The sequence below is a fragment of the Durio zibethinus genome, chromosome 5 (assembly GCF_047325235.1).
Source record: "Durio zibethinus cultivar Kanyao isolate XHJ-2024 chromosome 5, ASM4732523v1, whole genome shotgun sequence".
NCBI lineage: Eukaryota > Viridiplantae > Streptophyta > Magnoliopsida > Malvales > Malvaceae > Durio > Durio zibethinus.
This window is the reverse complement of record NC_143166.1, coordinates 28,909,381-28,980,538: the sequence shown is the minus strand read 5'-3', so window position 1 is coordinate 28,980,538 and position 71,158 is coordinate 28,909,381. Positions and strand designations below refer to the sequence as shown.

The following is a 71,158-nucleotide window of genomic DNA, read 5'->3' as shown; positions in this document are numbered from 1 at the left end:
AAACCTTACCAATATATTGGAAGGTTAAATTTTTTTTTTTTGAAAAATAAATTGTTGACTGAAATAAAACTTTACCAATATATTGGAGGGTTTATGATTTTATTTTCAAAATAGGGTTTCACCAATATATTGGAAAACCTAATGAATTTTTTATTAAAAAATCAAATTTCAAGAAAAAGCAAAAAAAAAATATATAGTTTTCAAAAAAGCCTTACCAACATATTGAAAAACCTTATGATTTTTAGTAAAAACTAAATTAAAAAATAAATAAAAGGAATAATTTTCATGAAATCCTATCAACATAATGAAGGATAATTTTTATAGAAAATCTTACCAGTATATTGGAAGATTTTTTGAAAAATAATTTTTTTGAATTTTGAATATCTGATGATAGAATTATAAAGAGCATTGCAAATAGCAATTTTTATGTGAATTCCTAGGTGAGAAATCTTTTCTAAATTTTACTAATATATTGAAAATTTTAGATAAAGATTTTTGATAGTGGGATTCTAAATCTCATTTGATATAAATAAGTTTTTTAGAGAAATTAAATGAATCTAATGACAAAGCCTTTTTAAAGCATGACAAATAGTCTCCTAAAATACTCTTAAGGTGAGGAAATGTCCTAAAATTATTACCAACATATTGGAGCAATTTGAAGATAATTTTCAATAACTAATTATTTGGTAAGATTTTTAAGGCTTTGGATAACACGAGACCAAACTGATACTATCATTTGAATGTGCATTATAGGGGTGCTATAACATTTTTTGTACATAACCGTACTTCTGAACCTAAATTTGGTTTTGTAGATATGAATCTATATTTTAAAGATACTTGATTCAAGTTTGAGACATCTTTTTGAAATGGGACCGATTCATTTAGGTGGTCAATTGCATCTATACAAAAAAGATTGGTGACGACTCCTTAAAATTATCTCTAGTAGTGGTCTACAAATCTATATGTTATGACGATTTGATGACTTCATTGGGGAAAGACGAGATTCAAGCTAGTAAATTTGTGTTATCCAATCCTAACTTAATAAAATTAAAATTTTTCTTTTAATGTTTTATTTATTTTTAACCATGTAATATTTTGTCATTCAATTACATAACATGAATTCTATATCCGAGGTTCATTTCTTAGAAGAGAGTAAATACCTACGCTCTTGTGAGATTTTATGTCTCTACCTAGGCTAGTGAAACACTTTCACCTAAATTAAACTATTTTTGTTTGTAACCTGTGATAGTCGAAGATTTAGGTGCCTTACTAGTCTGTGATAAATAGGTAGAGCCATATTTTTTTTTACCCTTTAGAATTGACCCTGAGCTTAGGAATCATGCTATTTTATTTTATTTGCTTTCTTTATATGTGCTAACTAATTTATTTCTTTGTTACTTTCATATTGAACTAACCAATTTCTTTGCTTGGTTTCTTTTCTTTGCATATTCATAAACATGCATAAAGACTACATAAAACATTTGCTCTAAAGTTATTTTCAGCAAAAGCTTTCATGAAACCCACTAAATGTCTCGTTTGATTTTATGTAAAATGGATTTTTGAAAACTCTTTTTTGTTAAAAATTTTTAAAAGGGAAAATATTATGTTTCATGCATTGCATCCATTCATAATTCATTAATTTTAAAATTATGGTACATAAGGTTCAAAGATAGCTTCGCAATCTAAGAATCTAGTTTAACCTACTCAATATCAATACAACAATGAACCCCAAGCTAGATGAATGGAACAAAAGAACACAAAATCACCTTGAAAAAATAGAAATGACCCAAAAAAAAAAAAAACTCGAAGGGGAGTTGAGTAAGATTTTAGAAGCCTAAAAAGTTGAATAAGGGGAAAGTTGTGAAAGAAGACGTAAACCCTAAAGATCATTTATCACAGGACACTGTTAAACCTTTATACCCTCCTAGGTATGGTCTATCTCAAGCTCAGTACACTTGAAAAATTTTTCCATAGTAATTTTCATTCCCGACAGGAAATACCTACCCTAAAATGCCTTTCATATCAACTCAGGGGCATTTTTAGAGTTATGTTAATCTTGTCTTTATGAAAAGAGAGTAGAATAAATACAAGTCCCTAACTTGGATGATCTGAAAGTGAAAGAAAAGCTTAAGCTGAAAGTAGTTAAAACTTTAAAAGGCTCAAAAGCTAAACAAAGTATGAACTTGTTAGAAAAGAGATTATTAGTAGTTGAGAGAATAGATTTTTATGGCTAAATGGATATAGTCGACTTATGCTTAATACCAGATGTAAAAATCTCACCGAAATTTAAGGTCTTGAAATTTAAAAAGTATAATGGTACAAAGTATCCAATAGCTTATGTTATCATGTATTATCAAAAAATAGCTGCTTACACAAATGATGAGAAGTTATTGAAGCATGTGTTCTAAGACAGCCTTACTAGCTTGACTGTGAGGTGGTATGTTCGATTAGATAGAACTTGTATTCATTTTTTAAAAGAGCTTGCTCGGGTATTCATTATATAGTATCGATGCATCATAGACTTGGCTTATGATCGCCTTTCTATATAGAGTATGGAAACAAAAATGATAAAGTTGTTTAAAAATATACCCAAAGGTGGAAAGATGTAATTGCTCAAGTTCAACCACCTCTGAAAAGAAAGAGACTACAGCATTGTTTGTCAATACCTTGAAAGCACCCTACTATGAATAGATAATAGGAAATGTAATAAAAAACTTTGCTAATACCATTAAAAGTAGCAAGCTTGAAGAAGGGAAGACCAATAAGAAATGATGGTTGCCTAAAAGAAAATAAGCTTAAGCCTAAGTGGTGAGTTATGAAGGGTAACAATTTAGAAGTTATGCCTCATATATATAACTATTTTATCTTGATTACTACTTGTAGTTAATAGTATTGCCTCTTACTAACTTGTTCCACCATCAGTTTACCTATTCACTTACTAATAAGCTTGTCAGACGCCTATATATAGGCCTAATCTTACCACTACACCAATTTCAAAACCTAATAACCAAGAAAGTTGTTTGAAGAGATCTCAAAATAACTAAGAAAGAGCTTATATTGATCCTATTTTCATGACTTACACTGAGACTTGTTCAAGAATAACTTGGCATTTAAAGTCTAATTTGAACCATTGAAGCCACCTTATCCCAAATAGTATAATTTTAATACCGCATATGATTACCATAATGAGAATATAGGTCACTTTATAGAAACATGCCCTATTTTCAAACATAAGGTACAAAGTTTGATCCAAGCAAGCTCAATAAGTTTCAACAAATCAAGGAGGCTAAATATCGATAAAGATTCTTTACCTGATTACCTAAAGGCATAATTTTAGAAATGATATGAAAAGGCTAGTTAAAAACTGTTTATCATTTTTGAATTTCTTTTAGAGTAATGCTAGGATTTCTTTTAGAGTAATGCTAGGATTTCTTTTATGTACTAAGATTTTATTTTTTAATTATTTTAATAAAAATGACAAGTAGATGCATTTCATTACATTTTTTTCATCAAAACCACTATTCTATACTTTGTTATTTTTCGTATCCTTTTCATGCCCATTCTCAAATTTCAAATGATGAATGTTTAAACAAAGATAATAATAATTCTGAGATTTAATTTTGAAAACTCATTCACATTAGTAAACTAAATATGTGGAGAACAAAAAAGTGTTAAAATTGGCAAATAGATATCATTCAAGAAAAATTAAAATGGACATGTCTTGGAAGCATCCATTAGTCTATATTTATTCAATATATGGTTTTAAAAAAAAAAACATTCACATTTAAGATGAAAGTTGGTCATCTTTCTTTTACCATTCATAAAAATAAAATTATCCATTGCTACCTCTTTTGTGTCTATTACAAATTTTGTTTTTAAAAAACCCAACCAAGAATCACCATTTACACTGGAAAGCAAACTTTGGGAAAAAACCTACTTGAAAAAAAGAAAAAGTAAAAGATCACAAAAGGTCTTAAAGATGAGGAGTAAAAAAAAAAAACCTTTTTACAAATAGGAAAATAAAAGAAAAATGAATGCCACAAATGACCTAGAACTAAATAATAAGAATTCTTTCATGATGAATAAGATGAATAAAAAAAAGTAGTGAAATGATGTGGAATGGGACAAAGTACCAAGTTATAGCAAATTATAAAAAATGGTCATTGGGTGTGAACCTTTTAAATATATCTTTTGAGCCTGTTTTATCCATTTTTTTTCATGATCCCTTACTATAGCTTACATTACAACCCTTAAAAGTCTATTTGGATCAAATATTAATACTCGAATTAAATGATCATACATTGAGCTAAGGTATGCTTGTAATAGAGTGATAGAATTGTGATATGTTTGATTAGATCAAAATGATTTCGAAAGTCAATGGAGTGAGTTTTTTAAAAAAAAATTCTAGATTAATGTTAAAAATTATCTAAATATTCATTATTTGGACACTATTATACCATTCAAATACTTATCTAGTGGCATGCTTTGAATTTGTTTCTTTACCTATTTGTTTTTGTACCAAACTCATTATTGTATTGATTACCTTTTCTCTCAATTTACCTTGTACTTTTCCATTTTTTATATCCACAGAATAAATTGAGAAAATGTGTGATTGCATTATATTTATCCTGAATTAAAATGATAATGAATGAATGATAATATCCATAAAAGATTTTTGCAATCTTTTGAAAAGAAATCCAAGATGACAAGGCAAAAAAATGAAATGAAAAAGATGGAAGAAACCTAAGAAGATGATTTAAAAAGGCAAATGGGATGACCAAGTGATGAATATGGTGACGGATTGGTTGACATAATTTGTGAGTTGTGATTAGATGATGAAAACAATATGGACCAGTTGGTAAAATTTGTTATGAATTGTTAGTGCTGAAAAGCTAAAAGGGAAAAATATGAAATGGTGGAGTCTTGAGAACCTTATTTCCATGGTATTGATTTTAGTGACATTTGTATTACATGCATTATATTTGCATTATTGTTTGCACAGCACATGTATATAATTTGGTGAATATTTAAATATTTGTCTTGATAATTGCACTTGCATCATGGTTTGGACATGCATTTACATAATGTAGTGAACATTTAGAGTAAGGTGTCTGCATTATTGTTTATGCCAAGCATTGGTATTATTTAATAATAATTTGAATTGTTGTATTTATATCATTTAGAAAGAATTTGCATCATGGCAATCGTTACATCCAAAATTTTGACTTTGATGATAGATTGAGAATTTTCATTAGAAAAAATTTTGAACTTTTTGAGGAAAGTCTTTTAAGATAAGATTTTGAATCCTCAAATGAGGAAAATATTTAGAATTTTAAAGTTATGAAGCCTTTTAAAAGAGCATTTTCAATATTGAGAATGATTTGTAAAACTTCCGAGCATAATCTCTAAGAATTTTCAAATAAGAATCTTTAAGTTTTAAACATGAATATGTAAATTTTTTTAATGTGAATCTTTGAATTTTGGATGTGAGTCGTGAAAATTTTGATGTGAATTTTTTAAAGGTTTTTAGTGTGAAAACTTTGAATTTTCGATGCCAATCACTAATAATAATCTTTTGAATGTGAACTTTGGAATTTTATATGTGAATTTAAAAGTGTTGGATGTGGATTTTTAAGAAGTACAATTACAAATCTATGAATCTGAAAATTTTTGCAAATTTGAATCCTTACGAATATGAATTCTTGTGAATTTAAAATCTTACAAATCTGAAAATTTTATGAATTTGTGTCTTGTGAATATGAAAATCTTGCGAAACAAAAATTCTTACGAATAAGAAATTCTTACAAACCTAAAATTCTTATGAATCTGATACATTAAAAAATCTGAAAATCATGCGAATCTTTGTGTCTTACTAATATGAAACTTTTACGAATCTGAAATTTTTAGAATCAAAGTCTTATGAGGCAAAAATTATTACGAATTTGAAATTCTTACAAATCTAAACCTTACGAATCTGAAAATCTTATGAATCTTTGTGTCTAAAAATCTTGCAAATCTGAAAATTCATGTAAAACAAAAATTCTTGCGAATAAAAAATTCTTGCAAATTTGAAACCTTAAAAAATCTAAAAATCTTGCAAATTTGAAACCTTAAAAAATTTGAAAATCTTGCGAATATGAAATTCTTGTGAATTTAAATTTTTGGAATCAAATTCTTGTGAGACAGAAATTATTATGAATATGAAATTCTAACGAATCTGAAAATCCTATGAATATGAAAATTCTTACAAAACTAAAATTCTTATGAGCCAAAATTCTTGCGAATCTGAAATCTTAGAAAATCTAAAAATCTTGCAAATCTTTGTGTCTTGTGAATTTGAAAATTATTGTGAAACTAAAATTCTTGTGAATTTGAAAATTGTGCAAATTTTTTAGTCTTGCGAATCTTTAAATTCTTGCAAAATTGAAAATCTTGCGAATCTTTGAAATGTTGAAAGCTTTGAAATCTTGCGAATCTTTGTGTCTTACAAATCTAAAAATCTTGCGAATTTGAAAATTCTTATAAAATTAAAATTTTTGAATAATTTGAAAATTGTGCAAATTTTTTCATCTTTCGAATCTTTAATTTTTTGCAAAACTAAAAATGTTGTGAATCTTTGAAATGTTGAACCTTTTGAAATCTTGCGAACCATTGAATTGCAAACTTTTGAATTTCAAAATTATGATTATTTAAACTCAAAATTTGAATCTTTGACTTTCAACTTGCATTGCGAATTGTCAGATTGTGAAGTTCTTGAACAATTCAAATTGTGAATCTTTGAAGTTTCAGGATTTTGTAATTGTTGTTAAGCTACACCTAAACATAATGAATATTTATATCTTTAAACAATTGATATTTCATAGAAAATGTGCAAAGAGGAGTAGCTATAGATATCCCATTTAGTCCAGGGCCAAATTCGATTGCGCTTAGGACTTTTCTGACCCAATTATCAAATTTAAGGATTTTCAATTTTCGATTTTGGATTGTATTTATTTATCTTATTATTTTATTTTATTATTTTTTTCTCTTTTATCATTTTTGATAGTATCTTAATTTATTTTATTTTTATCTTTAATCATTTGATTATTTTAAAAAAAATGAAAGAGTTAAATTTTGAAAATTGGCTAAGGTTATCTTTGGATGGTAAACCTCATCAGAAAAAATTTGAGGATTAATCTTGAGGGATAATCCTTAATTTTGTTTAAAATAATTTGATCCTAAGTTAAGACTCTATTATAAATATATATGCATTTAACATAGATACAAATTAATAGAAATAAAGCAAAACTAAGAAAAAACCACCTTCAATAGCCAAGCCTAATTCCTTGCAAAACCATCATTACACCCTAATTCTTTGAAAATCCATTCCTAGTGACAATCACACAACTAGTGAACAAGAAACATAGAAAGAGAAAAACCAATCAAGCCTTTGCCTACGTCTGGGCCACTAATTTAAACCTTTCATCACCTTTAGCTACACAATAAACAACAGAGGCAGAAAGTCAATTTTCCACCTTCACCGTTCAAACACCATTAAACACAAAACATCACTTGCAATGTACCCACCTGAAGACTTGCAATCTCAACCTAAATCGACGGTAAGCAAAATATCAACAAACCCAAAAACACAATAGTTGAATATCAATAAACATAAAGTTATAAAAGTTTGCATAAACATTTGTTTTGCTAGTGGTGATGGTTGACAACAATGGTGGTGAATAGTGGACATTGAGCTTTTGAAAATAAAAAAAATAGTAAAAGCATAGAGCCATAAAAGGTGAACAACATACCTAAATTTTAGTCATATCAAATGGTGGAAAAGACTGAAATGGTGGAGGAAAAGTCGCGACTTAAGCTTTAAATCTATGTCATTAGAGCTTGATATTTGAAAATCAAAGCCTAAATCCGAGACAAGGAGAACTAGAGGAAGTGATGGTGAAATTTTGGGCTTTAATGGACTCTGACGATTGCGGTGGTCAACGACGACAAGGGAATAGGTAGTGGTGGCCAAAAATTGTGATGAGAGAAAAGCAAAAAAGCTTAGCTAATTCTTAAAGAAGGAATTAAAAAAGGAAAAAAATTGAGTTTTTATAAGCCCATCAAAATGGTGCTATTTTGATTAAAAGAAAAGTAAGCTAAATCGATCGGAACTGAATTAAACCAATGATCCACCGGAGTTGAATCAAACTAGTTGGAATTGTTGACTAAAGTTGACATTTTTAAATTTTTTTTTCCTTTTTTATTTTTAAATATTTTATTTATTTTTACTTGTGTTTTATTTTCTTGTGATTTTATTTATTAATAAAAGAGTTCTTTTTAAATAATAATAATAATAATAATAATAATAATAATAATTTTCTAAATAAAAATGGAATGAATTTTGAAAAAAAGTAAACCTTACCAACATATTGAAAGGTTGAATTTTTTTTTTTGAAAAATAAATTATTCAATAAAAGAAAGCTTTACCAATATATCGGAGGGCTTGTGATTTTATTTTTAAAATAAGATTTTACCAATATATTGAAAAATCTTATGAATTTTTAACAAAAATCAAATTTCAAGAAAAATAAAAAAATAGTTTTCAAAAAAGTTTTATCAATATATTAGAGGGCTTTTTTAGTAAAAATAAAGTTTTATCAATATATTAGAGAACCTTATGTTTTTTAATAAAAATTAAGTTAAAAAATAAATAAAAGCAATAATTTTCATGAAATCTTACTAATATATTGGAGGATAGTTTTTTATAAAAAGTCTTATCAACATATTGGAGAATATTTTAAAAAAATAAATTCTTTGAATTTTGAATCTCCGATGATGAAATTATAAATAGTGTTGTAAATAGCAATTTTTATGTAAATTCCTAAGAGAAAAATCTTTTCTAAATTTTGAAGAATTTAAATAAGAATTTCTGATAGCAGGATTGTAAATCTCATTTGATGCTAAATAAGTTTTTTAGAGAAATTAAATGAATATAATGACGGAGCCACTTCAAAGCGTGACAAATAGTCTCTTTGAATACTCCCGAGGTGAGAAAATATCTTAAAATTATTATCAACATATTGAAGTAATTATAAGATAATTTTCAATAACTAATTATTTAGTAAAATTTTTAAGGTTTTGGATAACACGAGATCAAACTAATACCATCATTTGGATGGGTGTTATAAGGGTGCTATAACTTTTCTTATATATAATCGTACTCTCGTACCTAAATTTAGTTTTGTAGATATGAATCTATCTTTTAAAAATACTTGAGTCAAGCTTGGGATATCTCTTTGAAATGGAACAGATTCAGTTAGGTGATCAATTGTACTTATAAAAAAAACTGGTGGTGACTCCTTAAAGTCATGTTTAGCTATAGGTCTACGGATCTATATGTTATGATGACAATAATCCTAAGAATAAATAGTTCACTATTCAATCTTAGTATTTTGTTAAGATTATATCCATCAAAACTAACAAAAAAAAATTTCAAATGCAAACTAATTATAATTGCAAAATTAGAAAATAAGCCTTAAAGGTTATAGGATTAAACAAATAATTTGAATAATACCTTTTCATAGAACTTGCACAAGAACTTCTTGGTGTTTGACTTGTTGCTGTTGACTGACCTTCATCTTTTTAACCTACTTCTTCAAATTGACACCATAATGGGTACCTTTATTTAGATGCAAATCAAGGAATAAAAAACTTGAAGACATTTAAAAATGATAACTCTATTTTAATTACTTAATGAAAGTAGATGTCATGACCACCATTTAGTACTAAATCTATACCAAAAGCAACTCAATATAAATCATTGTAATACTAATATTCTAGAAAAAAAATTTTGAAAATTTGAAAAGTAAAAATATTACTAACCCGAGGAAGGTCGTCTTTCCAATTCCTTTTAATTTTATTTTCCTTCTCAATTTATAATTGCCTGCAATTTATTCCCGAATAATCAATTAAGAAAACCTCCAAAATCAATGAACGGGTCAAATGCTTTATTAACACTAGGCGTGAATGGTGATGAGTCAAAAAGCTATGAAATAACATGCTATAAATAAATCAAATCAAAATTTATTTCCAAAAGAAAAAAAAAAGAAAAAGATGCTTACCAAACTTAAATTGAAGTAAATTTTCAACTGAATTAGAAAATATATAAAAAAGGAACAACATTTAGAAATATCTTAACATTTCACCACAAAAATGAAAGAAAAATAATAGAGTTGGATGAAATCAATTTAAACTTCAAGCAATCAACGATTATGGAACTCTTTTACAAGACTATGTGCAGTGCCCTATAGCCATACCTCATACAAAAACTTTGTATCATTCATAGTACGAAGATCCAAAAGCTCAACTACAAATCTCTCTCTAACTATGGAGAATAGAACCTATCAAATATAGGTAGGCCTTTTGAATTTTAGGCAATTGGTATGTGTGGTTTTAACCTAGATTCCTCATTAAAATTAGTGTTCCTTATTAATTTGAATAGCCTCTGCTTTTCTTTAGCAGATTGAGCTCCAAAACAACAAACCTACTACCACCACTAGTAAAACAAATGGCCACAACCATTATAACAATAGTTTAAAACCCACAAAAAAACATGTATAAAAATAAAACAATCAAACATAAAACTACCCAAAATTATTCACTAAAAAAAAAAAAACACAACTTAACAAAAAAACATCATGCATGAAAAAAAAATCAATCCAAACAAAAAACCAAAATCCAAAAATCATAACAAGAACAATATGTACAATGCATGCAAAGCAAAAACAATAAAATGAACAACAAGCATGCATAGAAAAAACAATGTCAAAACAACTCAAGTTGAGGATTAAAATATATCAAAATTCTTCATCTAAAAATAAAAACCCAAAAAAAATGAAGAAATTGAACATGAAATAAATGCAACTAGAATTGGCTAGCAAAAAAGAAGAGAGAAAAGAAGAGAAGGAAGAAACGATAAGGAAGAAGAGAAGAGGGGCGGCGTTCGCAACTAGAGTAGGCTTAGATTCGATTTGAAGAGAAGAAAAAGGGAAGAAGAAAGGAGAAAAAGAATGAAAAAAAGAAGAAAAAAGAGAAGAAAGAAAATATAGGAAGAACAAAAAGAGAGAAGAAGCTTAATATTTTTCTTTCCAATTTGTCCCCTTTTTTTTTTTTTTTTGACATTGAAAAGCTGTCGAGTAAATCTGGTTTGGGGGATAAATTTTATATATATGTATAAATATTGCAAAGACAATAATATCCCTATACTTTAACTTTTTCTTTATTTTTTATTTTTCATTTTTATTTTAAAATATGAAATAATTTTGTTAATTAATATATAAATAAAATTTATTATTATATGCTAAATTAATAAATAAATAAAAGCTATTATTATATTAATATTATGAATTAATAAGTAAATAAATTTGTTATTATATAATTAATATGAATTAATATATAATTTTTATTCCAATATCCTTAATGATTTTTTTATTATAATCATCTTGTTATCACTATTACTTTTACATTTAAACACATATCTCACTATTAATTTTAATATTACTGTTAAATAATTAATTTCAACTATAAAACGGTTTATAATTTTACCAAAATTAATTTTATCATCCGTAGAAATAAACCATAAAATGGCGGCGAACAGCTTTGTGTATCTTCAACTCATATTAGTCACATCTTCGACGGCAACGGGGCTTATTTCCCTTTCAACTTTCTGTCCACCAATGTTAATCAACATCTCTTTTTCCAAGTGGAAGCAATAGCATTCAAAAACTCGGGGACTAACCGTGACCCCAAAATCCGAAAGGAAAAGAAGTTCTAGTTCTAGCCGGCAGGTTCATCTCACCATTGCTCACTCCCCCTACCCGAGCATAGAAGTCATTGTTATAATGCCTGCATTTCCAAGAACCAAACAAATTAAAAAACAGCAAACAACAAAAATTGCTGTTACATGATTGTTTCATTTGTTGGCAGCTTTGTTTGTTTCCTTGAGAATCAGAAAAAGGTTTGTTGATGTCATGTAGGATAGGCGCTCAGAGCGAAGTGTCTGGAAATTAAAAGAATGCATTTCAGCCAAACTCATGCACTCATGTTTTTTCATCCATTACTCAAAAGAATCAGAGAAAAAAAAAACTTAAAGAAACCGCAATCTCTCAAACAATCAAATGCTGCGCAAAACTAAAATTAACTCTATACCAGCACCAAAAAGAAGAAGACATAATAATTAGAGGACTTACGCATCATCAAGAATCTTAGAAGCAACCATGACACTATTAACAAGCAATCTATGCACATTCAAGGATATGACGAGCAGGTTGATTATGCGCCAGCCTGTCCATATAAAAGTATCCTACCACAAAGCAGGGGGCTACGATTTGTGTACTTATATATCCTCTCCAAGGACTTTGGTATGCTTATATTAGGAGCCGTAACGCCATGAAAAGCATGAAAACTTTTTCCTAACCGAGCAGAGCTACCATTGCAGTTCAACCCATCGAGCTGCTTGCTCAAGACCTCCACGAGCCTGTCGTTTCGGACCTCTAGCTTTCTAGCACTGAGGAAATTATGGTCAGGACTTTTGGTGTTGTCGTCTCGGCTTGGCTTGGATCCGGTCGTCGGATTTGGTAGGTGAGATAGTCCCCGGTGGCTAACATTTAATCCATTGTGAAGAAAAGTATTGGAGACATCTGGGTGGTTAAGAGCCTCTTGTTTTACTGGTTCTCGAAGGAGATGCTACAAAAGTGTGTTATTGGTTTTTGATGTTATTAAGGTAAGGAAGTGGGGATCACTTTGGTTGTTTGGATGGTGGAGATGTGAGGGTTTGGCTGACTTGGTGCAGTAGAATGAGTTTAAGCCCTTAGATTCAATGCGTTCCCGCGTGTGGATGAGAGAAGATTGAGTTGATTTGGATAGCAAAAATTCGTTCGAATGCTGGTACTGGACGCCATACAACTTGTCTCGGATTGCGAACCATCTTCCTTCCCTTGTAATCCCTTTTTGTTGTAGAATAAAACTTGATTCTTTAATTATGTAATTGCGGGTCATTTACATCATCAGGACTTTATTGTTGAAATCATGTCCCTGATCTTGAAGGTAACAGATTTAATAAGATAATAAACAGACATGTTGCTTGTAATGACATGATAAGCATTAAAGATTTAAAAGATGCAGATATAAAAGTATCTTCATCGTATCATTTAGATTAGATATGGCATGCGCATCCAACTTATATCCATCACAGAAGTCAGAATGCTAATTACTTAGCTCAGCAGTAAATGTTTCTTGGTGATTCAGCTTTATTTGAAGTTTTATATCCTTCGCTAATTAGTTTAAGTGTGGGCAAATTGACATTGAAATTATAGCCTGTTTTAGCAGCGAAGAACTAAAAGGTGTATAATGGATCTAATTGTTGAACTAAAGAGCTTATAGAGAACTCGAGATTGAAGAAATTAAAGAAACCCGCAACATTAGAGTGAAGAAAATAGAAATAAACAGATCAAAAGCTTATAGGCATCTCCAGAGTAGCCTGCATGTCTATTGAGATTATTTGTTTTCATTTTTTTACAAAGGAGGCCGTATCCTTTGGATAGGGGAAGAGGTTGTAACTTGTAAGTATTAAGATTTGAACTTTAAACTTGCTGAATATCACGGTGAATGTATGAACTAACTGAGTTAAGCTTTGAATTATTTGGTTTATAATGTAAGGAAAGGTAAACAGGAAATTCAGATTGGACAGCTTTTGTAGGAAACTAGTTTTCTGCTAGAGGAGATTTTGTAAAAAGTTTTTGCTTTTTGCTGAAGTTTCCAATGTCGACTTCTTAATCACAGGCAGCATTGGCAGCGTATTGCATGCATTTTCAAAAGTTCAAGTGTTATCCCTTTAATTTCATCTCTTAGGACGCAATAGCTGAAAAATTATCAATTCTCTTGCTCAATGACAGATTGCAAATGTTGATAACAATGGCTTATAAAAATGCATAAAGTTATGCAACTTTAATTTTCCTATCTTAGAATATTTTTAATGAGTCATTGCCTTGCACACATGCTCAACTTGGGCTTTTTCAATTGTACATATTATTGCAGGATTAGTTACTCTTTCATGATTACAGAGGGGCAGTGAACCTTAGATTCCAACTTAATGCTGCTATAGGTTCTCTCTCCTCTCTCTCACTTTCCCTGTGTGTAGGCAGGTGTTTTTGCTAGCAATTTTTCTGAGGATTATTTGGCTTCATTACTTAAGCCTGTTTTATATGAACAATGGCAGATCTATTGTGCTGGCCACCTCGAATTTTTTCGAGTTATGGACACTCAAGCTAACTGATCTTGACCCTGACGATCTATGAACGTCCTCAATTATGCTTGTGTTATAGTTCCTAAATATGATTGGTAATCTGCCTCTTAGTAATAAATTATTCCTGTAAAACCACTGCTTACATGCCATCCTAATGAAATTGACGTGATGCTTTCCTATGCTTCATTTACCTATAGAAAAACAAAAAGAAGTTATTTTCACTTCACCACTGAGTATGTTATTCTATAGTTTCTGTACACGAAATCATAATAATAGATAAACACACCAACATGTCCAACTGGCTGTGAAGAACATTGAAGTTTAAACTATTGGTGCACATTCTTTTGCCTTTACGAAATACTTAGACCTCATTTTGCATTTGTCGCCTCTCAATCTCTGTTGCAAAATGCAAAACCCTTGCTACAAGTCAATCTGGTTATATTATTTTGTATGGGGCACCAGCTCCGTTCCATGAGATAAGCATAGATCCATTATCATCAAATTGAAATATGGATGAAATGAACTATCAAGAATGATTTCTTTCATATTTTAGTACCGTATATTCTTATTATGTATGATTCTTTTAGCTGCAGATGAAATGAACTCCCAAGAATGGAATATGGATGTTGCTTGAAGCAGCTGAGTCAGTATCAGAAGCAAGTTTCCTCTCCTTAAAGCACATGGGAAGAAAAAAGGAAGAGGATAAGGTACCATGTACATGAAGGAAGCAAATAATGGTTCAAAGCTGATATAAAATACAGTGAAGTTAACTTATGACCAAAAATAAAATTCAATTGTGACCACATGTTGGGCGAAAATGTACCATTATTTTTAGAAATCTTCTTGAATTTTGTACTTTGAGTCAGTATGTTATACAAGCCGGTTTGCTGGCTGGCTTTGGTTACAGATCTTTATAAAGAAGAAAACAGAAGATCTTACCTGAAAAAGGAAGGGGATGTAGTTTCAGGAGAGAATGGAATACTGTAACTTTGACTTCGTTCCCTTCATTTGTTCAGGAAGCCTTGACCAAAATATATACGGGGGAAGTGTCAGAGAGAAGTGATAACAAAGACTGATTAACAAGAACTACAAGTTTTGGTTGGCAATTTGGCATTAATGTCTGCTTTTGAATACGAGAAGAATCTGGTCCGGATATGAAGGTGATGATCAGAATATTCCATCTCTGAAGATAGAAAAGCGAAAAGTTACAGGCCTTTAGCATCTTTAAACGGAGCTTGTTCCTAAGAAAATTTTGTGATTATCTGAAATCGTGTAATGAAATCATGAAGCACATAGGACATTAACCTTTCTGCTAGCTAGCTGACGCGCCCGCCACTCCATAAACCCCTTTGTTATGTAAAGCAATTTTTGTCGTTAATTGTTACTTGGAACCCCATAGATAGTGAGTGCTATTGGTTTGAGATTCTTGCTGCCGCTCGGGATGATTCGGACCACACTTGTAAATTGAATGGTTCTGTAATATTTAGCTTAGTATTGGACGACAATAACACATTGGTGGGTGCTAGCTGTTGAAGCCTCTGACATTTTTGAGGCAAACATACCAATTTGAGTACATCATTGAAATGAGCAGGGGCTTAAAATTAGATAGACAGATATTTTTTGACTTTTCTAAGTGACTAATGGTTAAGGTAAATTTTAGACCTAACAGGAATGGTAGGTGACCTGAATCTCTCTTGCCAAAAGCACCAGCAACCATACAAATTTTCCCGTAAATTTTCTAGCTTTTTTTCTTTTAATATAAACAAAATTGTAATGTGAAAATAGAAAAAAGGTATCGCAAGCATTGAAATTTAAGTTTCATATCTGTCCTCTTAAAAATGACTAGATAAACCAAAGCTCCGACTTCCTACTCCTCTTTTAGCAACAGATTTGATCAAGAAAAGAGATTTACAATAACCATGCTTGCAAGAACCTACGTTACTAGATCCTAGAGGGTAAACTTCATACGGGTAAAATTACGAAAAACTGGATTCCTAACAGTGAAAAAGAGTGAATTGTTTTATTGATCAGCCTAAAGCTTGATTAAACAGCAAGGAACGATTACAGAATCTATCAAGGCACCCACAAGCTATGCCGGTGCTTTAATTCACCCCGAAAGAAAGCTAAATATGAGATTGTGCAGAACAAAGAACAAAAATGCATGAATGATAAAGTCAATTTGGTTTTTAGAAAACTTAGGATTACATCAACGTTATGATTCTAGCAGTTTTCTATATGTCAATGTCCTCTCCCTTTCTTCTCATTCCTGCAAATTCAAGTTGTTGTTCTCTCTGACTTTGGCTATATGTTGCTTGCATGTATGTAACAATTCAGGAATCTGTTTCTTCCATATCTTCCACAATGATACGTATATAGCGCAGACTAACCAGATAAGATCTTCATATCCAAAAGTTGCATAAGAGATAGAAGAAAAACTAAAATAAGGAAAAAAAAAGGACAATCAAAGAAAAAGAAAAGGTGTTTTAAAAGTTGTTGAATGCTTTCTTTCCATGTCGGAGTTACACTGTCTTCTCTCTGACCAACTCACCATTGTTGATAGCAGCACCTCATGTGAAGCGCCGATGAGATATCTCTGCGTTAGATTTTGACATGTATGGCAAAGGAAGCACCTGATGTGCCTGCGAGCTAAGAAATTAGCTTCATGAACCCATTTGTCGCATTTCATACAGAGATATGCATCATCAGCTTGGCAATACAAGGAAGCCCTGGTGTTGCACAGCTCACAATTCACCAAGCCTGAGGCCCTATTTCCATTAGGTAAGACACGCTCTTTCAGAAAAGAACTTGATGGGTTTCCTTGTTGTAAACCTTTGCACATTTTTGGATGATCGATAGTCAGAATGGAATGGCTAAGAATGGAAGAAAATAGCCATATATATAAAGGCTGGTGGCATGAGAAAATTATGACCCAATATTTTTACACATGCAGTTTATGTAGACGGAATTTTGCACCCTGACGAAATTGTCTCTGTTGTTTCTTCCTTAATTTTTTGCCCTTTTCCACGAAACTTCTGTCGTATTAAAGCAAGCAAAAGTTTTATACTTGTGGTTGAGAAAATGCTTTTAACAATGCTACTCCAACCCGGCTTACAACATAAATCAAGGAATCCTATGAGGGGGCTCAATTAATTGTACCAAAAGGGGGTAATAACCAGTAATTAGGACTGCAATAATTTTGAAAAAACAGGAAAAGATAAACATGATTAAGCCACAGGCTTTATGGGATGCCTTGAAGGAAGTTCTGAGCCATGATTTTTTATGTCGAGTGGTTGCCAAGTCCATTTTAGTTTACGGCAGAAACAAGTTTGTTGTATGGCCAAGAATTAAAGCTGGGAGTGGTACCCACCAGCAATCAAGGCTCTCAATTCTCATCTGCAGTTCTTTGAGGCACGCAGGACAGAATAGTTGGAGAGCTGATTTAACTCGAAATTTTTCCAGCAAATTTTGGCTTTTTCCTTTTTTTTTTTTTTTTTTTTTTGAGAGTGAAATTAATGATGTGGAGAGGCTGGAAGTGTAAGGAGAGGATTGTCATTGTCCTTGTCCACATGTTGGTTTAGCGTTGATATAGCACGTCCACTTGTATGGTTCAAACTTGGAAACTTCTTCCTCTCGTATGCCATCCATTTTATGTGTTTGTGGACTTCCAGAATTCTGAAAATTAAAAAACCAATTAACGGACAAAACCAACTTATTCTATGCTTTATCCAAAACCACTCATTTCACAACTCCACTACTCGTAAAAACCACTCCATTGTTCAACATCAAAGACCAGACACTAATATTTTTGGTTTAATTGTCAAGTTTGATTCCTCTTTATTCCAAGTTCAAACCCATTTTGAAAATACAACTTGAAAAGATGATCATAATCACATTCATTACATCTTTTAACTGTAGTGCCGAATTGGAGAAAATTTTCATGGCGAGCAGTTGAGTCGACGGTAATCAGCCGGCCCTATCTAATGTTAAAAAAAGAAGGTGTGTCATGTCATATTCGGAGAGTGGGAATTTATTGTTGGTGCTCCCACAAACCTCCTAAGTAAGGTTTGAATTATGTGGGTCTTCAGCTACTTGGCCACTAGGCAAGTAAGTCTTGAGAAGACATAAAAGTTAGATAAAAGTTAGGGTTCAGCCTTAGTCTCTCCTCCTCTTTTTGTGATGTAGGATTATGCTCTCTTTACAACAAAAAAATAAAAAATAAAAAATAAAAAAATTTTATGATATTTTTAACATGATATAATTGAATTAATTGGGTAAGTTAAATTTAAATATTAATTTTAACAAAATTTATATAATATAAACTTTTTTTTATAAATATTTTTAATCATAATTTAAATAATTTTTTTTTAATTTTATCAAAATTAATTTTATCGTTCATATAAATAATTTTAAATAATAATTTTTAATTAAAATATTAAAAAAAATCATTACTGATTTGTGGATCAAATTATCATTACAATTTATTTTATGTTCTTTGCATTATTTATACATACCAATATTATTAAAATTAATGAAATAGTATCAAATACATCGTACATTTGTTTGTATTCAATAATGCTAACGAGAAATTACATGAAAAAGACTAAAGAATATTTTTCTTTATATTGTTCGAATGGTGAAATTTTAGTTTCAAAAATCAATTTCTAATTTTAAATATTTTAGAAATTACATAAAAAGCAATTGTTTAAAAAGCGACCATTTTAATAAGAATAACGTTAATTTTAGATATTAGATATTCAATTTTTTATTCATAAAAAATTTCATTTTTACAGGTTAAATTAATTATGGTTAATGATTTACATTTTTTTTAAGAAAAAGCAACTTGTCAAAATAAAACTAAAAAATTACTATGCTAGATCATGAAATTTAAAAAAAAAATTTGAATTTTGTATCATATTTTCTCTCTTCTTACTAACTTATCAATATGGAAAGGAATTTTATTTTTGATAAAAAAAATTAGAATCCCATTTTAAATTTGTAAAGAAATAAAAAACCATTGGCCAAACGAAAAATGCAAAAACCCTTCTTCCCCTTCCCCTTTGACTATTCCGTGTCTTTGTTTAATCTTGGCCCTTGGTGGTTTTTTTTTTTTTTTGAAGCATAATTTTTTTTATGGGTTCCTTGTGTTTCGGAGAAGTCTCCTCCTTCCCTTTCAATTACAGATGTCTCATCCTCTGACTCCCAAAACTCACATGAAGTTTCTTCTTCTTTTTTTTTTTAATTATAATTAGAAAATTACGGTAAATTTTTTTATTTTATCATTTTTATTTATCATATATATATATCGTACATGATAAAAAAAATGATAAAAAAAACGAAAATGATTCATGAATACTTTAATTGGTTTTTTTTTCATAAAATTTATCCAAAAAATAAAGACCAAAAACCAAAAAAAGAGAAAAAGGAAATAATAAAAAATTGAAAATTTGATAAAAAAAAGCTCACAAAAGATGTCACATCCACTCCTCATATTTAACTTAAAAACATTAATTTTTTAAATTAAAGTAAAAATAACTTTTTTAGCACAATGCATTTATATGTATAAAATTAAATATATAATAAAATATATATTTATATATATATATCTTGAAATAAGAATAAAATACTCTAAATAAGCCTTCGTCCTAAGCTTGTTTTTTTTTTTTTAAATACTCGATCCATTTTAAATTAATCTCAATTTTAAAAAATATTTTTTTATCAAATTAAAATTAATCAAAATTTATCAAATATAAATTATTTTAATATTTTTATAAATCAATACCTTTCGTTGTAAAATTTATTTAATGAAAAAAATACAAAAAAAAGGCAAATAACCAAATAGGATGTTATGTCCACACCACTATTGAGTTTTTTTTTTTTTTTTTTCACAAAACTACTTTAATAAAAAAGATTAAAAAAAAAAAGATGTTTGCAAGTTAGGCTAGAGAAAATTGACGTTGATCCGAAGAAGATGTTTGATCAACTCGTTCCAAAGTTCAAGAGTTCACTGAAGATATTAAAAGCAGGGAATGAGGAAAAAACAGTTGTTTCAATAATCAAACAGAATGAGGCGGTGAATATGAGTGGGACCAAATCATTGATGAAACTGGGTGGTTTACCTATGATGACGATGACGCATACCTAATACTCTAAGATCGAATGCCTATGTTTTGAGAGAAGCGACTTCAAGGGCTGGCTCCTTAAGATCGAACAATTATTTGAAAACCGAAAATGTTATAAGGTTAAGATTGTGATGATGCATCTAGATAGGAAGGTTCTTCAATGGCGCTAGCAGTTTATAAAGAATAGAGGTAAGCTCACTGATGTTTCATGGCTTCAATATATTGTTAAAATGTGATCTCGTTTTGATGAAAGTGAGTTTTCCAATCTTATGTTTAAACTAGTGAGTCTAAAGAAAAATCATACTTTTGATGATTTTTATGATGAATTTTGAGGACTGTTAAACATGATTGATATATCTGATGAGCATGCTCTTTGCATCATTATTAGCAATTTGAATCCAAACATATCCAAACCCATTTGGATGTTTTATCCCCAAAACTTGACCCATGCTTATAAACTTGCCAAACAGATGGAATCCCATATATGTACCTTAGATGGAATCCCATATATATACCTTACTTCGAAAACTATATACTTCAAAAAAAAAAAATCCCTTACCAACACCAACCCCATCCACTCAAACATCACTTCAACCTAAAATGACTTACTCTCCCTTGCTACCCATTCCAAAGGCTTCCTTTATGAACTACAAACAACCTATTAAACATACAGCTCCTATTAGCACCTATAAACCTACAATCACTAAACTTAATCATAATTTCCATAAAACCAACAAACTTCCTTCTAAAGAAGAAAGGGAAGAAAGGAAAAAAAAAAGGGGAATTTTCCATATTGTATTTCAGTGATTGGATTCAATCACTGCTAATACACCCATATACGAGTAGGATAATGAGTCATGAAAAAACCAACAACTCTTGTAATCTAATATATATATATATATATATATATTACAACATACAAGGTTACATTATTAAAACTTCTTATGTGGATGCTTAGGTGGATAGTTTTTTTTAATAATATTCATATTACTTTATTTATCAAATAAAAATTTTTAATAAATTATTTAAATTGAATATTTGGATAATTATTTAAATTGAAATCAATATCTATCTAATTTATCCAAAATATTCAATTTAAATAATTTATAATTTATCAAATACATAATTAAATCATAATTTATCTTTTTTTTTTAATTTAATGGCAATTCCAAATATACATATTTAATATAATTTTATTTTCTATCAATTAATTTTATTTAATAAATTATTTAAATTTAATATTTTTAGAAATTATTTAAATTCAAATCAAAATCTATCAAAAATTGAAAATTATTTAATAGATTATTTAAATTGAATAATTTTATATAAGTTAATGAATTATTGACTAGAAAGCATGTATTTTTAAAGTAATAAAAGCTTACATTTTTATATGAAAATATGAGACATTTGAATGTTGATAAAAAAGTTAGATAAAATATGTTTTTGCTTTGAAACAAATATATTGTTTTATTTATGTTTTAATTCAAACATTTTTTATATTTTATATTTGATTAATTTATTTGTTTCTCTTCGGTCCTTAACTTTTTTTAAATTTGCTTAGATTGATTATAATTAACTTTTTGTATTATAAATTTTTTTGTTTTATTTATTTCTTCAATGTTTTTATTCTCTATTAATTTATTAACATATTTTCTTTTATTATTGTATATATTTAATCTTGACAAATTAATATATAAATTTATATTCTCTATTTCTTTTTAGTATACTTTTTATAATTAAATTTTTTTGTTTACAATGGATTATATGAGAAGAATGATGATCACTATCATATCTAACTCACAAAAAATGCTATCAATTATGTTAAAAATGATTAAAAATAAAAAAAATCAAAAATAATTTTTAAGCATAACATAAAGAATTATTATTTCTCTTTTATCTAAAAAATAACTTTATTTTGTTGACATATATAAAAAAGTTTGTTAGCCCAATGTATTTGTGTAATAATTACTTGAAGTTTGTAAAAAATAAAAAGTAATAAAAACAAATGATTATAATAAAATTAATAATTGTGATTTATTGTTCAATCAAATATATATATATATATATATACATACCACCTAACTAACACTATGATAAAAATAATTATTAATTTTACTATTTAAATATTAATTCTTATTTTTTATCAAACAAGAAAAAAGCGGTAGTAAAATTTTTAGTATTTAACAAATAAATTAAAAAATTATTTTTTAATGAAAAAAAATATTTTTATAATTTTTAAAAATTTACAAAAGTTTAGACGTCTTTTATATGAATAATATCATTTGTAATATATTATGTATAATTTATCATTTAATTGTAACTTAAAATTTATAAATATATGATTATAAATGAGATAAATGATTAAAAAAAATTTAAAATTATGAAAATTTTAATTAAAAATCCCGTACATTGTACGGATTTAAAAAGCTAGTTAGCACCTATATAACTAATCAAATATTAACTGACTTAACAAGCATTTAAAATAGACTTATGTTTATTGGACTGAACTAGAAAAAATGATCAAATTAGCCCAATACTCTAATAGCCTGTAACACCTTTTTGTAACACAGGAAAGAGAAAAACAAGACTGATTGCACGAGAAGGCCCATTAAAGAGAGAAAAATGAGCCTATAATGGTTCCAAATGGTGCTCTATCTTTAGCTGTTTCTTCAACTAACTCTCCCTCTAAATTCTAGATTTTAGTTTTGCTGAGTTTCAGACTTGGCTTAGACACCATTGAATCAGGATATTTTGGGAGTCATGCTTGAGCTAGACAAACATGTTTGATGTCACTGGTCAAATTAAGCTTTTAATTAAGTTGTATACTATATATATATATATTAAGAAATAAAATTAAAGCTTGAATCTTTAAATTCTTGTATTATTATCTGGGAGCTCAAAATAGTTATTTTTTATTAAAAAAAGCTATAATATAAGAATATAAAAAAATTATTGATATCAAAATTTTAATTTTAATTTATTAAATTTCATTTTTTAAAAGTAATTCCTTAGCAATTGCATTTGCATATAAATTGTTCATCCATGCATGCAATGTTGGGCCTCATTCAATTTTAAAATTAAAACCTTTGAGCATCTCTGGTTTTGGGCTTCTTTTTCATCATAATCCATCAAGTCAGGCCCATTTAACTATACTTATTACATTTCTCATGTGTAATTTTGATATTTCTCATATTTTATTTCATTTGAGATAAAAGTTTCACCCAAAAAAAAATTGAGTTAAAAATTTTGATCTTAAACTATATCTATATATGTAACATAGATTTTGAATTTTTGTGCCTTTTCTAAAGATTCATATTATAATGTAACAATGAACATTTTTTTTATTAAATATAATGTAAGATCATACTTTTTTTTTCAGTTGATTTTCTTAGTTTATTTTTTATCATGTTATTTTTAAAATTTTATTCAAAAAATTATAAAAAAAAACTTCTAATGAATTATTTTACAAAATATTTCCCAATTGTTATAGTTCGATCAAATTTACTTTAAAATTAAAAAGATACTTATAAATATAATGTATAAAATAAACCAACTAAAAAATTATAATAATTTAAAATAATCATATAAGTAAAATGATAAATTCAATAATTATCCCTAATTAATCTTAACAAATGCCTATAATTATAAACTCAATTATCCCTAGGTCCCACCAGCTTATGAGAATGAACTCCAGAATCGCATTAAAATCGAATCATTATCAATTCATTATCGCAAATTATTTAAAATAAAATATTGGGAAATGTTATTAAAAAAAAGGGAAAAGGACAAAAAAAATGGAGATGCGGGGTATCGATCCCCGTACCTCTCGCATGCTAAGCGAGCGCTCTACCATCTGAGCTACATCCCCTGTGCTGATACTAAAATTTTATACCAAACACTTTTAACAAAAGCACACATTGAAATGAATTACTTTGCCGCTGGACAGGCGTTGAGTCATGGATGACGCTAAGCTGGAGGGAATCCGAAAATGGGTATCCAAATTCAAAGCTGTCTCTGATGAAATGTTTGGAGTTTTCTTGAGTTTTGGGTCCACCTGCCTTTTTCATTGGTTCTTGCTCTGGTTAGTTTAATGCTTCCTCCTTTTACAAAATGATAGGTAAAGCGTTTGGTTAATTATTTGAAGTAGGTGGGTCCGTTCATTGAACAATTTTCCATTTTTTGTTGCTTTGTATTTATATTCTGTTGTTTTATTATAATTTCTGTTTCTTGTTTGCTTGCTTCAACGTTTCCTTTTAATTTTCTTGATATATGGTATTGATATGTGCAATGAACTCTTTCAATGAAAAAGAAAGATGATTGTGTTTTATGGGGATAGTCATAATTTGAGTCAGTATTCTGACATCTTAGTCATTTCAAAACTGGGTTTGGCCTAGTTCTATTGCTCTTCCTTTCACTAGGAAGGTTGAAGCACATACTATTGTACTAATGAATTCCCTGTTCTTTAACCCTGAAATGTGGTAAATCAGAAAATCTCTATTTTTCAGTTTGATGAGTGATTTGTCTGGTTGATGTAAAATTAAGGCAATTTAAAACATCTGAATCTAAATCCTTAACAAGCGAGCTACTTTTCTTTAGTTTTTGCCTCTATGATAGATAACTTCATCAAGAATACGTTTGTGAAAATTCATTAAACAGATGGTTCTTATTAGTAAACTAATCTCTACTAGGAGCTTAGGTAGTTGGAAACTAAATGCAATGGAGTTCACAATTCATCTGGCTACTTCTGCTCGCATTTATTCTCCATCAAATGGTGGGTTAGCTTATGTTAATGCTTTGACAGTTCTTTCGTAAACTCCAGACTTTATCTGATATCGCTTGTACATCACTTGTATGTAAATCTCTAAAATTCCTATTAGGAAATGACTTTATGGCTTTACAAAGTTATGTCTTGCTAGTTGCCTCAAATCTCTTGATACTGACCATGGATTCACTCGGACTTGTGAATGGTACTTGCTTCATGAAGAATAATTCTTTTTTTAAGATTTGTACGGACTTCATTACAGAAATGCCATGCGGAAAATGTCAATCCATTGGTTATGGCTGGTTGATGCGCTTGCTGCCTTCTTCTTGGACAACTCCCATCAAAGCCTTAAACCGTTCTAATGATATTATTTTATTTTATATTTGCTTTAATTTGTTTCTAATTTTAGGTTTACAGCGATTATTTTATGTTCATCTTAATTAAGTTCAAGAATATCTACAATTTTCTCTGAAAGCCTTAATCGGGCCAAAGAAAATCCCTTAGTGATTATGGTTGAGGGAACTTTTGACAATTGGCATATTACCACTATTTTACCTTCTTGCATGGCCTGAAAATTCAATTCATATTCTTCCCTTCTTATCATATAAACTCCATTTCTCTTAGTAGCCTCCAACTAGTTTTCTTCCTTCATCACTTTCTTATCCAGTTTCCCTTGATCATGGGTCGCAAGAGGCTCCTGATAAAGAGAATTGACAATCCTTGCTCTCGTCAGATAACTTATTCAAAACGCAGGGAAGGCATTCTCAAGAAGGCCAATGAGTTAGCTATGTCATGTGATGCAGATCTTGGCCTTCTGATGTTTTCTCCTACAGGTCGATTGACCAGCTATGCTAACAAGGGAAGGTTGATGAACAGTATCTAATTGATAATACTATTATTTATGTTCTTCTTTCCATGATCTTGTGTTTTAAAGTTCAAAATGCATCTTGTGATAAAATTTTTGTTATGCCTTCTACAGGATCGAGGATATCTTTCTTCGTTATATTAACCAGCCTGATGATTTCAAAGGGTATGTTTGATCATCATTATTTTTGGTTCATAAAAGGTTTCACAAATAGCCAAGCTGAGGGTTTACTAATATGATTGTATCTGTCCTTGTCTGTGTTTCTGCCACTGTTTGTCCCCAAAATATTTTCTGTATATCAGATATGTCCACAATGAAGAGGTAGCCTTTCAATCTCTCTCTTCTCTCCTTTGCCTCTTTACTGAGATTGTTTTTATCTTCTTACTCTGCTGTCTATTGCCTGTGCTTACAGTTCTTGTACCATAATCTCAAACAGTTGAAGTACGAAGCAGAAATGCTGGATAAAATAGGAAGGTTTGAGGTCCTCTCTCTCTCTCTCTCTCCAAACATGCACATTCATATGCTTACACACACAGTCACAAAATTTATGCTTTATTTTATTTTATTTCTTTCTCACATGCATTCTTTTTATTTTATCATATGAATGATTTATCGGCTGTTAACACAATCCGATGTTCAGCTTGGAGGTAAACAAACTCTGAATAAACTTGCTGTTCTTTGCTCCCTAATGATAATAGTTCTCATAACTTTCTGGTTTTGCTCTCTTTTGATTTCCTAGGCTCTTGAGAGAAAACTTTGTGAACTCAATCGGCAAAAATATGAAGCTCAGGAAAGGATAAGGTTATTATTTTTATTTTCTGCATAATTATCATCAATTTTTTATGAGTTATAGCCGGTAGTCTCAACCATTGCTTTGGACAACTTGGGATAGTTTGATAACATATGTTATTCTACTTTACTTATTATATAAAATAAAAAATAAAACAGGTATTATAATCCAGATATGACAAAGATCCTCACAATTCCTCAAGCTAATCTCCACCAGCAATTTGTTATCGGTGCAATTCAACGAATTGAAAAGTTGAAAGTGAGTTTATTTTTCACTAGTGAATTTTTCCCCTGATCTAATGAAAGTTAACATTAGAAATCCTTCTTCCTTCAGAAGGCAAAACTGCTTGAGAAAGAGACTTCACCTTCAAAGCTCAATGATGTTGAGGTAATGTAAAGAAAATGGGGGGAGAAATAGGGTGGAGTTTTATCTAGATCAATTAAAAGCATTCTCTTCTTATGGTAAACAGTCAATTGTTGTTGCATGCAATAACTCCTTCCATGTTTAATTCATAGATGCCTGCTGTTAAGTTGAAGGGCTCTGATCTGACAACTGAAGAATCTGTAAACTCTAAAGGAAAGAGGTATAGGATTTTGGCTTTTGCATGTGGTTCTATGTAATTGAAAATCATCTCTGGATATTTTTCTGGCAATACCACTTAAAACTTGCATGAAAATAGAATAAAGAGATCTTATTTAGCTACGCAAATTTATCAATGCTAACTGAGCTTTTCTGTTCTTTTCGTATAGGAATCAATCAACAGATGATCACAAAGAGGAAGCTTGCTCACTCGCTGGACCACACCTAAGCATTAGCTACCTCTTAACACAAAAGAAGAACATTGAAGATGCCGAGGACATTACATCAATCGATGGTCACTTGTCTTAGAGGCATAAGTTTCAGGGAATAGCACAGCATTGTTGTGGATAAGGGACTTCTATCAGTCTAAAAGCTTATATGGTTTTCATAAAAGCAAAACACGTTGCTAACAATATCGGCTTAGCTAAGCAGTAGTTCTCATTCTCAACAGTGTTGAGGTTTAACGTTTAAATCGCTTTCTCCTTCCTAAGAGTTCTTCAAATGTAGGGAAAATAAAGAGAAACAGGTTAGGGTTGGCCAGTCCAGTAGTTATGGCAATCGTGTACTCCTTGTCTGAAATCTGAAACTTTGAAAATGGCAAGTTTTATAGTTATTTTGATTATGGTTTGCTGGATACATCCTGTAGAATACAACGAAATTGGCAGTCTGTTGAAACATACCTTTGGAGATGGCGTTTGGTGGGCTGTGTATATAAACAACAAGGGGTTTCCAGTCCCACCCAAATGCTGGTCGGTCTGGTCGGTCTTGCTGGCCCATCAGTTGACGGTTTTAGACAATCAAAACTTATGGTATATGGGAGGTAACATTATTGTTGTAATTAAACTACGATCCATCTAAGCTGAAGATTGTAGTATTTAACGATATGTTTCACTTCTCTTAGGATTAAATGTATACAATTCTATCTTATCTAAAAAAAAAAAATGTACACAATTCTAAAGTCTTAACAATTAATTAACGCCGAATTCATATTAAAATTAACTTTTTCAAAAAAAGAATTTTATTTGTACATAAATTTCCAAAATCTTAAAATAAAATAAAATTGTTATTATCAAAATTTTTTAAATTTGAACGAGCAATTTTAGAATTCTTTGATTTCTTTAGTAAGAGATCAGCATTTATACTGTATTTTTACGTAGTTTTTATTTTTTTTTTTCCATTCCAACTAAAAACTCACTTTCAATTTTTTTTATTTTTTATATTATTAATAATATTTTTACAAATCTAATAATATTTATATTACATATTTTCTTTATACATTTTTTTATCTCTAAATCATTATTTTTTATTATAATTATCTTTTATTTTATCAAATTCTAATATTAATGTTGATAATGAAATAACAACATTTGATACGTTGATAATATACAAGATATACACATTAACAGTCAATGTTTAGCATTAAATAATTATTAAATGCTTATTTTAATAATTATTCTAGCATTAAATTGATCGGTCCAATTGATATTAGCATTAAATGCTTAATTTTGGCATTGAATAAGTATTAAATATAATCAATATTTAACGAAACATTTACTTGGCTAAATGGTATGGTCTTTAATTAACTTATTATAATAGGAAAAATTACGATTTTTTTGTAAGGATAAAGATTTAAGCAAAATTTATTTAAAATTAAGAATAAAAATAGTTTTTTTTTAATAATATAATCAAAGAAATCTTTAAATTCTGCTGAAGAAAGTCTTATTTCGAACGATATTAAGTATGCATTTTTTCATATTTGTTTTATTTATTAAGGATGGAAGTATTTGGCACAAAATCAAAACCAATTGATAAAAAAATTTGCTTCTTTGCTTATTAATAGGACAAATAAGATAAGACGGAAAGCAACTATTGTATAAAAACATAAATATTAACCAATGCTTAATGAGTTGTTTAAAGAAAAATTTATAATTAATGTATTTTTTTTATTGAATTTGATGAAAATAGCACATAAAATGTGAATTTTTTTCTTAAATAATGGAGGGTATGGAAAGGAATTAATGGGGTTCCATTACCTCGTGTTCCTGATTAGCACTAATAGAATAATAATAATAATAATAAAAAGGCAATAACAAACGAAAAAAAAGCGGGTGGGTGATCCCACATTGTCCTCCTCACGTCTCCAAATGCATCGAGTCAATCTCTTTCTTTCGCTTTCCTCTCTTTCCTCACCCGGCAAACGAGAAACAATCGGATGAACAAAAATCCCAACAGAAAAAAAAAAAATAAAGCAAAACAAAAATTGTTCTTATTCATCATATTATTTACCAACCAATAATTGGGTTTGTCTTTCTAATACGTTATCTGTTTTTTTTTTTTCGTTTTTTTGCCTTTTGGTTCTGTCTAGCTGCAAATATATTGATCAAACAGGCTAAGGCCTGTTTTTTTTTTTTTTTTTTTGGGTTATTAAGATTGGGAGATATTGAAAATATCCTTGTTACTGTCATTGCAAGGTTGATTAATGCAATGTACAAAGCAAAAGTTTTGAAGATAAAAAATTGGTTTTGTTTTTGAGGGTTATTTGGCATTTTTTCTTCAAGGCTGACGGAAAGGAAAAGAAGCAACATAGAAAAAGATTGTGTTTTTGGCGTTTCCTATTGGTTTTTGTTCATTACGTTTTGAAATTTTTTTAGTCTATTCGATGAAATGAGAAGAAAAATACGCGAATGGGGTAATTGTTGGAGGAGCAATGAAAATGAGAAGGGTTGGTTATGCCATTGTTTTCGTGATATTGCTTTGCGCTTTAGCCATGGGGAGCTCAGAAGGTAAGAGGAGGATACCTGAAATATTTTTTGCCAATGAAGGCAGGACAACATCATTTCTGAATATTAATGAAAAAATGGTATGATGGTTTTTTCTATTACTTGCTTTAATTTCCCGAATTCTTGGAGCTGTTATGTTGTTAATGGTTTTCATTAATGGCAAAAACACATTTGAAGATTCTTGTCTGAATTGGTACTTTAGCATGTCTCTAGCACAATGATGAAGGGAATTGAACAAATATGATTTCAATTCAAGGTAGAGAGAATAATTTTAAATACTAGGCAATTCTGTTAGATTCTGTAATTCAAAGGTAGTTCAACTGTTGAAACAAATATGCAGGCTTCTAAGCTATGTCAAAAAGTGTCCCTATACTTTGATTTATAAGATTGGTAACTTCCCTTTCTAGGGGTTTAGAGGCAGATTATAGGCAAGATTCATGTATGAAGTAGGTTTAGTCTGAGTATCTTTCATGGTTAATGCATAGAAATGCAAAATTAGAAGTTCATCTATATGTGACTGCAGTTATCAATCAATGACATTGTTGGCAGATGAAAAATCAAGAGTTATGTGTTACAGTTTTCAGTTTTATTTGACATTGCTATTTATGTATGTTTATTATTATTATTATTATTATTATTATTATTATTTTGAATTCTATTGTTAAATCTGTAATTTCTTGTCTTTCTCTCTTCTGCCTATTCCTACCAACCCCCCTCTCAAAATGTAGTCAAATTCTGAGGTTCAGCATTAAAAAAATTACCTGTTAAATGCTTGACAAAAATTTCTAATCACAGGCAGAGGAGGCATGGATTCATTGCAAGAAAGAGATGGCAGAAAAAAGAGATGCTATTAAAGATTTTGACCTGTATATACCACAAGCAACCAATGACTTGATGTCAGCATTATTAGCAAAACGAAGAATACACAAAGCTATTGACATTTTGCCTCCTCAAGTGAGAGAAAAGCTTTTTGATTGCTTAAGAAAGAAAGGACTTGTCTTTCATGCTTCTGACCCAGAGGTTACCTTTAAGCACTGGTTCCAAAAGTTTCTTGAGTTCATGTTGAAATTGCCAAATGCTCCTAGAAGATATCTGGTTAGTTTATCAAATCAGCACACAACCTCAGGTCCTTCTCCAGCTCTAGTTCCTGAGATGACACCGGCACCGGCTCCAGCACCGGCACCGGCACTGGCACCAGAACTGGCACCAGCACCAGTAACAACATCTTTACTGTCATCTGCACCATTTAGTTATGGTCCTGCTCCTACACCATTTAATTATGTTCCGGCAATGTCCCATCAGGCTTATGCAAGCTGTCTAAGGTCACATCCACCAGGAGGTGCATTAACTAATTCGCTTCATGTATCAAATATGATTTCCACTTTACCACCGCCACCACCACCATATCACAAACATTCTCATTCTAGCCCATCACCTCCAACACATAAACATTTATCACCTGGTTCCCATGATAGAACTCAGCATTCAGCAGATGAAAAGAATGATGTTATGAAGACTGTTTTTGCTGCTGTCGTTGCAACTGCAGCCACGACATTTGCTCTTGTCACACTGATCTTCTTTTGTTGTCTGAAGAGAAGTAGCGGAAAAAAAGATGAAAGACCTCTTCTCTACTTAAGTGATTTATCTCCTGGTATGTGCTTGTTGTTTTTCTTTTTCATTGAATCATTATCATCTTCATTTTCTTGTTCATGTTTCCACAAGCATTTTAACTTTACTATCTTTCAGATTCTTCACAGAAGTCTATTAGTTTAGGAAATTCCAGCAACAAAGAATTCAGAGCTAGCAGCCGAAAGAAACCTTCTTTTGTTAGTAAATTGTCCACGAAAAAATATAATCATGAAGCCTCACTTGCAAAAGCACCATCATTAGAAGCAAGTGCGGGAGCAGCATTTCCTCCCCTGAAACCTCCTCCTGGGAGATTAGCTCCTCCACCTCCTGCTGCAGCACCACCACCTCCTCCTCGTCCTAACCCCCCACCTCCACCTAAAGTTGTTCGTCCTCCACCTATTCCACCGAAATCAAAACCTTCACCACTTGGACCACATCATCGAGGACATAGTGCTTCTGGTAGTGCAGACGAGACTGATGGTGAATCCGGAGCTCCAAAAGCCAAGTTAAAACCATTTTTCTGGGACAAGGTTATGGCTAATTCAGATCAGACGATGGTTTGGCATGAGATCAGTGCTGGATCATTCCAGTAAGACAACAATTCTATACTATATTAGTTTTAAATTTTCTGGCTAACAATGTTTCTTCAAAATATTCTCTGATTCCAAATTGTACAGGTTCAATGAGGAGATGATAGAGACTTTATTTGGTTATAATCAAGGGACTAATAACAAGAATGATCAAAAGAGAGATTCACCATCAGAACCTTCGATCCAATACATTCAGATTATTGACCCTAGGAAAGCACAAAATTTGTCTATTCTTCTACGTGCACTAAATGTCACAACAGGGGAAGTTGTTGATGCTCTCCGAGAAGGTCTTTGTCTATCTCTTAAATCAATACTATCAGAAGTATTCTAGCATACTAGCAACGAGAATTTACTGTTATGTTTTGACAGACAATTAGAAAGAATTTACTGTTATGTTTTGACAGACAATCAGAATGCACAAATTTGATTGATCGAAAGAATAAATTGCTTAAACTGACAATGTTATCTTCAGTTTGATGCAAATATTCTTCTGTCTTCACTACTCAATGAATCCTAACAACTCTTGCATGTCGATGTTTTATTTTTGGGGTGAATAGAAGTTCTAATGCAAATCATTAAGTTCCCCTTTTAATTTAGACACGTAAGCAAACTACATTATTTGAGAACTTTTTGGTGTTGAATGTAATAGGAATTTGAGTAATTATTAGTGCTTATTATCGGGCTCATTTGGTAAGTTTCTATTTTCTTCTGCTTTATTTGTTCAGTGCTTCATAGAATTTGAGTTTTTAACCTTTTCTGATGGTTTATGACCCTGGTATTACAGGAGAATAAGTGATGACTGATTTCCTCAGATCAATTATCAGGCTATTTAAGTCTACTAGGCTGTAAATAATATTTAGTCCTATATTTGGGCTTCCAAAAATTTTTCAGTAGTTTACATTTTGGCTGAACTAGAATTGTTATGGTTCAGTTCGACTTTTAATATTTTACTGGCAAATAATTCAAGGCTTACGCCTGTTGTCTTGCTACTTATGGGAAAAAAGCTTGTCAAAGACAAAGATAGTAATTGAGATATTAAGTGCATGGATATTGGCTACAGAGGCAAACAGTTTTAAGTTCTTATTCATCTAGACAGTGAAATATGCTTGTGAAAAGTGTGTTTCATATTCACCTTCTTCAGTCTTAAATACATCTGACAACTTACTTTTCAAAATTAAACTGAACAGGTAACGAGCTTCCAGCAGAGCTCCTTCAAACATTGCAGAAGATGGCGCCAACAACTGATGAGGAACTGAAGCTTAGATTATTCGCAGGAGATGTTTCTCAACTGGGTCCTGCAGAGAGGTTCCTTAAAATCTTGGTTGAAATACCTTTTGCCTTCAAACGAATTGAGTCCTTGCTGTTCATGAGTACTCTCCACGAGGAAGTCACTAGCATTAAAGAATCCTTTGCAATTCTTGAGGTGAGATACTAGATATAAGAACTGAATACCAGAGAATCCTTCAGGTTCCCCTAGAAGGACGGAAATGAAAGCAATAATATTTCTTATAAGTTCTCTATTAATTTTTTGGTCAATGGAATATTCTTCTTCTCTACAATCAGGGGAACACAGGATTTAATGATGTCTTTAAAACATATATTCTAGGTATTTATGTTCATGAATATAGTTCGTAAATCAAAGAATCTCTAATCAATAAAGATAATTTGCCAGATGATTGTGATTATCGTCTTAATGGCAGGTTGCTTGCACCAAGCTTAAAAGTAGCAGATTGTTCCTAAAACTTCTAGAAGCAGTTCTTAAAACTGGTAATCGCATGAATGATGGTACCTACCGTGGTGGTGCACAGGCATTCAAGCTTGACACACTCTTGAAACTGTCTGATGTAAAAGGAATAGATGGTAAGACCACGCTCCTCCACTTTGTAGTTCGGGAGATCATACGTTCTGAGGGCATAAGAGCTGTTCGCAATCGCACACAATTATCAAGCCGAAGCCTTTCAAGTTTTAATTCAGAGGACTCTGTTGAAGATCACAACCAAGAAGCAGAGGAGCATTACCGCTGTCTTGGACTTCAAGTGGTTTCAGGTGTATGCAGTGAACTTGCAGATGTTAAAAAGGCTGCAGCAATTGATGTTGATGCGCTAACATCTACTGTGTCTAAACTAGATCATTCTTTAAAGAAAACTAGAGAGTTTATGAATTCAGAGATGAAGAGCACGGATGAGGACAGTGAATTTTTTCCTTCACTGTCTAGTTTTGTGGACCGTGCGGATGCTGATATTAGATGGCTATCAGAGGAAGAAAAAAGGATAACGGACATGGTCAAGAGCACAGCAGATTACTTTCATGGACAGGCAGCAAGAAATGAAGGCTTGCGTTTGTTTGCAATTGTGCGTGATTTCTTGATAATGTTAGATAAGGTATGTAAAGAAGTTAGAGAGACAAGAGCTAAGCCTCTCAGAAATTCCACAAAAGAAGGTGCATCAATGTCAGCTTCTCTAGAAAATCGACAGCCATCTTCGGAGAATCAGCAACAATCCTCAGATTTTCGTAAACGACTATTTCCTGCAATTTCCGACCGGCGGATAGACAGTTCCAGTTCCAGTTCCAGTTCTGACGACGAAAGCTCCTCTCATTAGCTGTAAATTTAGAAAGGTATAAGAAATGTTCAATTGGAAACATATATTCTTTTCTTTTTACTATTAATTATAGTTTATTATATGAAATTTTTTAAAGTGAATTTAATGTTTTTATTAAAAATTACTAAATAAAAATTCAAATTAATAGATTAATATACTTTAATGAGAAAGTCAATAATACATAAAAATATTAAAAATATAATTTATGATCAAAATTTATGAAAATTTATTTTTAAAAAAAATTTTATACACTTGATTTAAACTAACCTTTTCTATTTATATATTTGCATTTCACTTTTAGTGTGTAAGTTTAAGAACTTAAATATATATTGTTGATCTTGGTTCTTTTTAAATATGATTCACAACTATAGAATAACACCAAGCGTATATATTATATAGGAACATGGGCAAGAGATTTATGAACTATGGAGCGTTCTTGCTTCACTGCTCAATAACCATTCATATTTCATGGTTCTAATTGTTTTCTCATCTCTGCGTGGCTAAATCAGGGGGTTTAACATAGCATGTTAGAGGAGAGGAATCATAGAAATTGCAGAACCAGGGCGTCTATCACTTGCATCTTATGAACAGAATTCAAAGCTTCAAAGTCCCATTATTTTGTAAATCATGATGAAAAATAAGAGGCCTTGAGGGAATGAACCTCAAGCAATCAGGATTTTCTCAAGATAAAACAAATTTCGTTTGTACAGTCAACTGTGTCATATCCACGCAAATACATCAATATCTTCTTCTTTTTTTTTTTGTAATTCATTTATGCTGATGATAAACTGGATCCCTAGTTTTTCATGAGCTCAATCCCAGTATTCTTTTTTATTTTTTTTATTTTTTATGAGATTCTGATGATTAGGTAGAGTATCATTACGTCTTGATTCTTAAAAAATTGAAATTAACATGTAAATGATTTATCAATAGAATATTAAAATTTAATTTGAAATTTAAAATTTAATAATAAAAAATAAAACTAAAAAAGAATTGGAATGCGAGGAGGATCGAATAGACATTTATTATTAGAAGGAATGCGTGCCGCATCGGCACTCTTTACTGTGTCATAACTCAAAACCCTATCAATCATAATCAGACTATATATATAGGCTTATAAACCCTTCTCTCCGCGTCCTCTCGTATGAATATCAGTTGACAACTTTCTTTCTTTCTTTCTATTACTCTCTGAAAACAAACAATGGCTCGCAAGCGGCCTATCGAAGACCCTCCTTCCGCCTCTTCCTCTGAAGATGAAGAAGAGGATGAATCCTCTCAAGGAAACAGCTCCGCTGAAGGGGATGACGAACCCCAAAATGATGCCATTGAAGAAGACGAAGAAGAAGAAGAAGAAGAAGAAGAAGAAGAAGAACAAGACGAAGAGGCGGGAGACCGGGAGAAAACCCCTTTGAAAACACAAAAGTCAGATTCTGACAATGTCGGCTCAGACTCCGAGTCTGACTCAGACAAGTCTCTCCCGTCCCCTAACGCCTCCGATTTCACCATTAAGCCCATTGTCAGCAAGCCCAATAAATCCGCCCCGAAGTCTAATTCCAAGCCAAAGCCAATTGCCCTCGAATCAAGCTCAAAGCAGAGGAGGACAGCGGCATCCGCATCCAACGGCGGTGGTGGTGGTGGTAGTGTGAAGACGCCTGGGACCGCACGGCTGTGGAGCGAAGCCGACGAGATCGCGATCTTGAAAGGCATGATCGAGTACAAGTCAAAGAAAGGATCCGACCCGTATGCAGATTCCAGCGGGTTCCATGATTTCATCAAGCAATCGATCCAAGCCGACGTGTCTAAGTATCAGTTGTCGGAGAAAATCAGGAGACTCAAGAAGAAGTACAAAACCAATAGTGAGAAGTGTCAGAATGGGAATGATCCTGTTTTCTCAAAGCCCCATGACCACAAATCTTTCGAGCTGTCGAAAAAGATTTGGGGTAATGAAACTAATGAGAAGAGTAACAAGAGGCAAAAGACAATGAAGACTTTGACTAGCAAAGATGAAGGCGAGAGTGAATTTAACGGTGCGATAACTTTGGGATTGCCCTGTTTTGTAAAAGATAAGGAAGTCAATGCTGATGTTTCTACTCATGTTAGCTCGGGTAGTGAAGAAGAGAAGGTGGATTTTTGGAAGGATTATCCGTGCTTGAAGGAGTCTTTTGAGACAGGAAAATGGGGGCTTGCGGGGGGTTTTTTGATGGAGTTATTGGAGAAGAATGATGGGGAGATTGGAAGAGAGAAGTTGAGGGAAATGGAGAGGGTGTGGAGGGAGCTGAAGACTAAGCAATTGGAGTTGTATTTAAAGAGGCTTGAGTTGGTTCAGGAGATGGCTCAAGCGGCTTTGGATGTTGTCAAGGGATCCGAAATTTAGGTACAGTTTTTTGCTTTAAGATGTTGACTTGTGGGAATTTTTGTGGTGACAAATGGTTTTATGTTTTTGCTCAGTCTGGATTTTAAATGTTTCTGTTTTGGGCTGAGCATTGGTCTCCTGATTCTTCATCCTACTATGTTATGAATTTTAATGTAATAGTGGTATATCTTGATCCCATTTGTCTTAATCTAAATAGTCCTTTTGTGATGGATGGTAATTTACTTGTAATTGCTTCTTCATAAAAACTTGAATTTATAGCTGTCTTTAGGAAATGGTTCACTAGTTATAATCCGATGATTCTCTATTCTGAAAGCTGGGAGGTTTAGTTCAGTAGAATAGATGTCAACTGACTTCTATTCGTTTTGGTTTAACTATAAAAATTACTTTTGAAAAAGTGTGTAGATTCATAATTTCATTCCAAATAGCTGGTTTCAGAGGACTTTGCAGTAGTGATCTAATAAAAATAATTAATCTTTTGTTGAGATTGAGTTATGGTTTTTAAACTAGATTTGTTAGAAATCGTTATATCTTCTACTTTCTTGATAAGAATGGCAACAAGAAACATGCAAAAGTTCCAGTTTTATTAGCAAATATTTGGGGTAAGATCATTGTATAGACAGGAATTGAATGTTAGTTATTTTCTGAAAGCACATGCTTAAGAAAAGAAAATCAAATGAACACAGAGAAGTGATCCACGTAAATTTGGATTAGACATAGAAAATAGGCTGGTTTTAGAGCATTATACAACCATGAATCCGGTCCATGGTTTTCGAGGCATGCTTAGTCCAGGTTTGGAGGATTCTGAGGACATATTCTTCATAAATTCTTCTCTCCGTAGTAGGGATTAGACGTTTAATTCTTTGCCTGGAAATAGGTGGCTTTTCCTATGAGTGAACTCGCCTGTTGACCAAGTTGACCCATCACTCTTGTCTGATCTTATTAATTTGTTTCATGCTGTTATGGAAAGATGGTTTGGGATTTTTTAGATCTAGTCTCTCAGGTTGCGTAAGGTTTAGATGGCTGATTCCTTCCTGGAACGGGTGGCTTACTTGTTAGAGAACTTACTGGGGAGCAACCAAGTAAATCGCATCACTTATCCAGGTAATCTATTTGTTTCATGCCATCATGGGAAGATGTTTTCAGGTTATTGAGAGTACTGGGTTGCATAAATAATCCTCCCTAGTTGTTCGACGCAAGTTGATCTTACCTCAAGTCTGATTTTGTGCAGCAGCAGTAAAAATATAGGAGTCGAATGTCAAACCATTTTTCACTCGAATGGAGACTTTATCCCTAATGAAGAAAATATAAAGGATAACTACAATATTAATCCCAAACATTTACATGTTTTTTGCTTTCAGCCCTAAACATTTGAAAATTATTATTTTAGCTTTTAACGTTATCAAATGGTTATAATTCAGTCCTAATGTTAACTTCCAAACAAATTTGCTAATGAATTTCCCACGTTGAAAATAACGGTATCATTTTTAGTGTGTGTGTATATATATATATACCTAATTACATTTTCAGTCTTGTTTTTAATTTTCAGTTTTAAAAGCTTGAAGATTATTATTATTTCAATTTTAAATTTTATCAAAAAGAGCTCATGTTTGATACGAAAAATGATGGATAAAATAGGATAATAATTATTTTATATTATGTTTGATTTGTATTTAAAGAAAGAGATAGAATTATAAGAAAGATTAATCGTTAAATCCTTTCAAAATAAAGAAGATTATTTTTAAATCATGTGATTGAATTTTCGATTATGTTTGATACACAAGATATGATAAAATAAAGTAAAATGATATTATAAATAAGATTAGATTAAATAATATCATTTTATTTTATGTTTAATGTATGTAAGGATTAAAAAGGAATTATTTAAATTATTGATATAATTTTTAAAACAATGATAACTTTTTTAATGTATATGTAATTTTTAAAAATATAATTGGATATGTACGTTTAATTCTATAGATTAAAAATAATTCATTTCACTTGAAGAGAATTGAATAATTATATGTTAAGAGGATATTAATTATCTTTGTAATCCTTATCTTTTTTTTAGATGAAAATCATACATGATATAAAAATAATTATTATCTCATTCTATTAGTAATCTTATGCATCAAATATGATTTACATATTTTATTATATCCTTAAAAAATATATTAATAATTTAAATTATATAAAATTTAAAAAATATTAATTTTGATTAATAAATAAATTATTTTATTTTAATCTTTATACATATCAAATATAAGATAAGATAATATTATTTATTTTAATTTTATTTATAATATTATCTTATTTTATTTTATTATAATTTCACGTATTAAATACATATTAAATATATTATTAGTACCATATTAATTGTTAGCTCTAACTTTAACTGCCGAATCAGTTTACTAACGGAATGCACATATAAAAATAACAATATTCAAGTAGTATCACGTGGATGCATGACGCACGATTAAGGTAGAAATTTTTTTGAAAGTTTAAATTAATAAATAATAAAGCTCAAATTAAAACCGTTAAAAAAAAAAAAAAAAAAAACCCCACAAAGGCCTATCGTAAATTCGTAATGGGTCAAAAGTGGCCCTTGACACTTAATATGGGTAGGACTACACACTTTGATTGTAAGCATTGGCCTTAAAAGGCTTAAGTTTCAGGTTTCTGCATACTCGGCTGGAAACTGTTCAAAAGTAAGCTGATCCACTTTCACCGCTAACATAGGTCCATCACTGAGTTTTTTTTTGTTTTTTTCCTCTTTTAATAATAAGCCCAGCTCTAATGTCATGTTTGGTTCCATTCCCCTTGTTCCCTGATGCACAAATGATTCAAATGTTTCCCGGACAGAATGGCTATCATGAGGATTATTCATTCTAAATTTATTCCCCTTTAGTCAAGAACTGGTCATTCTTTAAAAAAAAAAAAAAACTAATGACTATTCTTGATGGAAAGAAATAAAGATGTTGTTATTGGGACGATTATATCTTTATGTAAATTTTCTAATTCCAATTCTGTTTTATAATCATTTTTTTTTTTTCTTTCTCTCTCCCACTTTTTCGGCAAGAAGAGCTTCCGGATGACTCGGTTTTCAGTCATTGAACCACTGGTTAAGTACCAATGACCAAAGTCGGTGGCTGAAATAATTATTTAAGGTGAAACAATATTTTTGCAGTCATTCCTCCTATATTCCTTTACATACTTCTAACAAATCAAACATCCTGATACTATTTCAATATTACTCTATTTCATAAACCCTAAAACTATAAAATAACAATTATTCTTATATTTTATTCCCAGGAAATAATTATTTTATTTTCAAAAATAGCCATTCCGCATGTTTATTTAGTGAAAACAATTTCAATAAGCAGCTAAGACAAACCGCAATTATTTGCGTTTTCGGCGCAATAGCTGGTGTCGTGTATTTGGGCATGGATGACCGTGTTTTCAGACGGTAGAGCCAGGAGATCACGGGATGCTCCTGCCATGTCAAAAGTGGCGATGACCATTTGACAATATGGATATCAAGATTGCAATTTTCCACTATAAGTCCAACCTGTGGGCTACACCTTGTTTGTCTTTCCCTCCTCTCTCTCTCTCTTTGTTTGTTTCTTTTTATTTCTGTTTAGTTTTTTTCAAAATCATTCAATCAATTCAGAGTTTTATCATACAGAATATATATGTATATAAATATATTAATCCAGAAAACATGCATATGAAGGAATTTTCAAACACCATGGAGTTCAAGAAAGGCCTCGCCCATTTAGAATGACATTCTTGGGATTATACGATTTCTTATAAGTTTTCATCTTCACCAGTGCCGAGAATGTTCCTAACATAGATCTTGTAATAAAGAAGTAAACGTTGAAATCCTGTCCCCGGACACATAAAGTAGGCAGTCGGCAAAGGTTGGTATGGAATATGTGTTACTTTTGGGTTAGTAAAGAACTAAGCATGCTTGTGGCCCAATTTGGTGCAAATCTCTTTTTCTTAAAGCGATGTGATCGAAAGGAAAAGAATTTATATAAAGTTCTAAGTGAAGTTTCTAAAAGTTTTTATTAAAAATAATTTTAAAATATTTAAATAGAACAATTAATAAAATTTGAAGAGAATATCAATATATATATAATATTATTAAAAATATTATTTATAATTAATTTTAATCGATACTTATTTAATAATAAAAATTATGTCCAAATTTTTACTAAAAATATATATCAAAAAACATATCAAAATTTATATAAATGACCTATATAATATAAGAACTTTCAATCTCACTAGAGTAGAGTAGATAAATGTGTCAAACTTTCAATTATTGAACTAAATATATATATATATATATATATATATATATATATATTAGCTGCCCCGCAAGATTGATAATGTCATTCAAAGATGCTTATATTTTTTTTTACATGTAGGACGAAAGTGATTGTGATCAATGATCAGTAAAGTTGGGGAAAAAAGAAGGGGTTCCTTTACAGATGACATTTCTTACTTTTCTTCGTCACTAGCTGCAGTGGCAGAAACGTAATATGCAACAGAAAACAGCCCATGTACAAAACACAAAATTCCTCCAATGGACAGGAAATGATGGTGCGTGAAGCCACAGGACGCCCTGGATTTGTTGTTCGATAATATTCCTATCACCAGCGCGGACAATCCAATGGCTAATATGATCCTAATAAACCACAAAATACATCAAATCCCACGTTACAATGTATTCGCGTTGTTGATCTTAATCAAAAGCTAATTCCAATGCAAATGCTTGATTTTTGCAGTGGTACCGTGTTGAGTGAGCAAGGAACAGTTCCAAGAAAAATATGCTTACCAAGTGAAAATGAGACATGCTAGTGAGAGCTGCCTGTTGGGGGAGGCTCTCTGGAACTCTTCTTGAGAACAGACGCACATGCACCCACCAAGCAGGTTAGCAAGAACGTGGGCCAGAGTCAACAGCGCTGCTGCACCCAAAGCTAGCTTGAAAGCGTCATGGCTTGGGTCTCTGCACTCAAATATCCACAGCCTTAAGTGCTTAACCTGCCAAAACAAAGCAACAAAAAATATAAAAGACCTCATGAATTAATTCACATAATTGTATCTACTCTTTTGCCATGTAATTTAAAGGTACTTAGTAGTATTTTCGAGGCACCTTGTTTTGTGCAACTTCTGCTTGGATGCCAAGAATCCCTGCTGCAACATCCATGGCCACAATCAGAAGACAAACGAGAACACCTCCGAGTTTAATCATTTTTGTTTCTTTATTATGATAGAGCAATTGAAGATGGGTTCCGAGAAAGAGAAACAAATGGCAAGTTTTTTGACGAGGAGAGGGTGGGAACAGAGGTTGAGGAAAGATATAAGGAGTAGTAAAGCAAGTATGTAAAATGGGATTACTTGGTATAAGAAACTAACAAAGCTTCTTTTGTTAAGACAGTGCTATACTTTAGTGTTGCTTTTTCTGTTTTCTTTCTCACTTGGATTCTTTGATGGTGGAAAAAGAAAAGCAGGGGATGATTAAACCAGCTCATAGAGGAGCGTGCCTTGGGCATCTATCAATGGCCGTAAGTGCCCTTTGAAATTTTGACTTTTTTTCACATAATTGCACAATCACCAATTTATTGTCCATCCTGCCAGTAAACATATGCTATAGGATAAAGGTGTAATCGAGTCTAGTCGAGTTAAATAGTAAGAAGTTTGAGTTTGAGTTTGACTCATAATTTGATGTTCGAAATTCGATTCGAGCTCGATCGAATTTTATTTTTCAAGTTTAAACTCAATTCGTGATCGAATTTTAATTATTCGAGCTCGCTCGATTAAGCTCGATTAATATGTAAAAATAAGCTCGATTCATATACTCAACAAAAATTCGATTATTCATGCTCGAACTCGAAATATTTTATTAATTAAAATAATAAAAATATATTTAAATATAAAAACTCGATTAGGCTCGCGAGCTACTCGAGACGGATATAAGAATACTTGAATTCGATTCAATCGATAAGTTGAGCTATTCGAGCTCGAGCTTGACTCGATAATAATCGAACCGAATTCAAATTTTCTTCGAATCGAATCCGAATAACTTACGAATATTAATGTATCATTTACACCCTTACTATCGGATTATGATAAATGATAAGTACATGAACTATTATTTCGGTATTTTAAAACAAATTGAATTAGAGTTTTTTTTTTTTTTTTTAAATATGTATTAGTTTTTGTCAAATTGAACAAAAATGTATTAATTTGAGAGGTAATAATATCAAGCCGGACGGTGGTTATACCTTGAGGGTGCCTTAACCCCCATATTTTAAATACCCCTTGCATATATATATTATAATAAAATTAAATGGTCACTCAAATTAAAATTATTAATTTTATTAATTTTTTTATTTGATCTCATAATTTAATTTTATTCATTATAACTTATGATGTATTAAAATCATAATTTATTTATTGTATCAATTAATTATTACTTACAAATCTTTAGTCTCCAAATCAAGCTAATTTTATTTATTTTTTATATGACCTCATAATTTAGTTTTATTCATTATAACTTATGATGTATTAAAATTATATTATTAGTTATCTATTTATTATATCAATTAGTTATTACTTACAAATCTTCAAAATCTCTCTATATATTTTTTTTTACTTTGTAGTTGATTACAATTCCTCTTTTCCATATAATTTTTCACTATTAAATTTACCCTAATTTTTTTTCTCTTGATATCATGCAAATTATTTCAACAAAAAGTCATTTTGAAACCACTTTATTAAAAGATAGAAAACACCCTATTTGATAATCTCAAATTTTCAAACTTTATTCTTTTAATTATATATATTTTTTGAGAACTTTTAATTATATATTTTATTTTTGTTTTAATGAAAGTATAAAGTATTTAACAATTTATTTATTTATACTTTTTTTATAAAAAAATCTTGCTTACAATTTTAAGTAAGATTCACAATTTTAAATAAAGTTATTTATTCAATGTATTATATTTCTTTATACATTCATTTATTAATCAATAAAATTTGTACTTTTGAAAATTTATATATTTTTTAATATATTACTTGCATATATATATTTATATATTAATAATATAATAAGAAACATTCAATAAAAAATTAAGATTTAAAATAATATTAATTAATCCTCACTTTAAAATTCATAATTAAATAATAATCAACAAACTTAAAATTTAAATTCTAACATTTATAATTTTTTTATCTTTAAATTACTTTCTATTTTCAAATTACCATTTCTTTTGTAAAAAAAAATATATCACTTCCAAAGAGTACGGGATTGGAGAAAATTTCCAATTTTATGATACTAATTGTGTAATAAAAAAATCAAACACCTTGGGGACTTTTGAGTCTTTAAAGCTGATCAACGTGGTCGTGGCAGTGCGGCACGTTTAGGAGGGCAACCCTGTGAAGGTTAGAATAATTGAAAGTGAGCCAGCCATGTCCTACTGCTGACGGTACGTTACTAAAAATGAAAAAAATATAATTAAAAAAAAAAAAAAAAGTAGTGATGAAGAACTTGAGTTCATTTGTGGATGCCAAACCATAGGTCCAAAGTCCAATGCCGCGTTTTACAGTAAACTCACAGGAAAAGTAGTTTTTGACCTTTGAGGATGAGAGAGGTAACATATATATATATATATATATAATTATAAATCCTGAAAAGATGGTGAGTTGGAGCTCTGCTGTTTCCCATTTTTCATAGCTTGTTCTGTAAATGCGAGCCTCGCCTATGAAAGCCTTTACCCTGATTCAACAAACACAACACTACTGTTAAGCAGATGTTGCACAAACATACTGATTTCTTCAATTATTCTTCTTTTCATTATTAGTGTTTCTCTCCTTTTTTTTGCATTGCTTATGTCAACTTTCGAGATCGAGATATAATTATATTATATTATTTTAAAATAATATTTTAAAATAATATAAAATATTTTTTATTAATTATTTAAAGTTTTTTAATAAATTAGTAATAAATTTTTTAATAAATTAATGATAATTTTTTATATATTAAAATATAAATTTATAAAAATACAACATAATTTTATAAAATTTCATTAGCTAATAACGTAATGCTTAAATAATCTTTTCAATTTGATAAATCTCTTAATTTTTTATAGTTAATTGTAATAATTTTTACAATCTACATCATATATTGCTGTTAAATAACATATATATTTTTTAATAAAAATTATATATTTATTTATAAGAAATTTAAAATTTAATTTCGCTTTTTTGTTGAAAAGTAAATTCAGCAACCTTTTCAAACATGTATGACTTAATTCATAATTTATTGTATAATATTTAAAACAATTTTCATAATTTATCAACTTTTAAAATTCACTCAATAATCATCATTAAATTTTGATAACATAAAGTAAACAAAGCCTAATAATTTACCCAAATAAATCATGAAGATTAATAAAAGATTTCATAATTTTTATTTTATTTTTCCCTCATATGCTTTAATTCCAAATAATAACAATATACATAATGTTTTTGTTAAATAAAAAAATAGCGTATACTCACCTTTAGGAGACTAATTCAATTGTAGTCTTCGATTTTTTATCTTTAACTTGATTTTTCATATCCTCTAATCCTAAGAAAGATGAAAAAAAAACTCTCATTTTTTTTTTCTATTTCACGATATGTAGGTTTTATCTAGTAAAACACCTTAGCCACCTTTTCTTTAGTACTTGCCTTTTAATTAAACTAATAGATTTTAGTAACACTCTAGCCCAATTATTATTTGGGCTAATGTATTACATTATCTAGTCCTTATAAAAAGTTCCATCCTCAAAACTTTATTTACATCCACATCTTATTCCTCAATTTCTAAAATCACTTCTTTTGTCATATTATTGTTTCATTAAACTTTTTACAAATGTAACAATTTTGCCTCAAAACTTGTTCTTTCCAATTAACCATTCTAATAAGATAGTTTCGATATGTTAAAACTTATATCATCCTTAATTTCTAAATATTTATATCCAACCATATAGTTTGGATTAAAAACATATTCTCTCACCATAGATTTGTAACATAGTATGTACAATAGATATCTAAGGTGGCAAGATTCTTATATTGAACTTCTTTCACTTTACCAATAACTTTAAATGTCTTTACATAATGTAAACTTAACCTTTCTTACCTTATAATTATTGTAACACCTTTAATGATGACACATTTAAGTACAAATGATTAATCATTTGAAACTACAAATCTTATTTTCAAATTCTGGCATAATTCTTTTGCTTACTTTAAACTTAATCAACTAAAATTTATCAACCATTTATTCCACAAATTCAAGAAACAAAAGTTTTTCTTCATTGTTCTTATCCCAATAATTTTAAGACTTAGATCTATTTCCATACAAAACTTTAAAATGAATCATTGAATGTTTGTTTTATTATTATTTTTATAAAAATTTTTCTATTCAAGTCATAATATAAACACTTTTTAGAAAATGTCAATCAATGATAAAGCCTCCCAAAAATATAAGGAGCATAAAATATTCTTACAAAAAATCCATTACTCCTTATTTATTAATGATTCATCACTTTCTTAACTAACAATAGCTTAAGAATATATAACTTAAACCAAATGAAGCTTCCACTTTGCACTTTGATATTTCCTTCCAATAAAATTCTAAAATAACAAATTAATTTTCATAGCATTATGTTATAACAAGAAAAACATGTCCCCAAATTTCCAAATAATTTGCTTCACACCGTGTGTTCATAACCATAACAACTTTGAAGTTGAATAACAATATCAACAAATTCTTTAGTCACCAAAAAGATATCACATACTATTTTAATTTTTTTTTCTTCTTCATCGACAATATGAAATTTTCTATCAGTTAATCATATTAGAATACATATGGAATCAATGCAATAAATCATATCCATACATTTTTATTATGTAAATTCAAATATAAATCTATAGTTATCCAAGTTGTCTCTAACTTCGAATATATTTTTTTAATTTAATAGACTAACTATCATATAACAATTGATTCTCTATAATCCTCAACATTATCATAATGTCTCAAAATTTTTTTTTACCAAATATATTACTATCAACTCTAAATCCAAGTAAAAATTTATGCATCACAACTTACAAATAAAATTCTCTTATAGAATTTAAACAATAAAAACTTAAAATACTTGAATTTGTGTTGAAAGTATAGTTATGAAAAATAACTAAATGCATCATATTATTTCATAAATTTTCTCAAATTTCTCTAAAATCAAGTACATACTTAGCATCACTAAATACATAAAATCATCATTAATATTAAGACTTCATAAAATGAATAATTTTTTGTACTTGTAAAATTTCAAACAATTATTTTTAACGAAATTTTTTTTTTTTTTAAAATCAATTACTTCTTCAAAACTAACTTTCTTATTAAATCATCTAAATAATCATAATTTTAATTTTTATTCACAAATTTAATTCCTTACTTAAGTACATAGCTTTATTCCACAATTGGCAATGTTTTATATTAAGTTCAAATGGAATACAAGTTATTACTAATAAAAACAAAGTTCAATGTTAACAATTCTGAAATGACTTGAAATAAAGGAGTCGTGATGGCGATCACTGGGCTGGGTCTTCAATCCTCTTGGTGTGTGGTTATGTTAAATTTTTTTTTTTGTTTCTTTGTTATTGAATTTTAAGTATTAAAATATAATCTATCATAATTTCTAGCAATAAATTTGAAATGCCCAAATCTGAAATATATTATTTGCTGAATTTCAAGATTTTTCAAGTACAGTTGCCAATCTATATTAAAAGCCGAAATTGGGGCTCCTTTGATCGAACGAGTGGAATGAAAGGAAAAATATGAGCCCAGCAACAACCAGCGAATGATAAAGGAGGTCCAAAGAACAAGATCGAAAGTTGGGTTTTCGAACCCATTTCATGAAATAATAAATCGACCAAAATTAAAGTGAATAAAAGATGGTTGATTTGGGGTGCACATGCATATAATAGTAATTAAATGTTTTTAAAAATTTATGAAGTAGCACGATTTTAATGAATTCCTAAAAGATTGTTTTTTAGGATGATACTAAGTATAATTTAAACCATAATCAATAAGTTGATATAAGTATCTTGAATTAAAATTTTATTTTTGAGAATTGAGTATAAATATGATATTGTAATATATTATATAAAATTTTAAAATTAATTATAAAAATCTATAAGTTTGTGATTCGTATCATATGCGATTAATTTTATGTTTTATAAGTATATGCACATAAATAAATGATCATCATATAATAATATATTATATTTTATGTCGGCATTAAATTTATTAAAACATTAAGCAAGCCACATTATAAACAATATCCGTGCCATGCATAGAATTCTAAATATTTATTTGAAATCAAATATATGTGCATTGAACTTTAAAAAATGCATAGAATACTCACATTAAAAATATTCATTTGAAATCAAATACTAATTAAAAAAATAACTATAACTAATATTAAATTTTAAATAAATTAATTAAATAGTGCAAAGACACTAAGCTAATGAGGTTGCGCATAAGCCGACTAGACATGCACTTGAGATGAGGACGAATCAAGATTGGGTAGAGGAATATCCCTCCATCCTCCATCATACTATATTACATATTGTACTCATTTGTGATCAATGAAAGCTCCTTTCTCTCAAAAAAAGAAAGGTAATTCTCATAGCATCAACAATTAATAAATTAATGACTTCATGCTCAATTTACTTAAACACCATTTAGCCATTTAATCTGCTATAAAGTTTTGCAGCTTGGAAACATATCACAACTTCCATCTTCAATCTTTTTTATGGTTTCGATAAGATAGAAATAGGGATGGTTCTTGTTAGATTTGTTCATAAAAATATATGTAAGTGCATTGTCTAATATAATTAATAAAGAAATATATTGAAGAGATATAAAAAGATAAATTAAAAAAAAATCATAAATAATAAATCTGAATCATGTAAAAAGGTAACGGTATAAAGCATTATATGTTAATTTATAATATGTACAAAATAAAAAAAAATTGTGAATAAAAAATATAATATTCTAAATACTAGAAAAGCTACATCCTATACTTTTAGTAGGGTAGGCAACCCAATCCGTCCTTGGTGAGTTTCGACCTGATTCTATAGGGTCAATTTTTTTTTTTTTTTTGAAAATCAGATTTCGGATCGAGTAACGTTAAGAAAAGGTCGAGGTCAGGTTAAGTTTGGATTTTAGACAAACCCGACCCGACCCAATATTATATAAAAAAATAATTTTTAAATTAATTTTTTATTTATATATTTATATAATTATATATTTAAATATTTATATTTTAAAAATAATATTTTATATTTAAAAAAATAATATTTTATTAATTTCGAGTCGGGTCAGGTACGGTTTATATAATATTAGATCGGGTTCGAGTATTAAATAAAATAAAAACATTCAGGTCGGATTGAATTCGGATTCGAATTTGACTGATGTAAAATCGGGTTAAGTTCGAGACGAGCAAAAATCTATCCCAACCCAACCCGTTGCCATCCTAACTAAAAGTAAATGAGGGTTGAGTTTTTTATTTATAATAATAAATAAAATAAATAATAAAAATGTTTTAAATATGAATATTTAATGTGTTTATCTTTTAAAAAAAAACAAAGATTTACAGTATGCAAATTTTAATATTTTTTATTGACAATTAATTAAAATATTTGTCTGTCCATAACTATTGGAATTATTGTTGGCTATTGTTTCTTATTTGAACTATTCACTTTTAAATTTTGAATTTAAATGGCTCCAATGTAAAAGGTAGTTTCAAACGGTTAAATGTAAGTAAACCAAAATCTTCTCTAATATATTTCATCTTTTTATACGAAATTAAAATATTTTATATTAATTTACACACATATGATCATAAATATAAGAAATTACCTTAAAATATAATTTTTAGAGATTATAAAACTCTTATTTGTAATAGTATATCATATATATAATTAAAAAAAATTCAATTGAAAATGTAAAAGGAAATACTTAAAGATGATCTATTATATATAATATTTTAAAATTTAAATAAAATTAAGTCAAAATAATTAAAAGTAAGACACGTGTCATTTATTTAAAACTATACATATGTAAAAAAAAAAAATCATTCACATTGAATTTTTTTCTCAAAAATTTTAATTTTTATATATTTATATAAGATATAAAATAATAAAATAAATAAATAACAAGTATTTGACATTTCGAAATCTTCCATTGTACCAATAAACAAAACATAATATATATGGATTTTTTAATACAACTCTACACTTGAAATTATACAGTCAACTTAATATAACAGAAGGTTAGAAAGATTTGTTATTATTATTTTTAAGTCTAAACTCTAACACTTGGGACCTTAAAAGCTTTTTTTTTTTTCTCTCAACTAGTAAAATCATAAAATTAGGCTTTTAGCAATTGGATGATAAAAAGATCCACCAAGGTTTGGAAGAAATGAAATTGAGTGAATAGGATTTTAAAAAAAATTTTTTTTTTTTGTTCTCAAATACTTTTATTCTTATTTTTCAAAATAAGGTAAGATCTTAATACCTTTGTTCCTTATCTCTGTTTTGTTTCTCATGCAAATCTTTTTTTATTTTTTAAGTTACTTGTGTTGGTAATTTAGAATGTAATATATTTCACATTTAATAAAAAAATCATTTATATATAATTTAAAAGAGATTACTTATTTTATTTAAATAATTGATCTAAATGTTTGAGTGGGTTAAGTTATTTGAGTTTACTAGAAGTTTTCTTAATGGGTCACACAAGATTAGAGTACTTGGACTTGTTTAGTAAATAGATTTAATTTTTAAATTTTTTATTTATTTATTTTTTATTTTGGAATTTACTAAAATATTATTTTTATTTTGAATAAACTTGTTTGAATAGAGAAAAATATGATAATCCAAATAAATATATCTGAATAAAAAAATATGATTATTTAAATAAACTTTATTTAAATAAAAAAAATATGATTACACAAAACGTCATGACTTTTTAAATTAGCTTGTCTTATAATTATTCATTCAATATAAATAGATCTTTTTTCTTGATCAATTTTAATATTTTTTATTTGGAGAGTTTTTTAAGATTTATTACTTTTAAGATAGTGTTATTTATGCTTTTTTTATTATTATTATTTCTGTTTTCTTAAAATTTTCTAATAGCTTCTTTGTCCAATTACAATTGATCGTGAATGAATTCATGACAACACTAATAAATATATAATAGGTAATTAGTTAAGGATATATATATTCATGTGAAAGATTGTTGGTCTTTCATCACTTGGCCCTTCATTTATGATCTGATAGAATCTGCAGGGCTTCTGTAGACCTTAAGTACTTATAAAAGGTTAAAGTTTTCATGATGCTTAATGCTATTCGGCTAGAGTTTACCCCCGTAACAAGGCAAGAAAGTGCAAAATCACAACACCCAGATGCTAATGGCTTTTAAAATAGATATTGACCTGACTTTTTTACGTCTCCAAAAAAGAGACTCCATACAATGTCAAATGAAAAACAGTGGAAGAAGTAAAGAGTGAATGGAAAGATTCAAATCTTAACAAATATTGTGGAAATAAAAAAGGAAGATTCTACCGAATTGGAGGAAAACCATAAATGGAATTGTTGGAGCTTAACTTCGATGGCCGTTGAGCTACTAGGTTCGCTAATGGAGCGAGAAAAAGGAAATTTGACAACAGGGTTTCTTTGCGCTCTTGGCGATTGTTGAAGAAATACGGGCTATTTGTCATGGAGTTAAAATTGCAAAAATTTGGGAACCAATCAGCATGAAATTGAATCTGGCTTTTTAAGCTTCATCGCACTGATAAAAGCAAAAGATCATCCAACATCATCCCTTAGCTCCAATGGTGAGAGCCAATCAACCAGCTTGAAATTGCTCCTAAACCACAATCACACTGATAAAGCACAAATCATCCAACATCATCCCTTTGCTCCAATGGTGAGTTGGACTCGACAACAGAAGCATATATCCAGACAAAAGTATATGTGGCTGATAGGCTAGCAAGAAAAAGTCTTGAACAACGATGAGGAATGAAGATAATTTCTAAAGAGAATATGAGATGACCGATCGTCAAGATTCAGTCTCGTACTCTTGAAAAGATGAAGAACCCCAATGTTGATCAACTTTCGCACGCACAAACCAATTCAGTCATAGCCCAGGTTGTCACTTTCTCTTCAATCATATCGAATCAAATCAGGATCTACAAACCCTTGAAGTTCATGTCGGTCATTGGTACAAAATTTTGCCTTTTGAACAAATACTTATTCGGGAATAAAATCAAGTGAAAAATCAGGGCCATATGAATCTTAGTCCAGTGTCAAATCTCCTCATTCACTTCAAATTAGACAGATAGAAAAAAGTTAAAATTGAAAAACAAATAAAATTCCTATAAACCATCACCAGAACTCAAATGATGTATCATGTAAAATCCCCTATTCTTTTCGAAACAAATATTCATTTCATTGCATTGTATTGGTTTAAGCCCTGTACTGTAAAAACTAAAATCCAGGCACATCTAACTCTAAAGATTGAAAATCTAGCAACAAAACAACAAAATCCGTAAAACATTGTAGTAAAAACATATGATGCCCCCATTTTTTATGAGTTAATTACCAAAGAGAAAGTGTTGAAGCACCGTTTTCCTCTCCTCCTTAGCCTTCTTAAGCGAAACTAACTGCTCATAGGAAAAAACGCAAAAATCATTTGAATAAAGCCTGGTTTGCGCCCCTGGAGAGTTAACTAACACCTGCAAAAGCTGCTGCCTATTCAACCTTTCCAACCCGTTATAATCAAATGCAAAAGGGGCATTAATATGTTCACCAGACACAAAGCTCGAAGTGATTGGCATTGATTGGAGAATGGAGATTTGAGCTTGTAAGAACCGGATATATTTATAAGCCTCTTGGAGCTTGGTGCCAGTGTCCATCTTCTTGTCCCATGGCATGAGCTTTTGAAGACAACGGGTCTTCTCGCTTAGCTTTTGCCTCCGCTTTCGAGCTAGGCCGCTGTGTGGGATGATGGGTGGAGGAGAGTTGAAGCTTTGGACAATGGAGTCGAGGGTTTGGGGGTTGTTGTCAGATTGGGAAATGTTTAAGTGGAGACGAGTACATTTGAGAAGCCGAGATGATGAGGAGGGGGAAGAGTGACGGAGTAGTGGGGGTTGGTGGTGGGGCTGTTGGAGGGAGTGGAAGGGTTTGGAAAAGAAGTTAAGGAAGAAAGTGGAGTGAGGAAGGATGGAGGAGGAGTAAAGGGAGAAGTCGAGAGGAGGGACTTGAGGTTGGAGGGGAAGATCAGAAGGGAAGTCTTGCGTGAAGAACAAGTTGAAGCAACGAGGATCAGAGGGTAGAAGGAGGAGAGTTTGGGGATTAAACTCGGTGGTGAAGTAAGGATAAGCATGAGGATGAGTAGTAATAGAGCCGAAACTCGAACAAAAATCATCTCTCTTCATTTTCATGATGGTTTTTGCCTGCCTGTGAAAAACTGTTGCAGAGCCGGAGGCCGGAGGGTAAAGCAATGGAGATTAAAAGAATAGTAGAATACAAGTCTGTTTACATCTTTTTCAGGGAGGCTGACGCGGATAGGGACGTTATGAGAAGAGGGGACCGTGGGGGTTGGTTATTGGATGGGAATGAGCGAGGGCGGCGACACCGGATTCAAGGATGATTGTGCTGCCTTTTATAAATGGTAATATAATAATATTCAATGTAACTGACACTCACGCGGGCGTCAGGTACCTTCTGCTTTCATTGTCGACTGTTTGTCTCCTGCGTTTGTGAATGTGGGTGATAATTCACTGCTGTAAAAATTTAGGCTTAAAATTGCAAGAATGATAGAGGGGTGTAAGCCGGGGAATTTGGATGGGAACTTTGTATGGCCCAAAAGGAAGTTGTAATCCTGCTGCTGGTTTCAGTACTAAATTTCACGGATGTTGGGGCTACTTTAACAAATACAGTTGGTGTTAGCTGGCTCGAGAGGCAGATGAATGAATGATATTGACCACTTGCAACTTCAATTTAACATTACCAAGTTCATAACAAAGTGACAGAAGATTGATCATCACTGTTCTATCCTCTTCCCGTCTTCAAGTAGGCCCTTACTTTTTTTGTTCTTTTGAGTTTTGATACAGCATTAAGCTATGGCAAGCTATAAGTATCCTCTCCTTGAGAACCTTATTCTGAAGGCTGTGCGAAGATGATAAACATAATTTACACCTCTTTTGGGCATTGTTCTGTCTAACCGGAAGGCCATCTCATTGGTCATTGGCATTGATCATGACCCAATTCTAAGTGATGATTTTTAAGGGTAAGAAAAAAAATTGAAAAAAATTAAAAATTAATTTAAAATCGTAGTACTTTGAACTATTCATATTAAATTTAAATATTAAAGTTTTGTTCGTTTAATTGAAATTGACTTTCAAAAAATATATTTTAGAAAGTATTTATAATTTTTAAAAAATATTTACATTTTTTGAAAAAAATAAAAAATTTCTACTGTTTGGGTGAATTAATAAAAAATATTATTTGTTATTTAGTTATTTTTTGGAAAATTTGTTTCTTGTTTCAAATAATATTAATATAACCATTAAAATATTAAAAATTATTTATTATTAAAGTATAATGAAATTATTTATTATTAAAATTATTAATATTCAAGAATAATTATATGTTAATAATAATATTTAATATTAAAATATTATATAATATAAAAATACTTAAAATAAAACTATTTATTATTTTTTATATTCATATTTTAAAATATTTAAAATATGATTTTTTATTAATATTAAAATGGTAATATTTATTATTAAAATATTTATACTATTAAAATATTTATATTTTATATTGAAAGTATCTATTGTTAAATCATAACAAAAATCTTTTTTATTCATATTTTTTATTAAAATATTAATATAAATACCTTAATAAATAAAAATATAAAATTATATATTTTAAACTAAAAATTAATAAGAAATTATTTAAAATATTCATATTAAGAAAATATTATTATTAAATTATTTAACATTAATCATTAAAATAATAAAATTATTATTATATATTATTTATTATTAAAATAATAATATAATACTATTTATTATTGAAATCCTAAAAATATTTATGTTTAATAATATACAAAATAAAAATATTTAAATTGAAATATTAAAAAACTTTTAACATTAATATTTTAATTAAAATTAAATAAAATATTTTTAAGAATATAATAATATTTTAAGTCAAATTAAATCAAGTTTAAACTTAAAATATTATATTCAATGTCTTATTTAAGTAAAATTATAAAAATATTTTAAAATTAAAATATTAAAAGACTTTTAATATTAATATTTTAATATTTTAATTAAAATTAAATAAAATATTTTTAAGAATATAATAATATTTTAAGTCGAATTAAATCAAGTTTGGACTTAAAATATTATGTTTAAAGTCTTTTTTAAGTAAAATTATAAACATATTTAAAATTAAAATATTAAAAGACTTTTAATATTAATATTTTAATTTTTTAAATAAAATTAAATAAAAATATTATTTATTAATATAACAATATTTTAGATTGGATCATATTAAGTTTGGGCTTAAAAAAATTTAATATTAATATTTTAATTTTTTAAATTAAATAAAATAAAAATATTATTTATTAATATGATAATATTTTAGATTGGATCAAATTAAGTTTGAGGTTAAAAAATATATATTCAATGTTTAATTTAAATAAAATTATATTCAAACATATTGATAAGTAATTCTATTCACACATAGCACCATTTTAGAAATTGTCTTTCCCTTTTCAAAAGTATAAGATAATTTTCAAAAAAAAGAATCTTATTTTTTATTAACCAATAAATCATTTTCTCTTGAACAATCAATTTTCTACTAAAAAAACACCTAAAAATGCAAAAATAATTTTCAAAAATAATTTTTCGCTAAACAAAAAAAACCCAAATATATATTAAGTTCAAATATAATTTTGAATAAAAAAAATAAAAAATTAAATTAAATTGAATTATAATTTTTGTTAACTTTAAAATATATTTTTAATTTTTATAAAATAAAAATAATTATTCTATATCTTAATTTATTTAAATATATTAAAAATTATATTAAAATAATATATATAAAAATTAAATTTAATAAATCAATGAATCAAACTAAACTGATTCAATGAAATTAATTTTGAATCATATAGAATAAAAATTCGAATTAAATTTGAATAAAAAATTTAAAATTTAAAATTTTATGAATTATTAAAAAAATCAAATTGATTCTAATCTGAACTGTTAAAACTCTTAATGATTCTAATTTAAAAAATATACCATACGCATAATTATTATTATTATTATTATTATTATTATTATCTAACAATGCTCACCTACAAACATGCATTACCAATGATTTCTCGAGCATATTCGGTTATAAGATAGAGGCAAGACTAGGAAAAGAATAAAAGAAAAAAACATTGCCTCGAGATTTTCTTTTTCATCGTTTACTTAAAATTAAAGCAAAAAGGGAGAGAAAGGAGAAAAAAAATGCCCTACTACAAGAAAATGAATTACAAATACAAAGATGAAAACTGTACACAAGAATGAGAAGACAGCGGCGGCACAAGAAATGATGTTTTGGAATGATTACCAACTACCACACACTAGAGGGCAGCTGCGAACTAAAATTGAGAAATCATTCCAAAACATTTACCGAGTATTGGCTAATAATCCTACTGCCACTAACCCAAACCCCTATAAAAGACTCATCGATCCCACATTGCCTGGAATATTGCTGGTCTGTGCTTCAACCAGTGCACCATATCTCTCTCCAGTGAAGAATTATTTAAAACAGCATCTAGCATTGGACTGCCAAAAACTTTTGGAGAAGTTTTGAATGACCATATTCGGTCCTTGGGCCACGGTCTCTGGGGTTGCTTCTCCTGCACAAACAACACCCATATCCACAACAGGTAAGCAACCACAGTATCCGGCAAGAAAAATAAACCATGCTCAGGTAATTGAATGCATATATACCACTAACCAGTGCAAGTTTCTATATATTTTGCAATATTCTTTCCACTCAATACTATTGGTTTCTATATACACGTGAACTGTGGATATAAATGATAATTTACTATAGTCAACTCTGGCAAAACAAATGACAACCTAATCCACAATAACATCAGGTTAGAAATCGAGGAATGTCATTTGGAGACAGCATTAAATAGATTAGCTCCATCCCCTGCAGGTACATGTCACGAATACCAACAAATTCTGTGACGTATACAAGCATAAAAACCATTCTGGGTGATCTAGGGAATGCTTAATATTCATGAGTTGACAACAAACATAAGTCTCGAAAGCAAATCCAGAAAGATCCTATGGGGTCCATTGTAGATGTCGTAACAAGATCAAGAACACACCACCAATTTGTTGGTAACTGTGACATACAAGATGTTGCCAATTTCAGTAAAAAATTTGGTAAAAGTATATTCCGATTTTCCTTAAAATGTTCCAAATTAAATGAAGAAACTTATGAATATTAGCATTTTTTTACCCACCAAGAAGAAACCGACAAAACCAGACAAAAAACTTCCAATAAAGCTATTCATGACCTATATGGTCTGGGTTTGGTTTTTAAAAGGCAACTAAAATGGATGCCAGAAGTTCCCAACAAGTAGATAACATTACGGATATCCTCATAAATTCTAAGAACTAAAAACGGCATTGGCATCATTTCAAATTGGATAAAAGAAGCTTACCATCCATGACATCATAAATTTCACAGTCTTTGGGCCATAAACACGATGCCTTGATGGCTTCTGAACCTTTGCATAAAAGCAACCAATGTCAGGCAATGACAAGCAACCCCTACTTGCTCTAACCAGGCTGCGATCAGGCTCAACACTTGTCTGATTATGCCAAAAAATCAGCTGTCCTAAACAATAATTTTCACCATATGTCTTGCAATACTCCTGAAGACTTGACACCTTGTCAGCATACTTAGGGCCCAGGTCAAGAGGACTGATGTAGACTGGGGTAGAAGTTACTGCTTTGTATTCCTGCACATACAAATGGTTAATTTAGATAAAATGATAAACAATACAACAGCATTGACAAAAATTGTCTATGCCATAAACAGCGCTAACATGCCCCAACCCAAAAAACAGAAAAACAAAAAAAACATAGCCCATCAGAAAGAAACTAGTAGGACTCACTCGAACTCTTAAGAAGCACTTTGTGTAAGCATAAATATGGATCAAGTCAGCTGCGGCATCATGCCGACACTTGTATGTACATGGAAGGTTCCGAACCTCATCCCTCAACCTTGAGAAGCCATGCATGAAAGCAATGATTAAAGAACACATTCGTAATAGAATGAAAAAACATAGTAACAAATTTAAACAGGACATTCCACTCACCATAACAAAGATTTCTGAAGTTCTTTAAGAATGTTGTCAGAACCCGATGGGTCATGGGCCTGAATCTTGGACCTCATGTCATTGAGCATGTTGTCTTCGACATGAGGAGCCATGCACTGAAGAAGCTCCTCAACAAGTGATCCCTCTCCTTTCCAGAGAAAGGAAACAGCTTCTTCAGGACTGAGCCTCTCTATTGGCGGTGGAGCCTTTTTGGGGTCACCAAACACACATCTCATAACATACCTTACCTGAAAGCAGCATCAAAGATGATAATGTAGGAACACTTGTATTAATATAGAACTAGCATGTAGAAAATTTTCTGACATAATGCATAAGATCTAGCCCCTACAGAATTTGACATCATTAACTGCAATGTCAAGATTTCATGCAATAAAGATGACTGCCTTCCAACCATTAGACCAAACGAAAAAGAGAGGAATCTAGTTATTCCAAAAAGTTTAAGCTTCAAATTTTGGAAGCTTAGCTCTTCAAAATCATAAACGCCAGGTCAAAACAAACAGTTTTTCAACCTTCTAGTTTGCAGGATCTCCATAGAAAAGATCCCACTATGGGCCATATCATATTACACATGACCATATTTTGTTCTGTTGGAGAATATTTAAACTTCAAATTTTGTTATTCAGAGACAGAGAGGGTAATCACCTTGTCAAGAGTAATTGCCAAATTCTGAAGCCTCTGGTTATAGACACCCTCAGCCTATCTCATTCAAAAGAAAAGCATACGATGAGCATTTTACCTTTAACTGCAAGCATAAATAGCCTTAAACAAACATAAGCAGACATGACCACACAGAGACCGATGCAAAAGACATGCACAGACAAAATTAGAACAGCTACAAACCTGAATCTCAGCATCATTCCTCTCTGCATCCAGACATATATCTAAACAGTATTTTCGTTTCTCTTTCAAATTATGCCTTAAAATTTCCTCAGGGAGCTTTGTTCTCTCAAAATTTATGAATCTCACCTACACCAGAAGAATTGTCAGGAGAATAGAACCTCTCCCCCCCCCCCCTCCCACCTTTATTTTTTTCTCTTTAAAAAAAAAAATTAATGAAATGGCTTGAGGGTAAAGTATAGACATACCAGTTGAGCAGAGTATGCAACCAACCAATCAGGCAACCCGCCAAGCAAACAACTTCCAAGACCAGCTCTCCCTAACTCAAGGTAATCTTCTTCAGATACAGAATTCAATTCACAAGCTTCTAGCATTAGCTGTTGTCGATCCAATATTCCATGCCACTCCTTCAATACCTGATAAACAAGCACTTCTTATGATAACTTTTAGAAACCCAAAAAGAGAAAGGGTCAACTGACTCAAACAGGCAATAAAGAAAGTATCATTTTCGCTTTTTTTTCTTCAATAAAGAAAGTACCTTCTGATATGCACCATCACCAGTCAGATTCAAATAGCTACCACGGCAAACTTGACTACCACAGAGACAGACAGATGCTTCATATTCTTCCTTGCTCTAATAATATAAGCATCAATCATTAGCTATAAAAAAAATAGGAATTTTCTTCAGTGACAAGGCTGATAGGACAGAAGATTCAAACCTCTGTAACAGAATTATAATCAAATGTAATCTCCTCGCCATATCGTATTGCACGTAGAGCATAGATTCCAATTTGGTACTGACCACCTACTGCAGTAACTCTGCATTCAAGAAATGGTAAATAATTGCTGAATTAGTGAAAACAATCTTGGTACTATGAAAGGTACTTGATTTGTGGCTAGGCCAAGTTGTTTAAGAATAGGAGAAGTTACAGGCAGAGGTAGGAACAGGTCTCGTGCTAATCAACAAAAACCTTACATATCCAAAAAGATCAACCAAAGCACTAAACTTTTAAATAATCAGATACTGGACAGACTGATTTAAACTACAATATGTCCCAAAACAAAAAGGACAAGTTATCTGGAACAACAGGGTAACGGTCATACTATCAACATAAATAAACAAAATCCAAATATGTTAAACAACCATGCTAGTTTTTGATGTAGAACAATAACTTTTTTCAGCATTTAGGCAACCAAAATCCCTGCACAAGTTGATTGAAGTATATCTGAAATACAAAACCTCTAACCAAGTACAAATACTTGAGTTTTAGTGGCAAAAGGTTAAACTTGTCCGACAATTGTATGACTATGTGCCAAACATCCAGTAAATAATTATGAATATAAATCAACAAAAATTGGCACTGGAGTACATGTCATTCTGTATTAGAAAATCCAAATTATTCTGCTCCATACAAGATTCCAAATTCCCAAACTAGGTCGGAAACAGGGAACTTTACAATCACACACAGACCAAAAAGAGCAAGAGAATATACTTACTTGGCTTCACAATTAGGATGACATGAATGACAAATTCGACTCGCATAATTTGCCTTGTGCATGGCATCAACAACAACTAAATCATACCCATCCGCATCACCCTGATAAACAAGAGATGATCAGGCAAACATTTTCAGCAAAAATAGTAAAATCAAGTAATTAACCACAACAAACGCATAACACAAGATGTGTTGAAGTAGACACCTTTGGCCTCTCAAGGTTGATGTTGTAAAACTCAGGAGCTGGATCCTTGCTGTTTTTCTGCAACAATCGAATCGCGTCTTGCTTCTCAAACCATTTCCAAACAGGATAAACCTGAAAATTAGAACTGTTAACACAAAGGACTTCAAAGAGACTTTATTCAAAAGCCAGAAGCCAGAGAATAATTAAACAGTAATGAAGAAAACTGTAAATTATTTTATCTAGTTTGAAGTAAAAAACTTTTGTAAGAAAAATGGGAAGAAAATATTATTTGCAATAGATGTAGATAAATGAAACTGCTTATAAACTAATTCACATCCATACCTCTCCCAAAAACTCTACAACAAAATCTTCTTCTCCAAAACCACCTTCCTTGTTGCAAACAACACCCAGACCCTAGTAAAGCATATTCCAGTGGAGAAAAAAATTGTAAACATCAGCATCATAAAACTAAGGAACAAGAGAAAACAATATAATGTTATGAAATAATAATGAGGAAAAATAACAATGGAAAATAATGCATGAGATATGAAGCACATGTATACCTTTCGGTAAGCAACATAGTTGTCATCAGGACGAGCATCTATGGCTTTCAGGATAGCTTGGCACATTCTCGTTGTTCGTACATCAAAATCCACATCAGCAACTCTTTTAATTTCTTCTACAACAGGCTGTAATGGATACATCATTGGAGTGTTCCCAGTGCCTGTGAAGTGTCTAACTTGCTTATTCAGAGTTCGAAGAAGAACATCTTCGATAAAAGATTGCTTATCCTCTAGAGGCCACTCCGACTCTTCTGGCATGGAATCAAGTAAAAGGTTATGAGTATAAGGATCAATTCCATATACTTCTTGCTCTATAACTTCTTCTCCAAGCTGTTTTCTGGGTTTATAATCTTTGACTTCAGGAAGTTCCATATCCAACTCCTCAGTGCCAGTTTTCTGAGCATTAAGCTTCTCAGCATAGTCCTCTGGCAAGGATACCTGCATCTTACGTCGCACATCCTCCTCATCAGCTACAATAGCATATTGGTCAATCACTTCATATTTCCTAGTGACAGGAGGAACCAAACTAGCTTTTGTCATGCGAGCACCCCATTCACGATCATCAGCCATAGAATCAAAACTATCACCTGCCATAATGTATCCATCCCCTCTTGACTCCCCAGACCGACCTTCAGGCTTGAAATCCAAGTCACTCTCTGTATCTGAGGCTGTACTCTCAATCTCACTCTCACTTTTGCCATCCTCAGAAGAGCGATCAAGTTCTTCAGATGTTTCACTTTCTGAGTCTAGAGATTTCCGATTAAGTTTAGATAAACGTTTTCTAATTTCTCTATCAGATGCATATTCCCCATAATCAAACCCACCATTTGCAAAAGAAGTGCCATTGCTCTTGTTCATGTACTTCCTTTCAGTGACAGCCTTACCAAGTTTCTTCTTGTATTTTGATAACCCGGCAGGTGCGTCATCTTTCCAAGACTTCAGTAATTCATCTCTTTCATAAGAAGAAGTAATCTTGGCACCCTCTTCTAATCGTGTGGCAAGCTGGATAAATAAAGTAATTATGCGATTCATGTCTCGACCACCACCACGATTCTTTGCTCTGCATCCAAAGAGTTAGTATATCAACAACAGAAGAGGAAGCTTATTATCGGATAACTGATGCTGAATGTATGGACATAAAAATAAAGAATAGGAAAGGGGAATAGGTGCAAAATAAACATTTATGTTCAATAAATTAAATATTAAAAAAAGGAGGGGAGAGAACAGCTTTAGGCATTAGGCATATAAAGAGGAAAAAACATTTCAAATTTCACAGAGAATAAATAATATGCATTATTATAGGCAACAGCCCTGTACACACAAGCGCGCACACACACATAAAACTTAGCTTTCAATTTCTCATGGCAAAAAAAAGGGGCACCAAACCAGTTACAAAATTACTACAGCTCAGATGATTTAAAGCCTTTGCAACTTTGTTTCATTCATTCATTAAAAAAATAAAGGGCCATAGCAACTTATAAATATTCTTCAATACAAGGTATCAGACGAAGTTGAAAAAAGAGGCAACTAGAAAACCTTACTTTATTGCATCCCTGCACATTCGGCTGATGTCCTCTTTAACAGAACCCACACCATGGCCAACGTAATAACCATTTTTCATTCTTTCCTCAATTTCTGCAACCTAATATCCAAATGACAAAAAAAGAATAAAGACTTTAAAACAAAATGTAGAAAAATATATATTGCTAGACAGAAAGCACAAGATTAACAGTACCTTGGGCACAAAAAAGTCAAAGGTATTCTCCTTCATGATGTCTCTTAGACTTGAAGCAAGGAATTCCTCCATCCGCTTATATCCATTTTCAGATTTCTTGATGGCCCATCGCCTTATACGAGCTTCCTTAGATAAAATGGATGAGGACTTTCTGGCATCAAATAACTTTGAACGTCTATATAAACTTTGACGAAATAATTGGTTTGCTGAGTCTCTTTTATCTACACTTTCAAAATAACTCTTCAATTCACCAAAATCATCGATATCCCTTCCCAGGCCCATTTTAAGGCCAGATGAAGTTTTCTCAGTCATCTGTTTCAGACCCCTTATTTTAGAATTTGACTCATCCGAAATCGTCATAGATTGCAAACTTCGGCTCTTGAACCACCTCAAATTTGGAAATTTGATAGTCAACTCTCCAAACTGATTGCAACCTCTAATGTCTATCAAAGATAAACTAGGAAAAAGACGAAGAACATCTTCAAGCGTGCAGGAAGTTATGTTTGTGCAACCAATTAGAATCATGGAGTTTATCTTTTCTTTGTTATAATCATTCTGCAAGGAAAGAATTATATTAAATCTGAGTGGTAAAGGGAAAAAAAAATCAAATTTAAGTATTTTAGACAACCATTAAACATACCATGATATTCCACACTACAGAGTCAGTGCAGTTAGGACCAAGAGATGACAAGTCAACCTGCCTTGCAATCCCCTTGTAAAACCTGACAGCAGCTCTCCAGAGTTTACAAGTCAAAGAAGCAACGGCAAGGGATTTCATGTCAGATCTCAAGAAATGGCATACTCGTGGCAGCACATGACTGTCTAACAAACCCCAGCTCCCCATCTCAGTAACAGAAGATGCACTCTCTTGTTCAAGGAAGGTAGCATCACCACATAAATCTTCAAATGCAGGCTCATCCTTTCGGATTGATTGCAACTCATCTTCAATTTCATACTCTTCTTCACTTCCATTAATCGTCATCCGAGCTCGTTTGCCACTGTCTGCAATTTACAAGCCAACATTCATCCACATTTGTAAAAAGAAAGAAACAATTAAGAAATAAATGCCTCATAAATTTACCAGATTAAAGAAAAATGGTGAAAATTTGCATACCACACACTCATTTTCACCAAGTCCAAGAAGGAACTAAGGACCCTTACCAAGCTAAGTAGGTGATCACCTAAATATCTACATGCATACACGCACCTTGACAAATGGATGTACGTGAAGAAAACCAAAATAAATATGTCAAAAGGTCAACAACGAGGAAAAAGGAAATGAAGTAAAAAAAGTAGGCATTCCAAGTAGAGTTCTTTTGGTTGTATGAGAGGATCCACTAAAAAGAATCTTGAAGACAATTATCTTATCAACTACTAGACAATTAATTCTTTTATATATTAAAAAAAAGTTATGAGATTTGGCAACATGCCTTAAGGCTACCCAAGAAAGTTGGAAAAATCTCTAGCATCTCATTCTAAATTTTAAAAATTTGCCAATCCAAACCTAGACTCCTAGGTAGCAATTAAGCTTGCTTGACCATACCTGCTTTTTGGTAAATATGCTTGTCCATCTCTTTCTTTGCCTGTTTTGCACTGATCCATGGATCTAAAACCTCATTTATGGCTGCAGCAAATTCTCGGCTCTTATACGATTTCATTACCAATTCATGAAGCTTCCCACGGGTATAACCAATGAATTGGGGATGTAGGCTGTGAAAACAACCAGAACTGGTAATATTATCACCAATAGAAATACCTTGAGAGTCTAAAAGTAGAGTTCCTGAAGAATCAGCATATGGTGCAACATTCTCAGGCCGATTCCTTGCAGTGCCTTCAAAAGTCCCAGCAGCAGTGGTGACCGGAACCCAAACTTGATCACATTTACGGAAAACACTGCTATGTTTCTGGATAGCTCCTTGATCCACTAAGACCTGAAGTTCTGAAAAAGATAAAGGTCCCCTTTCATGCCCAGCACCATCAAGGTAGTACCACTCACCCAAGTGCAACTGCAACTCATCAGCAGTGCAAACATGGTCTTTAGGAGTATTAATGGGTGCAATGAACTTCCATGATCCTTTCAAGCCTTGATCATTAACAGCCTTTGATAGTGAATCACTTTCTGCAGATGATTTCTTGATATCACTTGTTGTAGAGTGTGGCCAAGCAGATCTTGAAGAGTGCCTCTCCTTTCCTCGAACTTTCGTGCGGGGTGCAGATACAAATGAGCCCTGGTCCTGAACCACACATGCATTTATCCTGACTACTGGAAGCACGGTTCCCTTCACTCCTCTCACAACAGAAGGCTTGATTTGATTAGATCTACTAATATCACTGCAATCATTTCTCTCTTCAGTAGTGGAGAATGCCCAAGGAGGGAGGTCAAGCCTTCTGCTATGAGAAGGATAGTACAGATCATCCTTCATATGCCAGCGAGGGTCCTCATACCCAGACTTTGGCATATGGCACAACGGGTAACCATCATTAAGCACAAGTTTTTTCCTAGAAGACCTATCCTGAGTAGCTTCTTCATTCCTCTTCCAGTCCCCACCCTTGCATGACCACCGACCAGAAAACCAGTCACTAGAGTCAGCATAGGACAAACCATCAGAGAGTGCACCAAACCTGAATTCTGCAGCCTCCTTTGACTTGGTGTCATAGTAGCAAGATAATTCATCAGTTATTTTATCATGTTGATCCCCCCTAAGACTCCAAAGCCAAGTGAAACCTGTGATACCATAAAGAATAAATTTACATCACAAGTTGGATGATTAAATGCCCAGAGTTATGCTCTTATAAATTCTTGATGTTCAATTGTTTTCTTCGTTATGAATTCATCTCAATGTGATATTGTTCAGATTGAACTAATGTACTGATTTAATTTCATTTCAGTTGCAATTCTGCCTCCCATTCTGTTTGGAAAATCTAGATCAGCTGAAGTGCAAATAATATCCACAGAAGACCAAAAATTTTCTGAGAAATGAAATAGAGCTTGAAATTTCAAAGATTCCATAATTGGACAAAAACAACATTTTAATCTTGATCAACCAAAAGAACTTGAGCATACATGTAGACAAAATAAATGCTGAGATATATCAACTACAATATGGAATCTTTAAGTACTTATTAAGTCAATATTAATAAACAACACTAAAAGAACGATACCTTTATTGCCATTTATGCTAAGCCTAATTAATAAAAGAGTTCAAAATTTTACATATTTTAATTAAAAAAAGGTCCCTATAAAGCTATCTAAACCAAGCAAGTAGATTCTGAGCTAACAATAATCCTTGTATAATTGTGGGTGGAGACAGGAATTGAATACCCCAACCCCACAACTGCTGACCACAACTAGAAGAATAGAAAACTGATTTACAAAAAAATTAGAATATAAAAGCCAACCACAACGTCTGAAATACTTAGAATTTCCCAAATGCCAGCTGTTTGTACTTATCACCTTCTAAGGGATTATCTCATCAGTAAAAGATGGGGGGGGGGGGGAGACTCAAATGTTCAGTGGTAAAATATGCGTCAATAGACAAGTATTTAATTGAAAATAAAGGCTACTCTAAGAAATACATACCTTCAGAATTTTCCCACCCTTCCCATTCTGCATGATCAAAGGTCATTTGCAGAACTTCTGCATAATGATAAAAATCCAGAAAAACAGGGAATAAGAAATCTCCTCAAATATACACAATCATGTATATGTCTATATCATTTTGCATATTAGTGTACAAGCATGTATAAATACACGAGGAAGCAAACAAAAAGAATAAGTAGAAAAGAGTGTGCAGGCAGAGACTCAGAGAGAGGAGTTAAAAAGCATTGGAGTAAAAGAAATATAATGAGGGATGAATACCTCCAACTATCTCAAGCTCCTTGCCAGGAACAATGTCAATACCCTCCAATAATGCTCCAACCCTTTCATCAATGTGAAGATCTTCTAAGGACTCTGATGCAGCTGCATTGTCATCTTCGTAGCTCATCACTGCCTCATCACCACCGTAAGTTCCCAGGGGCCTTGGATCTCCAATTTCTACCAGTAAGTTACCAGGAGCTTCAGGAGGGCTAACCAGTTGTGTTACAGCATCAGACACAATGGACGGTAAACTTGCAGTCAACATTGGTGAAGCTGCATTTTCAACAGTCACCCACCTATCACTATCTAAATGCTTGATTAAATGATCTGACAAAAGAACCCCTTCTTCCACAAGTGCCATAAGGTCACTTAATTTTGAAGGCCCGCGTTCAACACCAAAATAATCAAGATAAATCCATTTACCCAGTGCTGACTCAGCCACCACAGGAAAGTGAGGTGGTGTGTCGCATATATCCATATCTTCCTCCATTGATTGCAGCTCTTCAGGAGGTGCCTCATCAACAGGAACAGGAGGTTCTTTGCAGTTTACTTTGGGACTCACAGATTGATCTTCTTTGTGAGACTCACAAACAGCATTTTTTCCATCTGATCCGTTAAAATTGTGCACACTGGTCCTATCTTGAGATTCTTTAGTTGAGGAATGTGGGTCTCTTCCGCTATAATCCCTCTGGCTGACTCTATCTTCTTGCCCCTTAAAACCATATTGTGAATTGCGCTTCTCATTTGCAGAACTTTTTCTACTAGTGTCTTTGAGATAATTGGGCCTATTCCGATCCTGTGGAGACCGCTCCAAATAGCTGGGAGTCCGGTCCCTGCGTTCATGGAATCTGGATCGATCCTGTGGGGACTGCTCTGCATTAATAGGACTTCTGTTTCTATGATCATGGTGATGACTCCGATCATATGGGGATCTCTCACGAGCATATGGGGATCTCTCACAGGCATATGGGGATCTCTCCCGTCGAATTGGGCTCCGATCCCTATAAGGGGATCTCTCCCGAGCATACGGGGATCTCTCCCGTCGAATCGGGCTCCGATCTCTGTGATCATAATTCCTATTCCTATCACGTGGGGACCGCTCAGAATATCCTGGACTTCGTCCATGCCTGTCATAAACAACTCTAGATGACAAGGAGGATTCATGATGTCTTGAAGAGTATTTCTCCAACGAAGAAAGCCTTGATGAAGAAGAATTTCTATAGAACCTCTCAACAGAGTGGCGTGAATAGTGCTCTGTATAGGAACTGCGCCCAAAATCATCGGAGAGCCTCCTACTTTTGGAATTTGCATAGTCGCCATAATCTCCATAGTGCTTCCGCTCACTGTTATCTGAATCAGTACCATGCCGCTTCAACCGATTACCAGAAGAAGGGTGATCTCGTCCATGGTTCTTACCATTGCTATACTCACTCTTATACAAGCCTTCCTCATCCACAATCTTTGAACTGATTCTGGAAGTCCTTTCGTGGCTTGTTTCCCATCTGGAAGAACTTTTGCAATGCTGAGAACCACTTCTACTGAATTCCTTCCTGCGATAAAGATCATCAGCCGAGTACTTTCCAGAAGGTGGTGTGCGTTCCATCTCATATTTCCAACTTTTTTCCTTTCCTAACTCATACTTACGAGATTTACCATAACTGTACTCATCCTTTACCACTTCCCCTTTATGCCATCTATCAGGAATGAACTCACCTTTCTCTACCTCATCTTTGGCGCCTCTCCATGACCCAAATTCACCCTTTTCAGCATCCCCTTTCCTTCCTTTGTCCAGAACTATCTCCCCCTTTCCCGCCTCTACTTTTCGCCATTTGCCCATAACAATCTCTCCATTCACCACTTCCCCTTTTTCCCTTTTCTCCACCTCCCGTTTTCCCTCAGAAACAATCTCTCCCTTCTCTACTTCCCCTTTCCTCCATTTTTCACGAGCAATCTCTCGCTTCTCAATTTCCCCACTCTTTGACTTGTCAGTCCCCACCTCCCCATTCTCCCCTTCTCTGGGCCACTTCAACGTCCCCAATTCTCCTTCTTCCACGTCCTCCTTCTGCCCATAATTCTCACCTTTATCAACCTCTTTACTGCTCTTCAATCCCGCTTCACTCTTTGCTTTAACTATCAGTTCATTCCTCTGTGCTGTTGCTGTTGCTGTTGCTGCTGCTGCTGCTGCTGCTGCTGCTGTTCCTGCTGGCACCTTCTTCTTAACCACCACTACTTTCTTAACCTTCACAATTTTCTTCTTCTTTCGCAGCGGTTGCTGCTGTGGTTGCTGCTGCTGTGCGTTGTCTTCGAGCTTAACCGGCTTTGAAGTGAGCCCATTGTTGGGACAAAGCGTTTTTTCTGTAACTGGAAACCTCTCCATGATATGCTGATGTTGATGCTGCTGCTGCTGCTGCTGCTGCAAAGGCATGCACGCAACTCCTCCATCGCCCATGGGAATCCCCACAATTTCCTCCGAATTCTCCAACTTCTCTCAAACCCTAGCTATCTCTCCTTTCCCAGGGCTATCGATGCTCATACTTCAAAACTTCCCCCTTTTCCAACTCCTCAAAATCCTCCCCTCCAAATTTAACCTAATTCGCAAAAAGTTTCACCACAAAACAACATCAGCCAAATCAATGTAGGGTTTCACTGAAATGAAGAAAACAATAAACCCAGAAGAAAATACGAAAGCGTTTGAAATCCTACACAATTTCTAGGGTTTGAATACCGTGAAAATGGACAAGAAGATTTACAATGTTTGGAATTAAAAAGACAAGAAAATTTACCCAGAGAAAAAAGAAGTGAGATAGATCGGAGGCGAGAAAATCGTGAGGGGAAGCTATAAATCGACGAACGTGAAGAACAGATCGAGAGAAACGATGACGAATTTGAGAGCTGCAGAAAGAGAAATCTTTGCCCCAAGCAAACAAAAATGGAATTAAAAGAGAAAACCTCTCAATCCCTCCTTCTATTTGGCTTCGTATTATATATATATTTTTTGTCGAGTGTTGTATTCTGTTTCTTCCTCTCGCCTTTGTGTTCTTGGTCTGAAAGACGAAACCTTCGTGTTGTAATTTTTTTCTTTTTTCTTTAACAATTCTTTTTAACGATCTTAGCCTTTTATGATTTGTGAATTCGAGGTGAATTTAGGAAAAGTACAAGAGTACCCTCGTAGTCGTAGGTAACGACTAAGGAGATACGATAGAAGGATAAGGACCGTATTTTGAATCGTATAATACTACTGGGGAGCCATTTTTACCTTCATCGGCTCCTCATCTGTAAATCTTCAAACTTAGAGTCTTAGCAGCTGACTTGGAATTTTTTTTCTTTTTTAACAAATAAATCGCAAGAATATATGAGTAAGTTTCTGATTTATTTAATTATTTTTAATTATAATAATATTTTGATAATAATATAAAAAAAATCTAATCCATTTGTCAAGTTTTTAAATTTAATCAACAGAATTAGAAAATTATCAAATATCATATTAAGATATATTTTTAAAATATAAAAAATTTAATATAATAAATAAAAAATATGTGATAATATTTTAATTTTGAAGCTAAAAAATTTA

General features: G+C 31.3%; 6 protein-coding genes, 1 non-coding gene and 2 pseudogenes across 14 annotated transcripts; 3 read left to right on the top strand and 6 right to left on the bottom strand.

The window, feature by feature from the left end:
* Positions 1–11,571: 11,571 nt before the first annotated feature.
* Positions 11,572–12,934, bottom strand: LOC111281614 (cyclin-U1-1 pseudogene; annotated as a pseudogene).
* A 3,342-nt stretch (positions 12,935–16,276) lies between these two features.
* Positions 16,277–17,335, bottom strand: LOC111281613 (B-box domain protein 30 pseudogene; annotated as a pseudogene). Its single transcript, XR_016342235.1, has one exon. The product of XR_016342235.1 is annotated as a B-box domain protein 30 pseudogene (transcript).
* A 6,860-nt stretch (positions 17,336–24,195) lies between these two features.
* On the bottom strand, positions 24,196–24,268 carry TRNAA-AGC (transfer RNA alanine (anticodon AGC)). Its single transcript has one exon. It is a non-coding gene; the product is annotated as a tRNA-Ala (tRNA).
* A 37-nt stretch (positions 24,269–24,305) lies between these two features.
* On the top strand, positions 24,306–28,015 carry LOC111283038 (agamous-like MADS-box protein AGL104). 3 transcript variants are annotated; one of them, XM_022871418.2, is made up of 10 exons: positions 24,306–24,481; positions 25,916–26,026; positions 26,142–26,192; positions 26,330–26,348; positions 26,440–26,508; positions 26,767–26,828; positions 26,976–27,075; positions 27,151–27,204; positions 27,333–27,400; positions 27,567–28,015. In XM_022871418.2, the coding sequence occupies exons 1-10, from the start codon at positions 24,357–24,359 to the stop codon at positions 27,703–27,705; spliced, it is 798 nt and encodes a 265-aa protein (XP_022727153.2). In that variant the 5' UTR covers positions 24,306–24,356; the 3' UTR covers positions 27,706–28,015. The 3 variants fall into 3 exon arrangements, with proteins under 3 accessions (XP_022727153.2, XP_089617093.1, XP_089617092.1); XM_089760966.1 differs by having other exon boundaries at positions 24,346–24,481; positions 25,830–26,026; XM_089760967.1 differs by lacking the exon at positions 25,916–26,026 and having other exon boundaries at positions 24,312–24,481.
* A 1,568-nt stretch (positions 28,016–29,583) lies between these two features.
* Positions 29,584–35,808, top strand: LOC111282178 (formin-like protein 3). Of its 3 annotated transcripts, XM_022870170.2 has the most exons (7): positions 29,815–30,256; positions 30,972–31,827; positions 31,923–32,394; positions 32,483–32,682; positions 33,583–33,818; positions 34,096–35,011; positions 35,505–35,808. In XM_022870170.2, exons 1-6 carry the CDS (start codon positions 30,104–30,106, stop codon positions 34,993–34,995), a joined length of 2,817 nt encoding a protein of 938 aa, XP_022725905.2. In that variant the 5' UTR covers positions 29,815–30,103; the 3' UTR covers positions 34,996–35,011; positions 35,505–35,808. The 3 variants fall into 3 exon arrangements, with proteins under 3 accessions (XP_089617090.1, XP_022725905.2, XP_089617091.1); XM_089760964.1 differs by lacking the exon at positions 35,505–35,808 and having other exon boundaries at positions 29,584–30,256; positions 34,096–35,130; XM_089760965.1 differs by lacking the exon at positions 35,505–35,808 and having other exon boundaries at positions 30,077–30,179; positions 34,096–35,130.
* Positions 35,809–36,114: 306 nt separating this feature from the next.
* LOC111282147 (STOREKEEPER protein-like) lies at positions 36,115–37,586 on the top strand. Its single transcript, XM_022870111.2, has one exon. It carries the CDS (start codon positions 36,197–36,199, stop codon positions 37,367–37,369), a length of 1,173 nt encoding a protein of 390 aa, XP_022725846.2. The 5' UTR covers positions 36,115–36,196; the 3' UTR covers positions 37,370–37,586.
* A 4,080-nt stretch (positions 37,587–41,666) lies between these two features.
* LOC111282819 (protein VASCULATURE COMPLEXITY AND CONNECTIVITY-like) lies at positions 41,667–42,904 on the bottom strand. Its single transcript, XM_022871077.2, has 3 exons — positions 42,528–42,904; positions 42,210–42,415; positions 41,667–42,059 (listed from the first exon to the last, which is right to left on the bottom strand). Exons 1-3 carry the CDS (start codon positions 42,624–42,626, stop codon positions 41,873–41,875), a joined length of 492 nt encoding a protein of 163 aa, XP_022726812.1. The 5' UTR covers positions 42,627–42,904; the 3' UTR covers positions 41,667–41,872.
* Positions 42,905–52,912: 10,008 nt separating this feature from the next.
* LOC111282878 (uncharacterized) lies at positions 52,913–54,571 on the bottom strand. Its single transcript, XM_022871162.2, has one exon. It carries the CDS (start codon positions 53,929–53,931, stop codon positions 53,083–53,085), a length of 849 nt encoding a protein of 282 aa, XP_022726897.2. The 5' UTR covers positions 53,932–54,571; the 3' UTR covers positions 52,913–53,082.
* A 2,359-nt stretch (positions 54,572–56,930) lies between these two features.
* On the bottom strand, positions 56,931–70,676 carry LOC111282077 (histone-lysine N-methyltransferase ATXR3-like). Of its 3 annotated transcripts, XM_022870000.2 has the most exons (20): positions 70,371–70,676; positions 67,588–70,175; positions 67,309–67,365; positions 65,272–66,453; positions 64,369–64,730; positions 63,729–64,283; positions 63,535–63,635; positions 61,994–63,053; positions 61,773–61,844; positions 61,452–61,562; positions 61,248–61,348; positions 60,470–60,569; positions 60,289–60,384; positions 59,999–60,166; positions 59,754–59,879; positions 59,556–59,609; positions 58,893–59,140; positions 58,689–58,797; positions 58,233–58,532; positions 56,931–57,410 (listed from the first exon to the last, which is right to left on the bottom strand). In XM_022870000.2, exons 2-20 carry the CDS (start codon positions 70,034–70,036, stop codon positions 57,234–57,236), a joined length of 7,428 nt encoding a protein of 2,475 aa, XP_022725735.2. In that variant the 5' UTR covers positions 70,037–70,175; positions 70,371–70,676; the 3' UTR covers positions 56,931–57,233. The 3 variants fall into 3 exon arrangements, with proteins under 3 accessions (XP_022725735.2, XP_022725737.2, XP_022725739.2); XM_022870002.2 differs by lacking the exon at positions 59,556–59,609; XM_022870004.2 differs by lacking the exon at positions 67,309–67,365.
* Between the last annotated feature and the right edge of the window lie 482 nt (positions 70,677–71,158).

What these genes read in the sequence shown, in the direction of transcription:
- LOC111283038 (XM_022871418.2), top strand. Translation starts at nt 24,357, where the DNA reads ATGGATGACGCTAAGCTGGAGGGAATCCGAAAATGGGTATCCAAATTC. An exon ending in TTTCATTGGTTCTTGCTCTG is followed by an intron (nt 24,482 to 25,915) that starts GTTAGTTTAATG and finishes TTCAAAACGCAG; the next exon opens with GGAAGGCATTCTCAAGAAGG. An exon ending in AACGAATTGAAAAGTTGAAA is followed by an intron (nt 27,076 to 27,150) that starts GTGAGTTTATTT and finishes TTCTTCCTTCAG; the next exon opens with AAGGCAAAACTGCTTGAGAA.
- LOC111282178 (XM_022870170.2), top strand. Translation starts at nt 30,104, where the DNA reads ATGAAAATGAGAAGGGTTGGTTATGCCATTGTTTTCGTGATATTGCTT. An exon ending in TGTTGATGCTCTCCGAGAAG is followed by an intron (nt 32,683 to 33,582) that starts GTCTTTGTCTAT and finishes TAAACTGAACAG; the next exon opens with GTAACGAGCTTCCAGCAGAG. An exon ending in AATCCTTTGCAATTCTTGAG is followed by an intron (nt 33,819 to 34,095) that starts GTGAGATACTAG and finishes TCTTAATGGCAG; the next exon opens with GTTGCTTGCACCAAGCTTAA.
- LOC111282147 (XM_022870111.2), top strand. Translation starts at nt 36,197, where the DNA reads ATGGCTCGCAAGCGGCCTATCGAAGACCCTCCTTCCGCCTCTTCCTCT.
- LOC111282819 (XM_022871077.2), bottom strand. Translation starts at nt 42,626, where the DNA reads ATGATTAAACTCGGAGGTGTTCTCGTTTGTCTTCTGATTGTGGCCATG. An exon ending in CAGAAGTTGCACAAAACAAG is followed by an intron (nt 42,416 to 42,527) that starts GTGCCTCGAAAA and finishes TTGTTTTGGCAG; the next exon opens with GTTAAGCACTTAAGGCTGTG. An exon ending in GCATGTCTCATTTTCACTTG is followed by an intron (nt 42,060 to 42,209) that starts GTAAGCATATTT and finishes GTGGTTTATTAG; the next exon opens with GATCATATTAGCCATTGGAT.
- LOC111282878 (XM_022871162.2), bottom strand. Translation starts at nt 53,931, where the DNA reads ATGAAAATGAAGAGAGATGATTTTTGTTCGAGTTTCGGCTCTATTACT.
- LOC111282077 (XM_022870000.2), bottom strand. Translation starts at nt 70,036, where the DNA reads ATGGGCGATGGAGGAGTTGCGTGCATGCCTTTGCAGCAGCAGCAGCAG. An exon ending in CATCCTAATTGTGAAGCCAA is followed by an intron (nt 60,570 to 61,247) that starts GTAAGTATATTC and finishes TCTTGAATGCAG; the next exon opens with AGTTACTGCAGTAGGTGGTC. An exon ending in TGGCAATTACTCTTGACAAG is followed by an intron (nt 59,141 to 59,555) that starts GTGATTACCCTC and finishes TGCTGCTTTCAG; the next exon opens with GTAAGGTATGTTATGAGATG.